Below are 72089 nucleotides of genomic sequence, written 5' to 3'. Positions count from 1 at the left end.
AAAGTCAGACCTGCATCCCAGTCTAGTTTCCCCAACTTTTCAGACCTATAGAAGTTACTTAACCACAATCAGTCTGTTTCTTCACCCATGAGATGGTGATAGTACTAAAACCACCTTAGGGGATTTTTGTGACCATTATAGGAAAAAAATTAACAAATCCTAATATGTGCTTGTCACACACATCATAGGCGATCATTTACATTATATAGTATAAATTAGTCCTGTTTCCATTCCCTTGTCTTTTTTACTTATTTCTATTGTGGTGTCTGTGTCTCTGTGTGTGTGTGTGTGTGTGTGTGTGTGTGTGTGTGTGTGTGTGTGTGTGTGTGTGTGAGAGAGAGAGAGAGAGAGAGAGAGAGAGAGATCCCTCTTTCTTTCCATTATCCCTCCAAAAATTAAGTTTAAAGTCTCTCCAGATGAAGAATGAAGGCAGAGAAAGTAAGTAATTACGCAGAGCATTTGCTCAATGTGTAACCACTCTGTCATGAACACCAGGAGTCCTGCTCACTAGCCTAAAATCCCTCTAGGTTACAATGTCCCCTGATGACAAATGTAGCTTATGCCTGTTCTGGTCTGGCAGTCACATTGGAGTAACCGTGAATTGTCACTGAGTACATCCTATGTTTTCTTCAATCTGAGGGCTGTTAGAAATATACAAAGTATGGTCTCTAACCCTAAAGAGTAAATAATCCAGTTCAGGGTTGGAGAGGTTTTTCTGTAAATGGCCAGAAAGTAACTATTTGAGACTTTATGGGCCATAAGATTCCTGTTGCAACTCCTCAACTCTGCAGTTGCAGTATAAAAGCAGTCATGAACAATATATACAATAAACGAGGGTGGCTGTGTTCAAATGCACATGTATTTATGGAGACTAAAATTTGTATTTCATATAATTTTTATGTGCTATGATGCATGATTCTTCTTTTGGTTGTCTTCAATGACTTCAAACTCAGTTTTTAGCTTGTGGGACTGCCAAAGACAGACAGCAGGCCCCATTTGGACTGCCATTAATAGTTTGTCAACCCCTGACCTAGTTTAAAAAATGAGAAAATACTTAAGAAATAGTTGGGACTAACACATGAAATTGAGTGGTATGTTCTGTGGCATAGTCTTTATGTGATTTCAGTGACCTAGGGCTATTAATACGAGTATGAATATTAATTTTCTTATAAGAGTGCCAAAATGAGGTATGATAGATCCCTCTACCCCCACCCCTTAGAAGATAACTACGTAATTAGTTATGATTAGCATCTAGATCTTTACTCCTATGTTCATTTCAGGCCAGTCTCTTATTCTCAGCTTGGATAACGGGGTTTACCGCACGCTATGGGAACCTGGGAAATGGCAATTCTCAGAGTCAATTCCTTTCTGGCAATCATTCAAGAATCCCAAGTGTAAGCCATTTCTTGTCCCACGGGGGAGCAACTGAGTATTCAAATGTGGAGAGCAAGAGGAGTGGGCGAAGTACAATTCTCACTGCTGAAAAAGTCAAGCTCCAAACCCAGGGTTCATTTGATAGCTGAGTCGCCAGGGAATCTCTAGGGGTCACCGCAATTGTGGAAGATGTCCATACCATTCTGAGATACCACCCTACGTTCATGCATCTGGCTTGTCATGATTTCACGATGCTGGGGTTGAGGAAGGAAGGTATCATAGGAAGTAGAATAGATGTTTAGACAAATGAACACCCTCATGAGCTCATGAAAGGAAGCAATTAAATTAAATTGGGATAAGTTCGAGCGGAAAGAGTACCTGGGTAAAAGGAATGTCCAAGTAAGTGAATTTTTGAAATAGTTTAGAGAGTTCACAAATCTGTTCTATCTTAGAACCCAAAGATGCTTAAAAACAAGTTGGCAGAGCAAGATAATTAATGGAATATAGCACCTATTCATAGTCATGAATTAAAGGTTACTCATTATAGCATGAAAAGTCCTATATGTGATGATATTATCAATTTTAAATTTCTAAAAGCTAGGAAGCATTAACTCACTCTCTAGGCTGGGAAGTCTCTCAGTTTTCCATCTCCTGTGAAATGAACGTCTGCTCAATTCACTGCCCTAATTTATCATGCAACACGAAGTTTGCATCCCATCTGTAATCTTTAACTGTAGACTACAATTCCAGAGTTTAAAAATCAGTTCAGTAAATAAATGACCATTTGAAATTGTACATATGCTATAGGAATATTTACTGAACTTTGAGTTGGTAAACTCTTTAATTCACGTTTATCCTCACATGCCATGTAATAAATAATGTCATTTAATATCTGTTTTTTTAAACAAATTTCTGGACTTTTAAAAAATGTTATATTTATTTGTGAAAAGTAACTCAAATCCTTTTTGAAAGCAAGAGCTATACACTATAATTGAGAACATTAATTTTGTACTTCTCTGCCATTGATCTGTAATGCTAGATAGAATATAAGGAAAAAGACACATATCCCATAACAATAGTAATGGGATTCTAACAAAAACCAGAGTCAAAATGCACAAGAATTTCCTGTTTAACAAGTTTGGAAGCAAAAACCTTTTTCCGCCCAAAAGTCTTGTATTTGAATGTAATTTTTATTTTATTTCATTCCCCTAATGTAACTGCCTTTGCACACAGCAGAATGGCTAATGCCATCACTCGTTTTACATTTGTTTTGCTTCCTGCTGTTGAATGAACAATCAGTGTTTACAGATTAGCAGCAGTTGTAGTCTTCTGACTTTTACTCCTTTCAAACTGGCGAATGAGAAGCATTTTATATTTGTTGCTCTGGCATTTTTGGAGTAGCAGGACATTCACAGTGCAAACCACTGTTATTCATACTGTTATAATTCCTTTGCAGTTAAGTCATTACTAGCAATCACAGCAGGCTTGTAGTACAATACCTTATTTGGGAATGTCATGTGAGATGCCCCGAGCAATACAAAAAATAAAGGCCAACTTGTCTGGCTGTGGAGGGATTTACTGCTAGCCCCCCAGCAGAGGGATCTTTCGGAAAGTATTATGTGCTTCTGTGGGGTGGATCATATGAACCTGAAATGGAGCAGGTACCCTGAGCCTCCAAGAAAAGATGCTATGAAAATCCAATCGCATGGCATGTCTTCTAGCATTTATGAAAATTCCAGCTCTATTTCCTGTATATACAAGACCTTAGCAGAAATTACTTTGATAATTAAAGTATTAACCAAAGTGAGCACAGATAAGCACAACCAAGAAGACACTATGGACACTTAGTTAAGCCCACTCCCCTACTTCCTTCTCGGCTTAGAAGCAAACTGGAAAGACAAGTCCAGTCTCTTGCCTGCAGATCTGTCTCTTGAATGCCTGTAATTTGCTGTGAGATACTTTATTTTGAAACAGTTCTTGCAAAGTAAAAGTAGAATGAGGGCCTTAATTTATCAACCCCAAGGGTCTCAGGAATTTAATTTATGCTACCCTAGGGCAATTTAACACCTGGTCCTGCCGCAGGCCTCGGTCGCATCTCAAGAAAGGATTTGGAATTTTTAAAGTAGTTCCATAGAAAGAAAAAGACAACAAATATGACAGTGCTAGAACTATTTCTGCACACATCTAGTTAATCGTGTCACTCGTCTTTTTCTCTATGTGCATGTGAGTGTATGCGTGTGTATGTGAGTGATTTACTGTTTTAATTAAAATGAAAATAATAATACTCTAAGTGTGTGCTAAGACAATAAATCATTAATTATAACTAACATTTGTATAGTGTCTAATTGCTTACAAATCTAACATCAGTACATTTCGCCCTCACCCCTACATGATGAGATATGATAGGAATGGATATAAACGAGTAAACAAGGCATGAGAGAGATTGAATTATTTGGCTAAGTTCACAAAATCTATAACAGCATCATAACTAGGTATTCTTACTAAATAGTCGCTACTCTTTTCAAAAACTTATATACAATTTTAAGTTATTTCAGAAGGAAAAAGTCTTGTCAAATGCAAAGCTAAAGGTCTTTCTAAGTGCAAAATGATGTTTTCAGAATCCTCTTAGTTGTAAGACTTGGCAAGGATTTTGGAGAGCATCTCCAAACTGCTGGCTGTACAGACCAAACCAGAGAATTCTGCAGACTTTTTGCGGTATGAAGGGCAAATGGTTATTTCCACACCCTGTGGTGGATGCCAGATTTTTGACTTATTTTAAAATTTTTTAATAAACTGAATAAACATGAAAGTAGAGACTCAACAAATAATGCTGACAAAAATTGCAGCAAGAATGCCAATCACAAGCAATTATAACTGCAGTCTAATATGCTTTAATCTTATGCTGCGTTTCTGCTTTGTGGGAGGCATCCCCTAAACCTGTGAATATGTTACTCTACAGAATAAAAGGAAGGGACTTTGCAGATGCTATTAAGGTTAAAGACCTTGACATGGGAGCATCACCCTGGATTATCCTGGTTGGCCCAACTTAGTCATGAGTTCTTAAAAGGAAATGACCTTTCCAGACTAGATCAGATAGACAGAGATGCAATAACTGAAGGGCCAGAGAGATGTGATGTTCCTGGCTCTTAAGATGGAGGAAGGGGGCCATAAGTCAAGGAATGCAGGCAGGATCTAGGAACTAGAAAAAGGAAGTATATGGATTCTTCCCTACAGCCTCTAGAAAGAACACAGCACAGTGAGACTTCTGTCGAACTTCTCAATGACCAAACAGAAAGAAAATAAATGTGAGTTGTTCTGAGCCACTAAATTTGTGGTAACTGGTTATGGCAGCAATAAAAACAAGAACACTAGTATATGCTCTCTCTTTTCTTACATCTCTGAATTTACTACTTAAACTGTAATGTTCAAAGCTGCATCTTGTTATTTTGAGTGGAATCCAGATATTGCAACAGGAAAATAATTTGTGAAGTATTTATATAACGACATGTAGAAAAAATCACAATGAGGCAATAAATAATTATCACTGATTCACTCTGAGTTTATTCTTTTAATTGCTCGTTTTGACTAAATTTTTTATACCATCCTTTGCTGAAGTTGTGTTTTCATGGGTGATTTTTACGTCACATCTCTCTGAGAACTGAAACATTTGATTAAATGAGTTTTTATTCATTTGATGACTAACACTGGTTTGACTATCTTTTTTTTCCTTTTCATCAAATTGGATGAATGTGTTTTTTTGAATAAGCAGTGATTTTGACATCATACATGCTGTCTTTATACAAGCACAGAGACTGATCATCTCTCACAATAACATGATATAAAGATATGTGGAGTAGCATGGCTCACTACTTGGTCAGTTTCTTTGCATTAAGTCTGCCTTCTCTAATATAATGGATTGCTGTTTGTAAATTCTAGAAAAAGCAGTGCCTCTCATGTTAGGACTTTGATGAATAAGGTTTACCTGTCATCTGGCTTTTCTGTCTGACTTTTTGATGGATTATACTTACATAACACTTGAGAAGGATATTGAAAATCATCAACGAAATGGGAGGCCACAGTTACATTTATGTTAATGTTGTGTATCACGCTTATGGAGGATTTTCTATCTTCACATATGCTTGGCTTGGCTGGCTTACAGGTTATGTCCAGTTCTTGATCCATTTCAATCCTGCTTTGAGACTATAATGAAGTGAACTTAAATATTTCACATGCCATATTTTCAGCAATATATACAAACACGTAAAAGGGTTTGTTCCAGGACACTGAAATGCCACTCAAATTCATTTATTTACTCCTTCCGCTGATGAAATTCAAAACCATGTGGAACCACTGACTGCTCCTGGCAAATTTATATGGATTCAGAAAACCATAATATGATAAATTATTTTTTTCAACTGGAAATACTATGGTATGGCCTAGAGCCTCAATTTAAAGGGAGTTCAATTATTCCATTGGCATACTTGCCATTTGTGTTGCAAAAACACATTTTTTTTTTAAGTTCACCTAAAGTGCCTATACTTTGTAGAATTATTTCATGGTAAGTAAATTCACAGGCCACTCATAAATGAGGATGTCAGTGAACTCACTCACACTGAGAAATCTGCTGTCTCCCAATCTGTAATAATGAAATTAAGTAATTGGAGGGTTCTCAGCTCGAAAGGATGGAGTGCTTGGAAGGGGAATCTAATGAACATAGGAAGGCTGTTTTAGTGAATACAGCTGAGTCTTCTTCACTGCCAAGACCCCTCAAGGTCTTTCTTGTTTAATCCCCCACATGGAAAAAAACACAGTCCAAAGATATTGAACCCAGAGTATCTAGAAAGGACTGAGTAAACAACACTGGCATTAAATATTTGTGGTGGCTGCCTTTTTACAAATAATCAAGTTAATAATCTATTCAGAATTAGTCAAGAGTTGCATGAGAATGAATTATAAGAGCTTGACATTGAAACTGATTTAAGTGACTTCTAATGGATAATTCACTGAACAAAGCATGGATTTAGTATGTTTTTTAAAGATGTTTTTCTCAGAGGAAGATTTATTAAAATCCAGACTTGTGATCATGATGATGATACGGGTAATTAGAAACCTTTATATTTGGATGTTGAATTGTCCAGGATCACATATCAAACACATCAATTAATCTAAATCTCTATCTGTTGCTCACAACTACATGTAACACAAGCTTGAACTGTTTTATCTTAATATCTAGTATTAGCACATTTGAGAGTTTGGAATCATCCTATCCCCACCATGAGAATATCCTAAGGTAGATCAAAACACTTTCTTAAACAACAGTGTGTAAACTTAACCCTGGTTATTTTTCCCATGTTCTATATTCCAAGAATATGTATCTACATTACTACACTAACTTTTAAATGTAATGCATTAAGATCAATTAGTTTATAGCTTATCTCATATTAGTTTCATTCTATTCTTGCAGACACAAAATTGCAAAGAAAGCTTAATCAGTTTTCTCAATCTATTGTTTGTTATGCCCCTTTTTGATTATAAAATTCTCCTGCTCCTGTTGCTTTCAGACATTGATAGGGCAAATTTCATCTCCACCATCCTGCTTTTATTCATAAAACATGCCCCCAATGGCCACATACCTATTTTCAAGCTTTTGTTTTTCTATAGGTGAATTCCCAAAATAAATATTTTGAAAATATAAAATTGCAATATTAAACCACACATACATATGCTGTCTTCTGCCTGCACCCACAGTAAGCATTAATCTCACTGGCACTGCTGAAATCCCTAGATGGAATTTGTAAAGTGGTTTAGTTCTACCAGTAACACGTTTGCCACTACCAGTGATAGCTAACTAGCATTATCATGCTCTTACTATATGTCATATTACGTACAAAGAACTTCACATGTATTTGCTTATTTATTTTATAAATGAGGACTAAAAGGTTTAGAGATGTTAAGTAGTAGTAGTGTAGTAGCCAAAGCTACTACATAGTAGAGTCAATTTGGAACTCAGGGCCATATTCCAGTTTGGGGCTCTAACATTTACTCTACCACCACCCTCAGATGATCCTGCAAGGAATACAAAGAGGCAAGAGGCATATTACAAATCAACTCAGTTAGTCAAGGCAATGTCCTCCTAAAAAGTCTCCAGGAATGTGCCTTTACTTTTCTATAATCTAATCTCAATAGTGCAATCCTAGAGATCATTTTTCAGAGAAGACATGCAGATGACTAACAAACACATGAAAAGATGCTCAATATCACTAATCATTAGAGAAATGCAAATCAAAGCCACAATGAGGTATCACCTCACACTGGTTAGAATGGCCATCATCAAAAAATCTAGAAACTATAAATGCTGGAGAGGATGTGAAGAAAAGGAAACCCTCCTGCACTGCTGGTGGGAATATAAATTGGTACAGCCACTATGGAAAACAGTATGGAGGTTCCTTAAAAAACTAAAAATAGAACTACCATATGACCCAAAAATCCCACTACTGAGCATATACCTTGAGAAAATCATAATTCAAAAAGATACATGTACCACAATGTTCACTGCAGCACTATTTACAATAGCCAGGACATGGAAGTAACCTAAATGCCCATCAACAGATGAATGGATAAAGATGTGGCACATATATACAATGGACTATTACTCAGCCATAAAAAGGAATGAAATTGAGTTATTTGTAGTGAGGACCTAGAGTCTGTCATACAGAGTGAAGTAAGCCAGAAAGAGAAAAACAAATACCATATGCTAATGCATATATGTGGAATCTAAAAAAATGGCACTGATAAACACAGTGGCAGGGCAAGAATAAAGATGCAGATGTAGAGTATGGACTTGAGGACATGGGGTGTGGGGGAAGCTGGGACGAAGTGAGAGAGTAGCATTGACATATATACACCACCAAATGTAAAATAGCTAGTGGGAAGCTGCTGCATAACACAGGGAGATCAACTCACTGATTGATGATGACCTAGAGGGGTGGGATAGGGAGGGTGGGAGGGAGTCGCATGAGGGAGGGGATATGGGGATATATGTATAAATACAGCTGATTCACTTTGTTGTAGGGCAGAAACTGGCACAACAATGTAAAGCAATTATACTCCAATAATGAGCTGGAAAATAAATAGCATAAAATATTAAAAAAAAAAACAAAAAACATAATCTGGTAGTGTTAGTTATCTGTTCCAAATCATCCAGTGGCTCACTCAGAGATGGCCTGTCCATGGACACTGATCTTTAAAGTCCTCTGCAATCTGGCCCCTCTACCACTCTGACCTCATGTCCTATTATACTTCTCTCTTTTGTTCATTACACTCCCACCATGCTGGTCTTCATGCTCTTCCTTAAAAACAAGCATTGTCCTGTCTGCCTTTCCACTGGCTGTTCTTTCTGCCTGGATTGCTCTTTCCCCAGACGCTGGTATTGTAATAGCTTCATCTAGCTTCATCTTCTTTTCCAAATCTTTGTTCAAATATTACCTTCTCCATGATGCTAAACAAACCTATTTAAATTTACTGGCACTCCAAATACCCTCTCTTCCTTATTCTTTTTCATTCATAGCACTTATCACTATACAGTTTTTTTAAATTGTTTACTTTTTATAACCCACATTACTAGATTGTAAGGTCTATAAAGGCAGATTTTTATTTTGTTTTTTCGAGGCGAAACTGTTTTGTTTACTTACATATACAAAATTCCCAAGGCATGTAATAGGCACTCAGTAAATGTTCATTGAATGAAGAAATGAATAACGATCTCTGCCTCTTCATGGCATATGTCTTCTGTTTTCCCATAATGCAGTTACAAGTTTCGTGGCATTCATTTATACTGTTTTCTAATGTCTTCATAAAGAGATCTTCACAGCAATTCATTTCTTATCATCATCTCACATTTAAGAATCATGTAAATACAGTGATGTTCTAATTTCCTTTTCCATGTTTAAAATAAGAACAATCAGAGTTTCTGCATTAAACTTCTGTGAGCCAGCATCTTGTGAATTTTGCCTCGTTTTAAAAAATTGTTTTTGGTCAAATGTGATTTATATAAGGGGGATTTTAAAAGAATGTACATATTGAAACAACATTATGGAAAACAATCTTGGCTGCACTATTCCGCAGTCACAGATTGAACCTAACAATAGTCAGTTGCCCACAAATGTGACAACTTCAAGAAGAATTCTGCCAGAAGTGTTGAAAGAATTCTGCCAAAAATTCAACTATACTCTAAAGACTTGTATAAGAAGAGTGTATGATGGATCTGCACTTATTCATCACAAATACATGAATTCAAAGCTTCTATTTTTCTAAAGATAGTAACTATTTTTCGTATGAATTGTAGGATTTCAGTGTGCTGTTACCTACTAACACCAAAAACATGGCATGCTCCTCTAAATCCTTTCTATTACTCACTGCTATGATCTCAAATGCTTTGAGATCATACTGTCATGTAGGAGAATCACTTTTAATTCTTGGTATTGTTAATCAATATCAATATTGTTAAATATATTCTGAGATGGATTCATTCATATCTTTTCAAGATTATTTTTATTCCATAGTATTACATTTCTTATTTCATAATGATAATAGACATCTTTTACTTTGTCATCCAGCTTCTGAACCATTTTTAAGATTGGGATATTCATTCCCCATAACAGAATTTAACCACGTCAAAAAAGACTCTCCTGCAGTGAAGATACAGGCACATAGTATAGATTTTCCTAATCAAATGCCTCCATTGCAGATTTTGAACTTGAAACAATTAACAAGAAGATTCAGTGGTCACACAGAATCCTGTTTGGTGATGAGACGCAGAGGCGGCAGTATCAGCTGCTAAATTCAGCTTCCAAAGACAGTAGTAGTAACAGGTCGAACACCAAAGTCCAGCGTACGTAAGGTAGGCAATGTGAGTGGCAATGTCCAGAGCCAAGTGGTGCCACTGGTGTCATATCAATCTCTGAATGATGGGTGGATAACCTTCAGCCTTGTTCTCTAGGCTTCCCAGAGATTTTTGGAATGACTCTATATCCTCTCAATAAATTCTTCTTGCTTTTTAGTTTAAATCAACTAGATCAGTTTCTGTTTCTTGCTTCTAAAAATCTAGTCTGCTCTGCTAATAAATTTGCATTGTAAATATAGTCATTAACATTTAATAGTGATTGATTCATATTTGAATGTACTAAAATGTTTAGAAGCTATATTTATGCTGCCTCCCAAGACTATAAGCATATTCTAGCTATCATTTTCAATTTTATTATTTAATATTTAGACATAACCTAGTCAAATTAGCTGCTGATAAAAGCAACGTACAAAGGATGTAATGTGTGATTATCAGTCTTAAAGTGGTCACTAATACAATTGTTGAGCAAGCATGGTCTTCATATAAAATTTTGTAAACACACAAATCCATTGGGGAATTAGATTTCTCAAAGTGGGATCACTCTTTATGGTGTAGACAATTAGATCCTACTATCTTCAAATATCAAGTCTTTGAGGTATTGGAGAGGGTACTCAGCTGGGACTCAGGAAATGCAACTTTTAATATCACTATTATCACTACTATAAATCAAACATCCTTGTTTTGAGGAAAGGTCTTAGAATTCTTAATCTATGAAATGGCCATCAACAAATTGGCCCTGATTATAGTGTTGAAGGAATTACCCATTTAAAGTAATAACATGTGAAGTATTCTAAAATGTTAATTTTTTTAACCTACTTTGTTGGGTCTGTTTTATGGAGGCCTACTGTATATAGAGATTCATAAATTTTCTTTGTAATATTTCCCATTAAATTTTGAAAAATATTTTAAAATAATTTGATTTAAGAGAATGAATCATTTTTCTTCCATTCCTCTTCATTCATCTGTAGACAGACACCTAATGTTTGCATAGCTTGGCTGTTATGAATAATGACTCAGTGAATATCAGGATGCAGATCCTAACTTTATTTCCTTTGGCTATATACCCAGAAGTGAAATTGCTAGATCACATGATAGTTCTATTTTTAATTTTTTGAAGAACCTCCATACTGTTTTCCATTGTAGCTATATCAATTTACATTCCCACCAAAGGTGCATAAGGGTTCCCTCTTCTTCACACCTTATTCCACCTTCTGCCAACACTTATTATCTCATCTTTTTAGTGATATCCATTCTAACAGATTTGAAGTGATTTTTCATTGTGGTTTAGATCTGTATTTCCCTGATGATCGGTGATGTGGAGTATCTTTTCATGCACTAATTGGCTATTTGCATGTCTTCTTTGGAAAAATATTTAGTTCCTCTGTCCTTTTTTTTATGATTATTTGGTTTTTTTCCTTTTCTTTCTTTCTTTTTTTTTTTTTGGCTATTGAGTCTTGAGTTCCTTATATGTATTTTGGATATCAACCTCTTACCAGATATACAATTTGCAGACATTTTCTTTCATTTCATAAGTTGCCTTATTTATTAAGTCAAATTAAAAGATATCCAGCTCTTTAAAAATGATTAAGGTAATACTTTGTTTTGATCAATTTAGTTAAATGTTAAAACAAATCAGTATTGAGAATAAAGTAAATAATGGTTAACTATTTCACATTTGATTTACGTAGAATATTTCCATAGAACAGGTCTATATAAGTCCATTTTGCTGCCAGCTGCCTAACTGTCCACATATACAGGGCAAATGATCATTGTAGAACAGGGATGTTTCACATTCAAATAACTTGTACTGTCTTTCTATGTTCTTATTTTTAAAATTCTTTAAATTATTTAACAATTTCTGATTAACATGTTCTGTATTGTGATTACTAACAGACAGTTTGTCTTAAAACTCAGAAAGTCACTAAACTTTGTGGCTTCAGTTTACTCACAGGTAAAATGATAAAGTTAGATTCATGGATCTTTAAGCTTCCTTCCAGGTCTAGAACTTTACAAATTAATTATACCATTACTTTGTGCTTCTCTTCACCCCAAATTAAATTAATCCTATATAGTGAAATGTTGAATATTATGAATTACTAGATAATTAGATAGGTAATATTAGCATAACAATTTAGTTATAAAATAAGTTAGCTAAACATTTTCTAATTTGTGTCTATTATTTACATATAAAATTCATGTTATTATTATAATGTAGCTATTTGAGATATTGTAAAAGTATTCTTCAAAGAAATCAAGCATGGTTAAAAGGATTAATGAATCAGTAAATACTCCTTTAAAAGTAACATGCATGTGCTTCTGTCATCTGTCAGCAAAAACTAGTACTCAGTATTCTTATCGTAAAGATACGATTTATATATTTTGTAATTTTAGTTTTAGTGCAGTGAACAAAATTGTCATTGATCAGGTCAAATCAACTTTCCATGATGACTATAATAAAATTTATGTATTTGCCATCTTGATTCAAATGCTTTGTATATATTTGCTCATTTAGGAATAACAATTTGTGAAACACTGCTAAAATAAGAAAATACTGTAAGTAGTTTCCTTACACATAGAGTGAATCACTAAAGTTTAAATAGGAATTTGATCTTGGAAATTTGGAAAATTCATTTGTATTTTTTTTCTTACCTTGCTTTTCTGACTAATTCAACACTAATTGCCCCCCAAATACGTTTAAACAACATAGAATAATCTAAGTAACATAATCTAGATCTTGAATGCTAAGAAATTTTTGTTGCTTCCACATTGTTCTTAATTTTCTGCTGTCGGTGCCATTCAAGGTCTTTAAAAAGCGTCACCTCTGGGTGTACACTGTATTGACTGACTCAACTTATGAGAATGACCCATATATACATTGAAGGCAGAATTTAGCCTGAAATAATGAAATCAGCTTACAGTAAGTTCATCACAAAGCTGTTAAGTGATTAGATGCATTGTGTGTTAGCGTTAGAGTAACATAGTCCAAAAATATCTTCTATCCTGACTATTTTCTAAACTAGTTAAACATTTTGATTTATGACCTGATGATTGTGGGCTTTCAACATTAAGTACTGTATCGGGGATAGGGTCAGTTCACTGTGTCTTCTTACACCATTCCCTGGGTCAGTTTGAAAGGATTCTTGGGACAGATCCTGAAAATGCAGCATCAGGGAGAATGTTAGTTATGCAGGGTATTCACAAATGTATGCAGTGCCACTCACTGGCATCTACAAAGGGTCCATTTTATAAATTGTCAAAGGGGCCATTGTTACAGAGTGACACCAGAGAAAAGCTGTCAATTCTATTATTAAATTGACATTCCACACATGCTGCTTTCAGATGGAGGCCCTTAATGAACTTAGTCTCCATCTTTTCTGCCCGGCACTATTTAATGTCTTCTTTCTTATATGCTCTTCAAATAGCCATCAGTTGATGTTAAAGCAGTGGACAAGTGAGAGCTCCAAGAGGCCATCCTTCTGGTACATTGATGAAACACCTGGAAGAGAGTCTTCATGGCATCTCTGTGCTCAAGGATATTACAATGATCGCTACAGAAACGATGACATCTCCCAGGGTACTGTCAATCAAGCATCTGAGTATAAAAACAACAACCAAAAAAAAAAATGTGTTTTAAGAAAATAGTACTGTAATCCTATTTGTGAAAGGAAAAACAAGGCATTGTCTTAATCGGTGGAGCACAACACCCAGCTTTGAGCTGTTTTTGACAATGAAAAGCAAAGAGCACATGCTTTAGCTAAAACTGAGGGTTTGACACAAGCCAGTTGTTAATTCTCTTGGGGTCTTCATTGTTCTCCTAGCCACTGGAGTCGTGTGTGCTATACAGGCATCCAATGAAAAGAGTACCTACCATCCTTGTTCATTTGTTTAATGTCACTCTCATTGTTATACATCCCCCAAGCCTGGATTTCCCAGGTAGCCGATCTTGCTATCCTGCCTGCTGTGAGTCTTCTATGAAGATGACAAGCACCAAGGGATGGCTGACTTTGTTCTCAGGGGTGTCTTGTTGTAGATATCCTGTGATTGACAGCTGTTGGGAAGCAGGACAAGGAGATTTTTTTACATCTTTTTACTGCCTTGAAGTTTCTCCATTTCTTCCCACATCGACTATTGTCATTCATGGAAGAGCTAGAATTTCTACCCTTCCAATGCAGATGCCACAGAGCCACAAAGCCGTAGCGCTACGAAGTGATTATTATATAAAAAATAAGTGGATCAGGGTCAGTGCAGAGTGGAATGCTGTGATAGTCTGGCTGTTAGACTATAAACATTCCTACATTTTTAACAAGATATTTCATTTTAAGTTATTTTTTGTACGAAGCAGAAAGCTTGAATACTGTATATTTTCAATATGTTAGCAATAGAATGAGGCCTAATTTAAGTTTGTTTAATTGGTCCCACCTGCTTTGCTTTAAAGTTTTTGCTTTACTAAAGCTAATATTTCTTATTTCTTAATGTAGCTAAAAAACTGAGTGGAATTAACATTTCTCTAGCAGTAAACTGAGAAATGTTGGTTTTACATTTTCAAATTGTTATTGTTTTTCTTTTTACCTGTGTGCTGCATAACTGCTGTGACCCAGAATTCCATAATTTGTTACTTGACTATCCTCTATGTTTCACACCAAATCTGATAGCGTAATAAAATCTCAGGCTTATGTAAAAGATTAGCACAGAAATCATATTACAGAACTTTTCTGAATGAAGAAAAAAATTGATAGAATTCCCATGCCCATTATGTTGTCTAAAACCTTCTGAAAAATGTTTGACTGTGGCATATAATTTACTCAACATAAATGGTTTCTATAGAGCTATTGAAAACCCCTTCTGTCACTTACTGGCTTTAGGATGATGAGATTTTAAGCCCTTTGATCCAGAGCCTGTGTTTCACAGTCAAGACTAAAAGCCAAGACTAAAGCACAACTGAACTTCCCAGCTTTAAAAAAAAAAAAAAAGTATTGAGTTATGTATAGCCTGAGGGGAAAAAAATCAGTGTCTTTGGATGTAGAAATATGTGCTAAATGAATATAAAACCATGAAATATACAAGTCAGATAAAAAACCAAGAGTTTCAAATTTAGTACATTTACCTATATTTTTCTTCCCAATTAACTTTATATATATTTAATTAAATAATAATCATATATTTTATATATTTATATACATATATTATTCATATAAAATACTTCTTTCATATTATTTTACAATAAATTTATATAAAACACCTTATTCTACTTCAGGATAAGAAAAAAATACTTTTGTAACAGAGGAAAACATTATTTTTCCTACCACCTCCTAGGTTTTCTGGCTGGGGTCCTGTAAAGTAGATTGTCAAAAGACAGATTAATAAGAGAAAAGCATACACATTTATTTAGTAGAAGTTTTATGAGACACGGGAGACTTCACGAGGAAATGAAGACTTGAAGAAAAGGTTAAGCCTGACATTTTTATACTAGGTTTGATGAAGGGTGAAAAGTCATGGAATAACGTCAAAAGACTAAAGGGGATGAGTTAAGGATAGTAAACTGGGGGAAACAGTAATGACTGTTCCTTGAGATTCCTCTTGGCATCCCATCATCTTGGAAGATAAGGATGCTCTTTTCTTCCAGATATAGGGAGGGCACCTCTCACACAGCGGTGTTATGGCTTGCTTCAGGGATAAACGGAGAGGTCAGAGAGTCCTTCCTGCACCTGCCATTTCTCAAATTCCTTCAGCTTAAAGTAGTCAATATGCCAAGGTGCCATATACTGAGTAGTGTGTTCTGAACACCATCACTTTCAATATAATAATTTGAAGTACTTTGAATTTTTTAAACAACTTATTTTCTTCACTTCCTTTTCACCTTTTAATTCCACATGACTTGAAACAAAATACAATTGACATCAAGAAATACAGCAAGAAATTCAACAGTGTGATTGGAGTGTCATAAGTATAATAATCTATGAAAAAGCATCAGTAAGAATCTTATGCTTTTCGCCCAAATGAAACAAGAATTATTTCTAATGCTATACCAGCTGTAAATTTTATGATTCCATCATTAGAAACTCAAGGGACTTGTGACTCAAATAAGGAATCCAACATTGTTCATTTTAAAGAAAACATAAATGCAGGTAAAGCATAAGTTGAATACAATCATAAAATCACACATCATAAACTATTCTTTGTATTCTATATATTTTGAATATATACAAATATAAATATATATAACATGTATTTTATTTTAAATTTGACATTAAATTATAATTTCTAATATTCTGAATGTGAGTCTTTTGTTCAATCATCTGTTTACTCAGCAAAAATATAATGACATGGTTGTGCTGTACTACTGGGAATACAGCAAAAAGAAAGCATCCCTGCCCTCATGGAACTTATACTGCAGTACAAGGAAATAGTAATTAACAAATAAACAAGCTGTATGATTATTTGATAATAAGTAAAATAAAGCATAAAAAGGAGGCAATGATTTTAAATAGGGTGATAAAGAAAGCCCTGTCTGAGAAGGTAACACTAAAAAAATTTTTTTTAAATGAACAGAATTAAATGAGAATGAGTCATGTAGGTAGGAAGGGTATCCAGCAGAGGGAAGAGGATGTAAAAGTCCCTGAGGCTAGAGTATATCTGGCTTATATCCAGAAGAGTGAGGGTATAACTAAAATAAAAGGAAGATAAGAGTAGTAAAGACTAAGGTCAGAGATACAAAGGACGTAAAGTTATGTAGGGTTTATGGAATGATTTATAGACTTTGAGCTTTACTCTGAATGATATGGAGAGCCATCGGAGAGTTTTGAACAGAGGAATGACGTGATCTAATATGCGTTTTTAAACCATCAATTTGTGGTGAACAAACTGGAGCATTAGTACAAAGCCTGAAGGAAGGAGACAAGTTAGTAGACTTCTGCAATATTTTCAGCTGAGATGGTGGTAGCTTGAATGTCATGACAGAGGAAATGGTGAGAAACAATTCAATTCTGGATATTTTTTATTGAATCTACAGCTGAGAAGACATGCTGATAGATTGTACATGGGGTGTGAAGAGCTAAGTATTTCCCCCAAGATTCTTCAGCTGAGCAAGCAGGAGGATGGAGTTGCCATTAACTGAGATTGGACAGCTTTATGAGAAGCAGGCTGGATGGGTAAAATGAGGAAATTGATTTTGGACATGTTATGTTAGAGATACCCATTAAGCGGTTAGAGATACCCATTAAGCGGTTAGAGATATAACATAAACAAGCTATGAGGCTGGAGTTCATGGGAAAGGGCTGGGCTCAGAAAACAAAACTGAGAGTTTATGTAGCATATAAACTATACAGTTTAGATGTACAGTCACAGACTAAATGAAATCACCCAGAGAATGAGTATGAACAGTATGTATGTGTACATGTATGTGTGTGTATGGTATGTATAAATAAAAATAAAGGTATGTATATAATTTGATATATAGTTATACACATATATACATATACAAATTATTATAAGTGAACCTATTGTATATATGTGTGTGTACACACATACATTAAAAGAGAAATCTAAGAACTGAGCCCTGGGTTATTCCAAAGTTTAGGAGCCAAGTGATGAGGAATCAGCAAACAAGACTCAAAAGACATAGGCAGTGAAGTAAAAGGAAAATCATAAGAATAGGTGCCCCAAAAGCCAGTCAAAACAGTCTTCCAATGAGGCAGAATTAATCAACCACGTCAAATGACTCTTATAGGTCACGGATGAAGACGACTATGGATTTAAATTGCATTTAGCAAAAAGAAGATGATTAAAAATATTGACAAGAGTGCGATTCCATATGCACCTTGAGGGGAGGGTAATAATTGGAGTGCTCTGAAAAGACAGTGGGGAAAATATCATTGGCGTAGTTTGGGATTTTCCCATTAAACAGTCATGGCAAGCAGGACTGCAAGACTAAAGAGTCACAGACAATTTTTACACTATAATTTAGTAATGAATTCATTGGGAGAAAATTAAATAAGACAAAAAATTACTTAGATTATTACAACCCAGAAATACCTAGTGCACAATACATTTATTTTGACTCTCCTTTCAAAATAAGCAAACTCATCAATATGGAATTTTATCATTTCATTTTTTAAAATTTAACTTTCAAATAAAATAGGATTTATTCTGAATATGACGTGCTATAGAAATACCATAATTATTTGGATAATACAGTATATTAAGTAAAAATGCTGATTACGAAAACTTGCAATCCTTATTTGGTAAGCTAAAGACACGTAAACTAAAATATATAGCAAATGAAATAGTAAGTTAAAATAATAGTAATACACGAAGAGCAGATAGATGGATATATGGGTGGGGCTGGTGATACAGAAAGGAATGTTAGTAACAATTTTCTCCGAATGATAGGATAGTGAAGAAATCTGTTTTGATCTTATTTACTTTTCTCCACTTTCCAAATTTTTTACAATAAAAATAGTTTTCTAATTAAAAAAAGAAAAAAAAATAGAGTATTGCCAATGCTCTAAAATAAACTATATTTCTTTTCTCATGAGACCTACCTCTCCAGGCTTTTTTCACACAATTCTGCCTTCCTGGCCTTCTAACCCTGTTTGTGCTCCAGCATTAATGAACTATTTTTAACTTCCTGAACAAAGTATGCTGTTGCATGCCTCTATACCATTGCAGATATTAGTTTCTCTACCAAAAATGTCCCTTTCTCCCTCATTTCTCCAGGTGACCACCTTTGAAGATGCTCTTCAAATATTTCTTCCTCTAAGAAACAACAGAAGACAGAACTCTGACAATGTTTTTTCCCTGACTTTGAGTCTATTGTTTCTTAACATTCCAGAACTTAAAACAACTAATTTCTAATCACCTAATCTTAACTACACATGCCAATCAAACTGAAACCATGAAAAAAAGGGGAAAAGCCCTTGGAGAAAGTTGTTAGTCGTATCTATCACTTATCTTCTTTACTTCCTTCTCCTGGACTCTTGACACTGAAGTGCATATGGTTAGCCAACACATTGAGACTTTTATAAATAAAACTATGATTTGAATCTACCTGGCATCTTTCAAAAGAATTAATTCCAAGAAATTTCAAAAGTAAGACGCTAAGACTTAAAATACCCTCTTTACAAATCGCCATGTACTGTGGAGGTCCTGTTTCCTGATCAGCTCTCATATCAGAAGCAAGATGTGATTCACAAAAGGCCATCTTCACTAACTTTGTTATATCAAAAGTGGGATTTTACTTTCCAGTGGCTTATTAACACTCAGGACCTCTCATAAGAAGTATTTAGTTATTACTAGTTTACTTTTTAAAGCTTGGTTACAAAGTCAATATTTAGGTATACATTCAAAGAAAACATTCTTCAGTTCAATTCTGACTCACCCAAGTTTAAGATGTTGCTTTTCTTGTTTTCTTATCATAGTACTTGCTCTACAGTAACAAAGAATGAGGTAGATGAAGAAGAAGAAAAGGAAAATAAAAATTTTTATCTTGCTCTAGTTTCTCATGCCCCAAGGCCAGAGAAGCATAAACAAAATACAAAAGAGATGACCCATATATGCATATATACATCTATGGCAGCAGTTATTTTGAATTTTGATAATTTATTTCCATGTTTTTCTCCACTATTAACTTGAACTGCTTAAGACAGGAACTGGGTCTTATTAATATCTGTATTAGCAATACCTAGAAAACTGCTATAATAAAAGAAGTGCTTAATAAATATTTTTAATAAATAAATGAATGGATGAATATTGGAATATCTAAGGCATAGCTCCTATGTTTAAGAAGCTTACATATATGGGACCTAAAATAAATGCACTGTAAGGCAAAGTAAAACAAACAACTAAGGCAAAGCAAGAAATGATTAATAGCTACAGGTGAAAATCCAGGTTTATCTCACAAATTACTTTTACTCTGTATTAGTCTGGTATTAGAAGAGAGACGTTTTGATCTAAATCAAATCTCTATCATCCTATTATTACATGCCAATACAAGAACATACATGAGATATGAGATATAAGTGTGGAACAGTAGGGATGCCCAGGCAAAAATATGAGTGGGAGTGGAAAGCAGATTGAAAAAATGAGAGAAATGAGTTATAGTTGAGGGTTTAGATCGGCACAGGCATTCTGAAAGTAACTGGCAGTACTTAATACAATTAAGTGGAGGCATGCCCTTTGAGGCAGGGATCACAGTTCTGAAAGTGTATCTCAGGGAAACGCTCTATGACCTGTATGAGAGCAAGTGGGCAGATATTTATTGTGGCTCTTCTGATAAGGGCAGAAAGCCCCAGGTAACTGGAAGCGTGGGTGAGCAAAAAAAGGTGGATATACACTTGTGAAATTTTATTTACCAATTAGAAACAGCTAGCTGTGCATATTAAAAAAACAGATAGCACTTGAAAGCAGCCTTCAAAGTTAAAAAAAATGATAAAAAGCACAATAAGATTTATAGCCCAATACCACATATAAAAATTAAAAACATATATATGCATATAATTTTAGATATTTTACATAATTACATGAATGTTTAAAAACATATCAAACACAATATAACAGGTTTCAATTGCATGATACGAAGGAAAGTAGAGACTAGGAGTGAAGGGAAATAGAACAAAAGAGGTTTGCATACACTAATGAGCAGCATCATTAACTCAATTTCCTGTGTACAATACAAAATAATACTTTTCTAAGTGGCAGAAGCATGGGAAATTTTTCACAGATAATTTACAAACAAAATGTAATTTGAGTGACAATGTTTAAAATTGCTGCAAATTTGAAATAAAAATTTAAAGTATATACCTGTTTATGTCAATTTTATAACTATCCCTATAATCAGGTTAGAGAGATTCATCCATATCTGCTTTAAAGTGGATCTTTGCATTTCCTCAGTTACAGATATTTTATGGCTTTGTGCAATGCCAGCTATCATTAGTTAGGTACCGTTGATGTGATAGTGAATTAGTTGTACAAATATGGAAAGCAGTAAGTGTGAAATTCTGAGGTAGCATTTTTTTTAAAAATCATGTCTTGATATTTCTAAAAAAATTCTATGTTAAGAAGAGAAACAAACTATCTGTTGGGGGGACCAGGATTGTCATAAAAATTTATAACATAGACTAAAGTACAGCAATACAGATTATATGGAGATGCCAACAACACAAAATTTATAATTACTCTGGGTTTTAATATTTCACTACTTTAAAAATTATAGTCAAAGTAATATAGAATTATAGGAGGAGAGATTTAACTGAAAAATATGTATAATCAATCCCTGAGTACATATTTATCACTAATAATGTGATTTTGCATGATTTGAGTGATAATACCAGGAGCCCACAGAGTGAAAGGAAAGATTATTAATTTGGAGAAGCTGTCTCAGCTTATCTATGCAGCTTAGTGACTGAGTGACTCTAGATATTTTATTTGATATTTGTGTATAATAAAGAGTTCTTATTATGACTTAGTTTATATGTACAGAACGTAGAAAACCCGGTACAAAGTAACACTGTAGTCATGATTCTGTGAGCTTTTGTTTCCTCCTTTTTAATATGGGGATAATATCTTGGGAACATTTTCCCTCAACTTTAATATAAAAAATAATATCTAACAAGATTGCTAAGAGAATAAGAATGTTGATTTAGGGTGATTTGGGATGACCTAATTTAGAAGGTGATATTTGAGCAGATATCTAAAGGCGGAGAAGGAACCAGACCTACAGATATCTTGGGGAATGATATCTGAGATAGAGTGAGTAGTGAGTAAGAGAGCCCTGAAGACGGCACTTTCTGGCATGCTACAGTGACAGTGAGGAGACCAGCATTGCTAGATCAGAGTGAGTGATGGAGAAGAAAAATGTTTGAAATCAGAGAAATGTTGGGGACTAGAAAACATAGAAATTTATAGATTATTTTAAGGACTTTACTCTGAGAAAGATACCCATTGGAGGATTTTGAAGAAAGTAGTGACATGATTTACTTGGGTTTCACAAGAAACATTATGACTTCTATTTTGAGACTAGACCAAAGCCGGGACAAGCACTGAATTAGGGAGAGATGTTAGGGGCTCAGCAATACAATAAGAGATGATGATAGAAATAGGGAGAAGCAGAGGAAAAAATGCTTAATGTGCTGTTTGGGAAAAAAAAATCAAGAGGCCAACTTGATTTAAAAAATCTGGAGCTGAGGGAATCAATCCAGGCTGTAGACATAAATATGAGAAGTGAAAGTGGTCAGGAAAACTGAGACCTGAGAATTATCTTGTGTTTAGCAACATGCATCTCATTGGAGACATTGACAAGAAGAGTTTCAGCAGAGTGAGGGTGGAAAAAGTAATTGGACTGAATTCAGGAACAAACAGGAAGGAGGAATAGGAGTGAAATAGTATAGACAAATTTTTGAGAAGATTGCTACAAAGAAGAGCAGAGGTGGGGATGGCAAAAGTATGGAAATACAGGGTCAAGAAAAAGTGTCTGAAGTTGCCATAATATCTTTGCATGTTGGCAAGAATGACTCAAGGGAGAAAATTTGATCATGGCAGAGAACTGAATTTCTGGAGCCACATTCATAAGTAGGCAAGGCGAGTTGAAATCATGTGCAAAAGGAGAGAAGTTAGCCTAGGAAAGGATTACAGATGGCTTAGGCAGTTACAGGATGGGAAGAAGACAGTATGGCACAAATACACGTGGTACATGTGGTTGTAGCTTGAGAAAGGCCTTTTCTGATTTTAAATCAATTTTCCTAGAGGAATAGCAAGCAAGGTAATCACCTATGAGTGAGTTTAGTTATATGGATGTTGTGGTGGAAATATAAGAAGGAGGAAAAAAATTTTAAATACTAATTAAAAGTTGTAGGAGAATTAATAGCAAGGGAAACATACATATTTAGAAGTCATGAATTTAAAATGAGAGTAGTCAGTATGTTAGGCTGCTTTTCTTCCCAGCCATATTCATTTGCAAAGGTTTAGATGCAGGGATGGCTGAGTTGGATTCAGCTAGATTGGAAGTTTTTCGAGGGGAGCAATGAAAACCAAACAAGGACAAATGAGTTAGTGGAATTTGCAAGAAAGTGATCATAATGATGGCCTTAGGATCTAGAGAGAGAAAAAAGTGAGGATCTGAAGGAGGCGAGAAATGGTGAAAACTTGGGTCAATATATTAAAAGTTCCAACGAATTTGAAGAATAATACAACTCGGGATATTACATGGAGTTGATTAGAAAGATAGGTGATAAGAACCAGAAAGGAAGATGCTCAAAATTGATATTGTTGATAATCATAAAAATACTAGTGTATGACCATGGGATTAAAGGTTAAGGTAGGGTGGACGACAAGACCATTTGGCAAGAGAAGGTTGGGTAACAAATATCTGGAATATTGGAAGTGCCATCAGCATAGATATTAAAATTGCCAAGAATTATGACATGGCTAATGTTGAAATTGACAGGAAATGAACTCTTCAAAGAATGAAAGAAGTAACCAGAAGATATTAGTCATGTTAGATTAGACTATGTTATCAGAAAAAAATTTTTTTTTCAATTTGCATTGCAACTCATCTAAGTTTGTGGGTGGTGGGTGGAGGAGGGGTTACGTGGACCCCATTCCACATAGTCATTCAGGGAGTCAGGCTGACAGAGGTTCTCCATGTCGAGGCTGCACCACACAGAGCACAGACTCTAAGGTTGCACCAAAGGGAAAAAAGTAAGGTGGGGGAGCCCTTGTCAAATCTCTGTATCCTTTGACACAGTTCACTGGCCAGAACTAATCACATGATCTAACCTAACTGAACAGAGGTAGGGAAAGTATGGGAGCAAGTAGACATTTGGTGAGCAACAAATATCTCCGATATATTTAAGATGACTGCTAAAAAGACAGGTGGTATATGATTTATTTCCCATACTGCTGCCAAATTCATCTTTCTCAAATGAAAACCTCACTATATCCTTGGCCTACTAAGACTCTTGCAGTAAGTATATTTCACTACAGGTAAATTTTACCTTAATTTAAGGTGGGGGAGCGCTCCCAGAGGCTCCTTCCTAAATTTGCAGATAAGTTTCAAACTGCTTATCTTGGCAAGAAGGATCTTTTGTTATCTGGCCCTTGGCTACTGCTCCAGTTCCTGCTATTTCCCTGCTTTGTTACATTGCACCTGGAATGCCTTTGCCCTATTTACATTGAACTATTTCCTACTGTCTATTTCCTACTGTCTTAAAATTCACTGTAAATACAAGTTTCCCTTCCCTTCCTTTGCTCCCACAGGTCCCTCTGTTTGGAACTCTGCAGAACTTCAATCCTTTCCAACACTGTCTTATATTATTATTGATTCACATCTCTTTCTGCTTCCCATGAACCCCCTCAAGGGCAGGACCATGTATAATTGACTTTGTATACCCAGTGATTAAAAGTTACTAGTACACAAAGCAGGCGATTAATAAACATTTGTTGAATGAATGAATGAATATTTATTTGTCCTTGTTATGGTTTTATGTATTCCTTTGGCTTTTCATGAAATGCAGATTTTTCTTAATCCAACTGTTTTCCTTTTTTAAAGGATCAGCATGGGTTGTTATATCGAATGTTATCTTTTATTCCTCAGCATGTCCAACTCTCTGAGCAACCATTTTTCTTTTTGTAGAGCTTAATCTATCTTTGAATAATTAGTATTTAAACCATTAAAATTCTTCTCTTGGCAAATTACCATGATAATAATAAAACCACAAAAAATGTCTTTTTTCCTGTGCCTTAATAAAATACAATTAAAATTTAATAAAAGTTCTGTATTTCCATTTATCCAATTCTGCACATCCTGAGGGAGGTAACAGCAGTGTTACAACCAGACCAATTAAATAGTCAGTTGTATTTAAGTTCTTTAATTCACATAAAGGTGAGTGTAATTCTGTACTTACCATTCCAGAGTTGCTCATGGCTTTTTTGAACAAAATGTCACTTTTATTCAGTCCTCTCTGTTTTTCAGTATGTTGTAGAGCAAAAAGTTCTTTATTATTTTTGTTAATATTATAATGCTGTTTCTAGAATGTGTCCTTCATTGTCCATTTTCTTCCAACAGATTAATAAGCCTAAATATCATCATTTTAAAATGCACTTCCCCTCACCTCTTATAATACCATTGTTGTCACAGAGAAAAAAAGAAAAAATGAAGAGGGGAAAACCAGAAATAGAATGTATATTTTTCAAAGACTAGATTTCTTAAAAAACAAACAAACAAAAAAAAAAACCAAGAAGCAATATTTTCCAAACATCTAAAATATCTATGAAGGATTTTTGCAGAAGCACACAAACATTCGCCCTTTTATAAGATTTGAAAAATGTATTCTGAAACATGAGTGAAAATTGAGTTAACATATGCTACCTACATTTTGGCATCTCCTTCAAAATAATTCAGGCCCACTCTCTTCATTTTATTGAGGACAATAAGAGGTGACTTTGTCAGATACTTTATGATATAGGTCTTGTGCACTAGAAGTTGTTCTTGTAAACATATGTATTTATAAGCATCCAAACGTTTGCTAGTTATATAAATCTGGAGAGATAGTAGTTTCTGAAACACTGCTGGAAAGTAAAATAAGAGTTTGAGAATATAAGAATATTTTCTTCCTCCATCTCTACTAGCTGGTGGTTCCTGAGAGAGGGCTAAGTACCACTCATACTTGTTTTGTGGTTTGTTTTGATTAAATACTGAATAGACCTTACCATTGCTTAATAAGATATTTAAAATTCCTACATAAAAGATGTGCTTCATATTTCAAGCCCAATAAATCATAGTTACAGCTTTCAATTGAGACATTTATCTGGCAAACTGAACAGAGCCAACAGAAACCTAATGGTAGCTCTTTTTTTAACTTCTTGTGGCCGGGGAAAACAAAACTGGAGTTTTTAAAATGTAACCTTCATAGAATTATAGTGACAATCAGAGTAGAATTTTTTTTAATTGAGGCCAATAAATATTTTGGCGGGAGGGAGGTTCTATATTCAAACATTCTTTTTTCTTTTCTAGTACTGGCAATCACCAATTTCTTATTCCCTGAAAAAAACTAGAGCTCAATGTTTAAAAATAATAATGATAGGGTATGTAATGTATTTTTTATCTTTGATAATTCTATAAATTGTATTTCTTATAAGTACAGAAATGACTTAAGATATTGTTGACAGATGAATATACATGGGGGAAAATTATGATTATTTAAAAACTAATTTAAAACATGTCAATAAATTCATTTAATAGCCAATAAAGTAATTAAAACTTTCACTTGCTTTCATCTTTTAATGTTCTATTGAAACTTTAATGTTAATTTCAGAGAAAGAAAAATATTGTGACATGCATTTTACTGCCTTTCCATCTGACTAGAATTATGCTAGAGCTGGTTTAACTATATCAACTAAATAATACCAGCTTGAGTTTCTTTTGGGTATTTGTATTTAGTTCTGAGTGCTTAATTTTTGAATATATACTCGAATTTAAGTGTGGTTGTGTTTGCATGTATATTTGGCCTAACATTTTAGCCAAGTTAATGTGTCGGTTCAGTTAAAATGGTTTAATCAATATTCTTTTAGACCCAGAACTCCTGTTTTGGAGGGAGTAGGAAAGGTGATAGAATGTCTGCATTTGCAGGATCATCTTGAATGAACACTTTGTTGCACTCAATTTATATTTTTCTTCATATTACCATGTACAGTGTCATTATATACCTTTCTGACATTTCTTAATACAATAATTTCAAGATTAGGCAGATTTCTTTGCTTGCATTTTGAAGGAGTTAGGCAATTTAAAATTTTCCAACTGGCTAATTTTTACTGCAATCTGGTTGTTCTCAATCTTGGCCGGGAAGCTTTGAAAGCAAATTAAAACCCAGGCCTCACCCCACACCAAATGAATCAGAGCATCTGTGGGTGGGGACAAAGGAGAGGTACTAAACAAAGGAGGGGGTGGGGATTAATGCACCATGGGCTACAGAACCACAACTATATAACACTTGTGATATTTTACTGGAAGTATCAGTAGTAGTTCCATCCACATGTTTCTATGAATAGTTCTTGATAAATATTTTAGTTTCCAGGAAGAGAACTAAGCCATCCCTACTGCAGACCAATGTGAACAAAACAATCATGTGAAAAATACAATATCCACAGCAAACTGGTTTATTTTGTTAAAAGGTTCCAAAGCAGGCATATAATGCCCAGTTTTCCATTTGCAAACTCATCGCTCTAAATTTGCAGAGTTTAAGAAGCATCTGTATTTCTACTAAATGTCTTGTCTGTAGAAAGTTTACTATGTAGTTGGGGAGAAAAGACTGTATTGACCACTTCTGGTGCCCTGCCTGATCTACTCCAGTGCCTCTTACTGGTTCTGAACTTTGCTGGTGATGCCTCGCACCTGGGAAACTTTCATCTGAGCATGGTCCATGGACTTCCTAGTGATACCTAAAATTTTACACCAGTACCATTCTCCCACCTTCCCCTCTACAGCCCATAGCCAATGACTGACTGGTGCAGTATAGAAAAGTCCAGCTCTATAACCATTAGGTGGAAAACTCTAGCAGAGCAATTTACACTCCAGACCTCTCCATGGGATGAGGCCCAGGCTTAACTTCACCTGATCATACCCTGGCTTGCCTTAATCCCTTTCCTGCCCTGCCAGCCTCAAGCCCTACTCATTTGCAGATGAATCTGTCTCAGGCTCGTCTTCCAGGACACCCAACCTAAAATATAAGACTATCTCACATATAGAAATGTGGAACGAGAACGCAATTACAATAGTATTGACCATGACAGCTAACACAAAGTAAGTACCTGCTCTGTACCAGGCACCACAGGAAAGAATCCTAATCAATCATCAATTACTTTATTTAATCCTTGCAATACCTATCACTATCATTATCACCGCTCCCTCTCCCCGATTTATAGATACAGAATCAGAACTTTTGAATGGCTATGCAATTTTCCCAAGGCTCTCAGCTAGCCAAGGAACCCAAGTCTATAGTTTTAATCTCTGCTTCATAAATTCAGTGTATAAATGAGCTGTAAATGATAGAGATCCATCAGCATAGAAAAACTGGCTATAAAAGGCAGGGGTTGGGATCAGACAGACCTACACGCTTAACATGAACCAGACACTTAGTTGTACTGATTAGTAAAGCTACTTAGGTCCACAACTGCAATTACCCATACCTTGTCAGATTGTTTTCAAGGATTCCATGTAGCTCATGTTTAAAGCTGTTATCACAGGAGTTACTGAAAACAAAATAATTCCCAAATTTCATCCATTTCTTGGAATCACAGAGTAAGCTAAAATCCATTTTATAACCAAAATAGCTGGATGTACAGTATGTTTCTAGCAGAACTGAAGTTACTAAGGCTGAAATTTGGTTTATTCACCAACAAGGAAATGATATACATATATACATTTATATGAATATATGAGGGTGAGTCAAAAATTATGCACACTCCTGTCATATTAAAACTTCCATAAATTCTACAGCCAGTGTACGGATAATTTTTGACTTACCCTCATGTATATATGTGTATATATGCAATTATATACCCTAAATCGGTTATGGCTAGGATTACATGAATTCATGGGTACTACACAACACAGTTTAGTGTGGCATAGCCAACACTAAATGATGTTATTTCCTTTCCTAAAAATGACTTCATCCATACTGATATAAATAAATGATTGCAAAAAATATGTAGAAGTGGAAGAATAGATAAATCTCTTATACAGAAGAATTCCAAATAAGTTGTATAGCTATTCCTCCCTTAAGGAGGGGAGCTTCACTCTACTTGCTAAATGTTGGTACAGCTTAAAGTCTTGCTTCCAAAGACAACAGTATGGAAAGAGAGGGCAAGTGGCTTTACACTGGAGGAAGCTGGCAAACACTTATTAACATATTAACTGGAGGAACACGGCAAACACCATTTCCAGGTAGGTGATTATGATTAACATCAATAAGATTTGCTCATAGTCTGTGCCTTTAATATGCTGTGATACAAGTGGCCCTTTACATCTACGGTTTTTCCCCCTAAAATCCATAACCCCAGTCTAATCATGAGAGAAGCATCAGACAAATCGAAAATACATGAACAGTACTCCTGAAAGCTGTCTTTAAAAAACAAGGAAAGTCTGAGAAAGAGTCATAATCTAGAAGACCCTAAAGGAACATGACAACTAAATGTAATGTGATATCCTAGATGGGATCCTGAACAGAATAAGGAAATTAAAGGTAAACACTAAGGAAATCTAAATAAAATGTAGAGTTTAGACAATAATTACAATAATAATAATGAACCAATCAGTTCGTTGGTTGTAACAAATGAACCATATTAATTAATATAAGGTACTAAAAATAGGAAAAATTGTGACGCAAATAGAAACTCTGTACTCTCTTTACAACTTTTTTGGTAAATCTAAAACCATTTTAAAACAACAGGTTTAAAGCAAAGGTCTTAAAATATAGATAGAATTTTCTAAAAGGAAGTCACTGACAATCATGGGAGTGTAAAAGTCACCTAATATCATATATGCTGTATAATATTATTTAGCCTTAAAAAGGAAGGAGATTTGACAGATGCTGTATCATGGATAAACTCTGAAGATACTGTGCTAAGTGAAATGAGCCAGTCATTCCTAGAGTAGACAACTTCACAGAGACAGAAAGTGGAACAGTGGTTGCTAGGGGTGAGGGGAAGGGAGAATGAGGAGTTAGTGTTTAAAGGGTACAGAGTTTCAGTTTGGGAATGTGAAAAATTTCTGGAGATGGATAATGGTGAGAGTCTCACAGCAATGTGAATGTACTTAACGCCACAGAAGCATACATTTGAAATGGTTACAGTGCCAAATTTTATGTTATGTGTATTTTACCACAATAAAAATAGGTGCCTAACATCAAAATAAATTCATACATATGAGGACTGTAAGTTCCTTGAAAGGAGGTATCATAAATTTTAATTTATTTTATTATTTAATACCTCTTAGTGCCTACAATGGCACCTGAAATGTATCAGGCATTTCAGGGTGGAAACATCAGGAGGTGATAATAAAGACTTAGTTGAACAATAGGGAAAAGGTGTGATTTCATAAAGAAACAATTTAATGTTACTAGCAGAATTATCTGAGAATTATCTCATTCAATTATCATAACTTTTAATCAATGTAATGGACATGGGTGGATTCACACCTTGGAAAAGTAGAATATTAATAGGTGTATGTATTTCCCTTTTAAAGGTATTTGGCAAAGATTAAAAGGGCTCTTTAAAAGCTGACCTTGAAAATTTTTAAGAGAGAACACGTACTTTCTGTGCATCTGGGGACTTAAAAATTTACACATATTTAACTTACGTGTTACCTTAAGCCAGGGCACTTCAAGTAAGTGCTTTTTCCCACCATAGAGAAATCTGAAATTCTTACACGCTCTTGTTACCATGTATTATGTGAAAACATGAAGTATAAGTTTTAAAAATCAGAGTCATATTCCAGGGACTTTTTTTTTTTTTTTACTATGTCTGGCCTCTAAGCCTAAGGTGCTTCTTCTCTATTTGGACTACAATACTTTTCTAGAGGGCCTTCCCTTGCAAAACCAAAGTCACTGGGATATAATCATCCCTAGCTTTCCTCATTTTGTGTGAAATTGTAAAGTCAACTTTTACAGGCAGTATTCCCAAATGTCAGATATTTAAAGCACCTTTAGAACTGCTAGCATGATGACAGTTGGCATATATCTTGACGGTAGCATTTTACTGACCAGTACTGAGAATGAAAAGATACTATTGACAGTAGTTAGAAATAATAAACTCCTCAAATGTTTCATGTTTGATTTTTAAATCTATTTAAAAATATTTAATGTAATAATTTAACTGATAAAATGGAATGATAAAGTATCATGCGCCAGGCATTATGCTAAATCCATTAAAAGCATTATCTGATTTAATCTCAAAATAACCATATGAATGAAGATTACTATTGTAATTAAATTAGTGAGGAAACTGAGGGTTAAGTAATTAGAGTTAAATATCTGGGTCATTATTCATGCAGCCACTAAGTCAAGAAGCTTGATCCCCTCCCAAGTGCCATCTCCAGTAACTGCACACTTAACTATTTCTAAGGAAGGTACTAAGGATGAAATATGAGTCTCTCAGGGTTCTTTTTATACTTAGGTTTACAGTCAACCATTTTTATTTGACATTTGTATGCTGTAGACATCTCCACTATTGCACCTGTAGTGTACTTCTGAGTTGAAATTAGAGGCAGAGATTTATGTTAAGCTAAAAGAACAAGAAACTTAACATTAAGACCTAGTGACACCTGTCTCAACATTTTTTAAACATATCCTACCCCTAGATATCTCACTTTTTCTCCAGTGGAAAAGCTATCCATCAAAATAATGCAAAGGACAAAGAAAGGAGTTGGGAGATTTGCCAGACTGCTCTTTGGTGGAAGGATTTGCATCTGACGAGGGTTGCCTTGAAGATGTTATAAAGCCACATGATCATTCTCTTCTCCCATTTTTTTTTTCTCCTTTCTCTTTCTTTTTTAAAACTTTTGTCGATGAGTGACTCTTTTTCTTGTCTCATATTTCTGCTTTTTACTATGCTTTTCCTGCCTTATCTCCTTTTCTCTTTTCTTCCCATTACCTTTCATTAGGCTCTTAGTTCTGCTGACTCTTCCCCTCCCCTAGAGGGAAAGGAAACCCCATAGAGCTTAGAGTTGGAGCTGTATGACTCAGAAGGAAACATTTTAACATACACCTTGATATTCTCTTCCTCTTTCCACCCACCATTACTTGACTCTTCTGTGTAACCTATTCTAAATATTCTTTAGGATCTAAAGTTTAAACAAGCACATTTTAGTTCCTTCTCATCTCATGTCCTCTTACATTTTCCTGCCAAAAGTATTGGATATAGAGCAGTAACACCTATATTTGCCATTGAATAAGAATTTGTATTATTTTCTTGGTTTTAGTAGTTATTAAGCCTTTCTGTTTCCATTTATTAACCAAAGACATATTTAGCCATTAGACAAGGCCATTTTAACTCAATAAAATACATCTTAGGTGAAGTTATTTGTACATAACTGTGTTTTAGGCTGTACTTTGTATATTTTCTAATTTTTTTTGTTCTAATATTTTTCATTTCACAAATGATGGTTGTTAGTTTTGAAATCGTATAAAAAGGCAAAATAGCAAATTGAGTAACCTACCAATATGGAATATTAAGGAGGCTATGATTGGACATTAAGGGAGTAATTACATTTTAGATAAATTTTGGAAACATTTTAAAAAGCATTAGGGGACTTCCCTGGTGGCACAGTGATTAAGAATCCACCTGCCAATACAGGGGCACGGGTTCAATTCCTGGTCTGGGAAGATCGCACATGCTGCGGAACAACTAAGCCAGTGTGCCGCAACTACTGAGCCCACACGCCTCGAGACTGTGCTCCACAGCAAGAGAAGCCACTGCAATGAGAAGCCGGCGCACCACAACGAAGAGTAGTCGCCACTCGCCACATCTAAAGAAAGCCCGCACACAGCAACGAAGACCCAATGCAGCCAAAAATAAATAAATAAAATGTTAAAAAAAAAATAAAAATAAAAGCATTAGGACATACTATTCGCATCTACTCAGCAAGAGAAACATACATCTACACATAAATACTATACGAAAAACACACGTACTTACCCAGTGATGTAGCATCCAGATAGTTCTTTATTGAAGGGCTGCTGACGGTATGTCAACCGATAGTCTTCACAACGCTCTCCAGGGACCACCTCAGATGCAGAGCACCACTGCCTAAGGTCCCGTTCCTACTCCTGAGTGGCGCATACGAGGCCGTGACTGATAAATGTAGGATAGTAAAAGCCTGGCCGTCTTGACCCAACTCAAGGCAGCTCTGAAAGGCATTCAAGCTTCAAAACAACCTGAGGGGTCAGCTGAGATATGTTAGGTCCGTACTGCGGCTTGGCTTTTTCGTCAGCGCAATCTTGCTTCCCGCTGCTTTTTTCCACAGGTGTAGATGCGGTGGGTCTGCACTGCAGCTTGGCTTCCTCCTCTGACCAAGCGTGCTTCCGGCCCCTCCTCTCCACAGGTGTTGATCCGCCCATCATAAACAGCCCGCGCGCTCCACACCCACTCAGAGTCTGTTTTCTGGGAAACTGATAAACACTTTCCTAATACCTTTTTTCTCTTATATTTAAAATGAGTTAAGAAAATAATTTTTTTAAATGTTACACGTACTTTTAAAAATTAAATCCCCCTTAGTTACAGTCAATTCTGTGGCCTTCATATCATCCAAGGTAATTAAAGTGAAGATACGCTATATATCCTATAAAAATCAATTGCCAAATATGCTTAAATGCACACACACAGAAAAACAATGACCTCTGAGGGTAGTAATTCCACGAAAATAAACTCTGGAAATGAATAAAATGGGGGGGGCCTACAGTGAATACACAACTCAAAATTAAATGTTGCAATCAAAATGAAGGCTATTTTTTGCCAATAGAAATCAGAACTACAAGGTATCTCCACTCTTTCAAGGAGGAAAATGGAGAAGGAGTAAAGATGAAATGTGAGCTGAACAAAAGAAACACAAGTGAAACCCCCGTGGCAGGAATTCTATGACCTATAGTCCGTGACCTTCAGATCCGAGTGGGTAGTATTCCTCGACATTCTCAGCAAGCCTGAAGCAGGCAGCAGCGGTTCCTAAATAACTGCAATTTGCTACAATACAGAAGATAATATAAATGTCTCTTCAGGAGACATTTTCAGAACCAAGTAATTAAAATTGCTTATGTCAGTTAGTGGGTCTAGAAAAGAAGACAAATAAACAGAAAATAAAAGCAAGACGAGTGGGGATAAGCTGGGGAGAGGATCTCTCCTCAAAACAAAAAACTAAAATAGTATTTTCTCTGTCATTTGAACTCTTTTCCCAGTTATCATTATGTGACCAAAGGTGTTCCTATAGTAAAACCCATGGACCCCTTGGTGTTGTATCATCTATCTTGACCCTTAAGTTCATTTGGGGCACCTAGGTGTTTCTAGAGCCACTGGGGATTACAAAACAACAACCACAACCAAAACAGCTCTTGGAAGAAAGACTGAGATATGGTATAATCCTTCAACCATGTTTGCATTTGAAGTCCATGTTTGCTACTGATACACTCTCATTTCTAATGCTATAATAGGAATCATGCCAAAATATGTTTTCAGTTCATGAGCTGCCCATCTGCATAGTACTCACCACAAAATGGTCTGACTGCCTTTGAGGGATTCTGATTCAAATGATTTTCGGTGTGGCCTGGGACAATTTTACACTAGAAATGCAAATCTAGAAACTCCAATCTGAAAATATAGACTGCATCATGGATTTTGACAGATGATGACAAATTATAAATGATTGATTCATCTTACTATTTAGTAACAAAACTGACACTAGACTAACAATACTGACTAAAGTCATTTCATATTTTTACAGTATTTTCTTTTCTTTCTGCCTTCCCTCCTTCGTTTTCTTTCCTCCTTTCTTGCTTTCTTTCTTCTTTTCTTTCTTTCTTTCTTTTTCTTCTTCTCTTTCCTTTCTTTCTCTCTCTCTCCCATTCCCTCCTTCCTCCCTTTCTTTTTCTTTTCTCTCTCTCTCTCTCTCCCACTCCCTCCTTCCTTCCCCCCCTTTCTTTCTTTTGTGAGTCAAACCAATTTTATTGCTAAAAGACATTTTATGGCATCAGTAGTAGCTGACCTTCAGGCTATCATCGAAGGTGCAGTGTACATTCCTAACTTCTTTCTATGAATTTCAATTCTTAAATTACTTGGTCAAAAGCAATAAGCATTTGAACTATTTTTGTAACTACCCCATATTTCTTTTCTTTTTTATTGAAGTATTGTTGATTTACAATATAAGTTTCAGGTGTACAACATAGTGATTCGGTATTTTTATAGATTACATCCCATTTAAAGTTATTTTTACAGTATCTTTCTATAGCAATTTTTCTGTATTACTCATTCTGTTTGTGCCTCTCCCTTGATCTGCTTTTTACACTATCTAAATAGTTCAGGTGAAAAACGTTGAGAAGTGGGTGCTTATGAAGTACTGATTGTATTGGAGGAGAGGCAAGAATTACAAGGGTTAGTATTTGAATTTTTTTTAATTGAGAGATAGATCTATAGAGAAAAAAAGCCCACTGTTGTCTTTCTAACTGGATTTCAATTAGCCATTGTCTTCTTGTTCCATGTTATACTATTAATTTAGAAGATTGGCTATACCATTTTATGCTATGTAAGTATTTGAGTAGGAAAAAGTGAGGAAGAGAAAAACAGAGAGTATCAAGAAAGTCTAATATCAGCTGTGGTAACAAATCTTAGTGGATTGAACAAGAAAGCTTTATTAATTAATTTGGGGGAGGGGAGTTTAATACCAAATGTCTACCACAAACTGTGAAAGGATTCTTCCCATGTCATTTTCATTCAGGGACCCAGCCTGCACTGTGTGGAAGAGGTATAAGGCAAATTGCACCCCACCTCTTAAATGTTTCTTCTCACATCGCACTGGCTAAAGCAATTCATGTAGTCACATCTAATTTCAGGGGGCAAACTTCCTACGTGTGCAGAAGAAGCAGAACTTAAGATCTTTAGTGTAAAACAATGTCTACCACAGTTTGATAACTTTCAAATAGCAATATGATACTGTGTGTACACACACACACACACGGTTAAATAAATTTTGGTTGGAGATGATCTAAACAGCTAAATTCAGTGTCCTACACACAGGAATTGCACTTTCTCTAGGATCATTTGCTAACAGAAAATTTTAAAAGTGTGTGTTTTATTTTTCTGTGAAGATAAAAAACAAAACCAGAAACAAAACATGACTGTAAAAGAGATGAGAGAGGAGTGAATTGAGTTAATGCTAATATATTCCAATAGTGACTGTTATTATTTATTTACTTATTTATTTATTTATTGCCTGCTTTGGGTGTTTGTTGCTGCACGCGGACTTTCTGTAGTTGCGGAGAGCTGGGGCTACTCCTCATTGCAGGTGCTCTGGCTACTCATTGCGGTGACTTCTCTTTTGCAGAGCATGGGCTCTAGGTGCTCGGGCTTCAGTAGTTGTGGCACATGGGTTCAGTAGTTGTGGTGCACAGGCTTAGTTGCTCTGTGGCATGTGGGATCTTCCCAGACCAGGGCTTGAACCCATGTCCCCTGCATTGACAGGCAGATTCTTAACCACTGTGCCAACCAGAGAAGCCCCAGTGGTGACTTTTATAAAAAAATCTTTGCAGTCTTTTTTTCTCATCTTAAATCAAAAGTGTGTGAATATATATATTTGAAGAGATTGTCTAAAAGTTGTAGTCCTACGATTCTCTCCTTCAATACAAATAGCAATTTCACAGATCTTTAGCAGTGTAAATATTATTTTTCAATATTGCTATTAACATTCTCTGAAAATTTAGTAATGTATTTCTGTGATATTTTAAAATTTGTTCTTTGGAGAGATGTACATATTTTTAAACATTTACTGTGATGAAGTTCATCTACTATATGTTGTTTAGTTAGGGCTTACAACATTAATAGAATGGATAAAGTGGAATTTAAAGAAATATAATTGTTAACACTAAAGCAGAGAATTGGGTAAAATTTTAGACAATTGACAGAATCAAATGACTGGTTCAAGTTGCCCTGCGTGTCAAACCCTTATTCATGGAATCTAATCTCAAGTTTAATTATTTCGAGAGTAAGGCTTTATATTTCAAAAATGAACGTGTTTACCCCTCAGTCCTAGGGTCTGGTAGTGTGGAGAAAGCATTTTAAAATTTATCAAAAATAGATGTTGACTGGGTAAAGTTAATAAAATATTCCAAAGAGTATGACTGCAAAATAAAACATGTTAATAAGATCTTTTTTAGGATCATATTTACTTTTAATTAATCCAGATATGAATAACTAAAACATAGATTTGAGACAGTAAAATGTAAACTCAAAAATCTTATTTACATAGTATTCTTTGGTAAGTGACAAAAATATGAGTAGCAATATTTAGATCTTAAAAAAATAACAGTGAAAAGAAAAAACCTTCACAGAAGTTTTCCTTTACATTATCCATATGCTAAAAAAAATAGGAATTATATATTCAGAGTGTAGACCCTGAACTGTGGGTAATGATCATTTCTTGGTAATCTCATCTAGGTTTATTTCAGTGATGCAATCATAAAAGAAAATTTGGAGATTTTGTGGCAAGCATCTCAAAATCCATCCACATTTTCCTGAAGTCAAGCAAACAACATGACCAGGAGAAAACCCAGTTGACCAAATAAGTTTTCTGAATTTTTAATTTGATGGTAGCTATATCTTGTGTGTTAGATAATTTATATGTTAACACCACACGTTCCCAAGCTTTCAAGCATTTCAGAATGCTGAAACAATCCACTTTTTTTTTCCTCCTGCAACCCACTCTCCCCCTAATGCTGACTTTAAGATTTTGAAATCCTGTCCTTTCTTCTGAGCATCTGGCATAAATCTCCATCAGACACGAAAAGGAGGGGCAAATTCTGTGGTCTCCATGAGAAAGCCCGACAGCTGCCAGTTTATTCCCTTGAGGATGCAAAAATTTCTTCAAGGAGGGAATCCCACTTAACATGCAAAGAGTCAAACCTGATACATTTGGTTTCTTTCCATTTTAGTGATATTAATTAGAATGAAACAGAACAGTATTCCTTTTTTAATCATTTTTGAAAAACACTTAAAATTCTAGAAAGGAAATTGTGTTATGTCAGCATCTAGATGACTGAGATTTACACATTAAGTTTGAAATTACATTGCACATTTACAGGATGTAACTATCTGACATGCTGATAAGTTTGAAAATACTATACTGCAATAGTTTGGTAAAAACTTTGAGGACTTGAATGTAGGATGGGGATAGAAAAATAAGAAGAGGTGCCATGGGTAGACATAGATAATTTTTATGCTTATAATATTTGTGCTTTTATTTTTCTCTTGAGGCATCCCATAGCTTTCACCAGATAATCCTTGCCCTGGGGGCACTGGTCTGCTCCATCCTGTGTTTCTGGGCAGAACCACATTTACTAGAAACATGCTAAGCTTTGCTTCCCAAAGTTGTAGCTGTTTGTCCTTCATAACATACTCCATGACTCCAGTCTTCTTTAGGGAATGCCTTCTTCCAACTCACAAGCCTTGGAGCCAAAGAGATAGTGCTAAATGGAGACTTCCAGAGAGAAAGTCAAATACTGTTCCCCATTTATTCTTCTTGCATCCACTCCAAAACCATGGCGGAATTAGTTTACTCCCCGCTGTGGTCAGCACCCCTGGGTACATTGGCCATCATCCAAATTAGAGCTGAGTCTGTTCTGAAATCACTATCTGTGTCTTGGTTGGGAAAAAAAGTTGGAAGAATTGACCATTTCTAGCTCCCTCTTTGTGCTCTTAATCTTTAAAGGGAGTTGTAATTATGTGTCAGTTTAACCTAAGAGGAGAGACAATCTTGGGACAATTAGAATCTCATTAAGATCGCTATCAAGTGCAACCCTTTATTTACAAGCCTCATGCTTACTTTACATTCTCCACAGCCTGTCTGAGAGTAATAACAGCTAACACAAAAGACTTCCCTGGTGGTCCAGTGGTTAAGACTCCGTGCTTCCAATGCAGGGGGCAGGAGTTCCATCCCTAGTTGGGGAACTAAGATCCCACATGTCTGCACAGTGCAGCAACAAACAAACAAACAGACAACCAAATAACAACAAAAAATCCCCAAACAAACAAAAACAATAAACTAAAAAAACAAAACAACAACAAAAATAGCTAACACACATATTTACCATCATTGGGTCCTCATCTAAGTGCTTTGCAAATATTAATTCATTGTGTTAAGCACTCTGGACACCTCAGATTTCTCTGATGGCCTCCCTCCCACAAAGCCCACCTTGTGCTAGGTCTCTTCTCCACTTTCAGACTCAGATGAACCAAGCACTGGATGACAACCTCAAATTGCATGAGAACCAGCTCTACAATACGGTAAATTTTGACTGATGGGAACAACAGATGAGGAGTCATGAAGGTAACTTCCCCCTCCTTTCTCTTTTCTGCGGCTGTTCCTTATTATGAATCTTTCAGGTAATTTCCATGCACAGAATAAACACCCCTACCAAGAGACCCATTTATTTCTAGGTGGCTTGCTGTGAAACAGAACCCAGATTGATAAATATTATATAGCATCACTTTACCTACTTTGTTAACAGCTGGCAAACAACTGTTTCCATTTTCCGTCACTCTTACCACCCTAGGCTGGAACCACAAAAATAAAAGATTAGCCTCTTAAGTCATCCCTCATGTTCTGCTTTCTGGAAGACCTAGACGAAGTGCTCATTTAACTTTCATAAAAATCCTGTGAAGTAGGTACTATGATTTTGCCCATTGTACAGATAACAAAACTGAAGCATAATAGGATTATAAATAACTGACGCAAGTTAACACACTTATTAAAGAGCAGGCCTGGATATAAATACAGGCAGTTTGGGTCAAGGGTGCATACTCTTAAGTCAATGTTATATGATGTTTTCTCTATTGAGAAGGCAGCTTGGAGCCAAGTCTGTATGTCAGCTTCATCTCCATAAACACAAAGAATTATTAGAAAAATTAAAAAAACAAAACAAAACATTAGAGACAGTTGTCTTGGATCCTAGAAAATGCCACAGAAGAGATGAGAATTGACAATTCCACAGTGTCAGTTAGATCTGCTATCTAATTGAAATATCATTGCTAAGGGGTATCAGCTAGCTCACTGCTTCTGTTGATAGATAGCAGGGTAGAAGCTTTTTAAGTACTATCAGTTCCAGAATATTCTAGAATTACAAGTAAGCCAATAAATACAGTGAATAAATATACTCTGGATTACCATAGTATTCTTCTGAGTAAACTTCTGGAAGAAATCCTATGTATATCTCTTCCTCTGTATATTCCTCATGTAATAACTTATGGAAAAAATATACTTCTCTTTACTTTTAATTAATAAATCTGTCCATAATGTAAGACTAAGCTTTTATTGGTGACTGTTTCCATCGATTTTTGACTATATGTATTTTTATACTGGAACTTCCCTTTTCAAAATCAAACCTAATAAATTCTCAAATTAATGTAGCACTGCAGACTTCCACCAGCCAAACCTAAAAAGCAGTGGTAATAAAATTATAAAACGGGACACTAGATACCTGGCTGGGAAAGTATAAAATTAATATTTGCTAACTGTGGTTTAGAACTTGAAATGTCAACATAAAAAGGTCGGGAAATCTAAACATTTGTTCCTAGTAATATTTTTTCACTTATATACAATAATAAATCTGACAGCCTACTTATTACTGCAGAATGGACTATTCTCTGCCTCAAGTACATATAAACCATTCCATTCATTCCAAAAAATCAATTATAGTTCTTCCAGGAAATTGTGGAGGAGTTTCAAAATCCAGCTGAATTTTTTGGGAGTTCAAACCCCAGACTCTGTGTTCTTCAGGCCCATAAACTAAATATTATTTTTTGAATCCTTAATCCTATACGTCCCACACTCAAATCATCAGATTTTTACCAATTCCTCCTTTACCGCATTTTCTATGCTTTAACATTTCTTTTCCACTCTCACAGCTGGGGTACACTCTATTTTCAGATTGTAATTCAACCAGCATGCACTGGACTCTGTAGATGCTATACTGCATCCCACAGCTTTAGGGAGGAGCTATTCCTAAATTACTCTGTGAATTGCATCCCCTGCCCTACGTTGTGATACAGTTCATATTCCCTCAAAACCACAGTTCTCCATTTGATCAAGAATATCTCTTCATATACAGCTGGCTTCAAATTTTTAAGTCATTTTCATGTGTTCTCCTTCCCATTTAGAACCTTTAACACAATTCTTCTGTTGATCTTTACAACCTATCACTCAAATCTTTCAACTAAGCATGAAATCCATAGACAGAGTGATGTTGCATTTATTTTTATATTTCTTGTTTGGGTATTATTTTGGGGTTTCTTTTAGTATATTCGATTTTTTTTAATCCATCCAACAAAATCTCAATAAGCATAATATATTAGTCAGGATTCTCCAAAGAAACAGATATGTATACATACACATACACACATATATATCCTATTGTATCCTGTGTGTGTGTATACTATGTGTGTATATATCCTATGTATGTATACATGTATGTATCATACATACACATATGCACACTCACAAAGAGATTTATTTATTGTAAAGAACTGGCTCAATTATGGAGATTGGTGAGTCCAAAAACTGCAGTGTAGAATATCAGTCTTGAGACTCAGAAGAGCCAATTATGCAGATGACGTTCAAGGCAGTGTGGCAGTCTTTTGATGAGTTCCCCTTGCTCAGGGAGGCTGCAGTCTTTTTGTTCTATTTCAGGCTTTCAACTAATTAGGTGAGGCCCACCCACAGTGTGGAGAGCAATCCAGTTATTCCAAATTCACCAATTTAAATGTTAATATCATCCAAAAACACCCTCCAAGTTGATACATAAAATTAACAATCACACACAATAACTGTGCCTATTATTGCACTTACATTTTTTCCCCAGGTAACAATAGCTAGCACCCATGCTCTGTTTAGCAGTAGATAGTTTACAACTTAGGTGACAAGCTCACATTATGTGTTGTTGATGTCTTAGAAATACATTAGGCTTGCAAAGATAATTTCTCATGGCACAATAAAAGTATAATGGGTAATAAAAATTGATTTTTATGAACTTTGCTTTTACACTATATCCTTAGGAATTATTGAAACTCACAAATAATACATGTTACAAAAGCAAATTTTAGTTTTTGAGCTCTATATCACTTATAAAAATAATCTTTTGGTAACTTGCAATATAGGGTAGAGGTAAAGATCAAACTGAAGTCAGACTGTTTGGGATTTAAATCATGATTCTTCCCATAAGAAGCTGTGTTACTTTGGGAAAGGCACTTAATCTCTCCATTCCTCAATTTACTCACCTATACAATAATATGAATAGAATCTTCTTTACAGGCTGTGCTATTGTCTAAATGTTTATGTCCCTTCAAAATTTGTGGTTGAAACCCTAATCCCCAATGTCTGATATTTGGAAGTGGGGCCCTTGGGAAGTAATTAGGGTTCGATTAGTTCCTGAGGATGAGAAGGATGAGACCCTCATGATGAGATTAAGTCCTTTCTTGATGAGACAGATCTCTTTCTTGGTTTTCTATGTGAGAAAACCAGGAAGAAAATTCCAATCAGACCCTGACCAGGCTGACACCCTGGCCTTGAACTCCCAGCTGAACTGTGAGAAATAAATGTCTGTTATTTAAGCTACCCAGGCTATATTATTGTTATAACAGCCCAAACTCACTAAGACTGGCCACTAAGAAAATTAAATGTAAAGTCCTTATAAGGATACTTGCCTATTATTAAGTGTTATGCATATTTATTAATTAAAAAAAAAAAGAAAAGAATTGCCCTGCATTAAGCAGAGGTCTTTTCCCCTGCTGTGAACTGACTTGGGAGAAGTACAACGTCAGCGTGACTATTTTAGCTTTAAGTTCTTCACATTCACTTAAACACTTCATGGAAGTCAAAGCAATGAACTTCAAAGTGTTTGCATGTGATGTTTTCTTAGCTGGTTAGCTTTGTTTTTTGAGCAGGCTAATGCTCGCTCACTCTAGTGGAGAAATAAGTTGTCTGTGTCTTTAAGACACTAATCACAAGCAGATGAGCAGACAGTTTAATCTGGTAAGGAAAGAGTCAGCAAGTTTGGCGAAGTAGGCTGGTGAGATATTTGGCAGTGTAGACACAAAATAACTTATTAACCAGTTTTTCTCTTTCAGTTTTTATCTACCTGATGTCATGATACATAAACCCATCTGCATGGAAAATATCCCTGAGAGAGAGGCGGCAGAAAAGTTGGGTAATGTCTTTTTTTTGCTATATTTGATACGGTATTGAATTATAGTATCCAATCTCTAATCTAGCAAAGAACATACATGCCATTTTTATGCTCTAGGGTAGATAATAAATCAGGCCATGGTCAAATATTAATGCTAATAATTATATCAGGCTGCCCTAAGGACTTTGAGATGCTTCAAAAATTTGAAAATTTTTTTTCTAGATTTCTAATATCAAATGTACCTCTAAAGCAGCTCCTACAGAAAAATCATATCTACTGTGCTGGGTCAAAAGACAAGAGAGCACATATCAACCTCCTTAGGCTTAGGTGGGCAAGCACAAGCTGACTAACCGAGGAGATTTATATGGCTTCTGTACTGCAGTTGCATTCAACCTCTGCTTGATCACCAATCGATGTTGATGTCCGTTTCTAATTGCTGCCTGGCTCTCCAGCTCTTGTACTATAAAAGCTTGGGTCACAATGACCCAGAAGAGTAAAAACCTGACAGTGAGGTAGCTCAGCATTTCCACACAAATATATCCTCTCATGTTTATGGCAGACTTGGGGTCCGAGTCCATACCAAGTAGAGCAATTAGGGGTGTCTCAACACACAGAAATAGAAAAAAAGATGAGAGCATGACATTAAATTTCAAGAACTTTATTATTTCTTAACTGTAGTGGGGAAAATATGTAAAGAAGCTATGCTCCCATGCCCACTGGAGTCAAATAAAAGAGGCTGCTCTAACCCCAATGTGCTCCTAGCCAAACATCACATGTCCATGGGAATGTGAGGGTATTTCAAGAAACAGAGAATGGAAATGATCCTATTCTTTCCTTACTATTGAGAGAAATTACCAACACATTTTTATATTGATTTATAATGTTTAATATATATTTGATATTACTCTTTTAACCTATGTGTTACAAATGTAGGCTTACAGAATTTCTACCTTATGTTGGGGGCATGAAAATGTTAAATGTATTCTTATTTTATGTTTAATTTGTGGTTAAGAGGCCTTCTCTACACCAAGATTATAGATTATATACCCAGAATTTTACAGGTAATTACATGATTTCATACTGTACATTTAAATCTATTACTTACTTTGTTTAAATAGTAAAGAGATATCCATACTTATTTTTAACACTATGCAATGATCCAATTAGTCTTTACTAATTTTAAATGACATTTGTAAGGCATTAAAGTTCCATTATACTTAAGTCTAATCTAGTCCATTTAGATCAAGGAACTATTTATTGATCTATGCCCACACCATTTTTTAATTTATGAAACATTATAGTACGATTACTGTTAGTAAAGTATGTCTTTATTTTTTTCTATTGTTTTCCTGTTTCCTTATGTTTATTCCTACAGATGTCCTTTAGAGTCATTTTTTCACGTTAAAGTAATACTTTAAGATTTTGACCAGGATTGATTGCATAGCACCAACAGATTAACTTAGGTAAAGCTGACAAATTTCAGTATTTTTCTATTCTAGAATAAAATATATTTTCTCTCTCTAGTAATCTTCTGTTCTATAATAGATTTCAAAGTTTTAATTGTATATATCCTATATTGTTCTATCATGCTTTGTGTTGAAATATTCCTGGATTTCCCTTTACCTTTTTTCATAAAATTTTGATTGTGCTTATAGATAGGAAAGCTACTAAATTTATTTCTGAAAGCTTTTAAGTGAATTTATTAATAATAAAAAGAATCTTCATAGATTTGTAAAAAAAAAATAACAAAACACCTCTATATACCAGAGATATTCTCCTTCCTCTGTGAACAATGCCTGAGGAGCATGTATAAAAAGAGTTCTCAGACTCATTGCAATATTTCCAAATTCCTTCAGCACTTTGAGGTCCATAGGTTTGTGAGTAACTGGATCATATGACTATTTATTTATGTATTTATTTATTTTCAGATCTTTATTGGAGTATAATTGCTGTACAATGTTGTGTTAGTTTCTACTGTATAACAAAGTTAACCAGCTATATGTATACATATATCCCCATATCTCCTCTCTCTTGAGCCTCCCTTCCATTCTTCCTGGATGAGTCTCTATTTCACATTCACATGAGTCATTTTTTATAAAGATTGTTAAAACACACTTCATGTCATAGAATTTGAGAGCTAGATAAAGCTACAGACATTATGAAGTCCAATCCATTAAATGCTTCCCATACATCAATATATTGAAGTCTTTAAAAATTTTGTCTTTTTTTTTTTGAATGAAATACAATCATCATTTCATCGTTCCAATTACTGCGCTTCAGTTGATTGTGTTAAAACATGCTCAGTTGAGCAGATGGCCAGGGACCAAATGGAGTAGTTGCCCTTATTTTATAGAAACTATAAAACTGATACCAGAAAAAAAACTGTGTCTGCAAGGCAGTTGGTCACTTCAACAGTAAATCTGAGTCTGATTTCTCTAAGGCTGGGCAGAGCCCAGGAGAACTATTTATCAGTGTCAAAGAAATGATTACTTAGAGAGGCCTGTATAACAGACTGACCATCCATGATTCAGCAAATGTCCTCTACCAAGCTTCCTAGTAGGAAAAATCATAAATCCTTCTTGTTTAGGTAACATATGGATCATTTTTTATATCTGTCGAATCATGAACAAGTCAATCCCTATAGGTCCATAGTCAAGAAACAGATCAGATACTAAAGATGAGAATTAATCCCTAGGCAACTCGTCAGAAACTAGAGGAAAAGTCTCACATTTTTGATACAAACTCCTTAATAGGATATAGTATTCAAGTACATTAAAAAAATAGGCATATATGTCAAAACATCAGCTGAAGAAGGCTAAACTTTCTTTCAGAAGTCCCTTTCAACTGAAAACGGTTTATTTTCTCTTGTCAGCTGTTTGGATGACAAAAGTCTACCAAGGTAGTTTTCTCTTATCCTTAATTGTTTATTCTTTCAGAATAGCTTTATCTTAAAGGAATTGTTTAACTTACAATAAGAATCACCTAGGGTTAAAGTTAACTATGTTTTTTTATGTTATTAATGAAGTATGGTGAAGCTATTGTTAGCACCATCTATTCAGTCACTCAAGCTCCCCAGATCCCCTTAAAAATGGATTTTTAATCACTTCAATGATTTCCTCTTGGCCAAAATAATAAAGCAAAAATCCGCATACACCAGGCTCTCCATTATCTGGCAACTGCCTTATTCTAGCCCAACACTTGCCTGCGGGTGGCAGTTGTGTTGACTGAGTGGCAGGAAAAAAAACATGGATATTTTAATGGACAGAATGAAATAAAGTTCGGAAACTCAGATGAAGTATAAGAAGGTTACAAATTGATTCCTTATAAAGGTCATATCAAAGGCTTATTTTACATATACATGTTAGTGGATGAAATCAAGTATGAAGACAGTGATCAGGAAACTTGGTTATATGTCCAGTCTTATTTCTAACCATTTCTTCATACGTACTTCATCATGCTACTTTGTGACTTCAGGTCTTTGTTGATATAGCTCCCCCTAGGTAGGCTTTTGCCATCTGGCCAGCGTGGTGAACTCCTACGGATCTTTTAAGACAATTCTGATTTAGCTTTCATTACCTCTTCTACTACTCCTCTCCCCAAAAAACTTGACACTCACTTTCTGCCACCACTTTAGCTGATACCTACAGGCAGAACATAGAGGAGATTGAGGAATGACTCTAAGAACCTGGAGATCATGAAGATAAGATTTCCCTAAAAGATTTAAACTTCAGCATTAATGTGTAATGCATTGCTACAGAAATATATACAGTCGCAATGAGGAGTCAGAATAACCTCTGGGCTATGGAAATTCCACATTAATAGAATTGTTGATATTAGTTCAGAGTGAGAATAGTGAGGAATTTGAGTGAAAAGGAATGTGATTCACTCCCTGCCAAATTTTTCAGTGAACAAGGAGGATTGAACTAGTAATTAGGAAGAGAGAAGACAAAGGAAAGCCAAAAGATAACTGAACATAATGCTGTGAATCTTAAGAGAAGAAAAACATTCGATTTAAAAAAGCTATATACTAATCATCATGGAACTGCAAGAGAGAGAAACAAGACAAAATCCTACTTCCTGACCATCAAGAAAGTGAGTTCAAAACTGAAAGATGCAGACAGTGGTAATTCAAGGAAGAGCTATGTTTCAGCTAAGAACAATGTAGGAAAAGTAGCTGGCATATAATTTGTGACTCTTGGTTAAATTTAGTCCCAGTGGTTTCTTGGACATGATTGAATATTGAGCCAATAAACATACTGCTTGGGATTGTGTGCCAAGAAATAGAGGTCCTATGCAAGACATCCTGCTAGAATTACAGCAGCATCTTGTTTTACCAGGCTTTGTGGAAAGGGACAAAATATACTCATAAAGAAGAGGATCAAACAGTAATAGTCCCTTACTGTGAAACTCTGCTCACAAAGCAATATCCTAATAATTTGGCTTTTAATACAGATTGCCTAAAGGGAGAGCATATGCTTGGAAAGTGAATATGAAAGTCTAATCTTCCTGTAATTATATTTCTTAATGTGAATTAATGAATTTATATATATTGGTTTTATACATCAGTGTTTTGTGATCATGGTCAGAATAAACTGGAAACCCTATAGGGTCATTTCTGGTCCACTGAAAAGATCACTCTCCATGCATGGCCAGCTTATGAGCCAACTCTGGATTTCCTTCTGTTACTGAAAATAATTCCACTAACACTAAATAGATCTATACACTAATAGAAGGACTCTATTAGAGAAATACCTCTGTTACCCTGAAAATGAATACTTTGTGTGTGTGTCTTGCTTACCAATCTGTGAGATTTGGAGGACAGAAATGGTATCTTATTCTCTTTTAAATCCATAGCATCTAGTGCAGTACCTGCTACATGTTAGGCAAACACTTAATAGTTTATGAAAGAAATTAAACAGTGCTCTATAGACTGAATCTGTGTGTCCTCCCCAAACTCATATTTGAAACCTAATCCCCAATGTAATAATGTTTGGCGGTGGTACCTTGGGGAAGTGATTAGATCACTAGAGCAGAGCCTTATTAATGGGAGTGCTGTTATAGAAGAGGTCCCAAAGAGATCCCTAACCCCTTCTGTCATGTGAGATTAATTCAAAAGGATGGCCATCTAGACAACAGACACCAAATCTGCCAGCACATTATTTTGTACTTCTCAGCCTCCAGAACTGAGAAAAATAAATTTGTTGTTTATAAGCTACCTGGTTTATGGTAGTATTTTGTTACAGCAGAGTGTACAAACTAAGATAAAGAGTTATTCAAACAGTGGCGTTGCAGGAAAAAGAAGCCCTTTTCCATTGAACAAGGTAATAGCATCCATAGAATCTAACAATTGCTTTCTTGAAAGTCTATGTAGAAGGTTGTGTTGCCTAACAGGTCTGTGTGGCCAGTTGAACGCAATAAGTGGCTGACATATGCAACCTGGAACACTGTTGCAGATCTGTGTGGCAGGTCATTTCATCCTATGTGGGATGTAGGATTTAGATTTGTGACCGGAGGTCAAATAGGTTGACCTCTTGCCCCTATGAATGTGTGGTACAAGTGGGCACCATGGAACATTTCCTTGGTTCTCTCAGTGAACGTCTTAAAGCTTGTCATTTTAATCGAATGGCAAATTTAATACAGATGTTGTTTAAACTGTCTGACCATAAGAAATATGTTTAAAACAGAATAATTAACATATGAATAATTTTGATAATGAGCTACAAACATTAAACATTTTCTCCAAAATTTCAGGCACTTTTCACTCGTATTACAGCAACTGAACAGTTTCCAGAACCAGATTGGCTTTCAAATCAAAACAGCATACCCCCTCCCCCCGCCCCTCCCCGACTGTAAGTAGGCTATGGAGAGCAAATTCTGTTTTGTTTTTTAACTTACAGGCTATTGAATTTTTCATAATACTTACTTCCATTGATTATCTTGGATACTTTCTTAATAAGATGGAAACAAATGCAAAAGCCTTTGTAGGACAAGAAATTGGGCAGAGGACTAAGATATTAAGGCACAGAAACCAAGGACTGAGGGATCCACTCCACAAAACCAATCAACAGGATGCTCGGGAGAAGAGCTGAACTGATAAATCTAAGGCTGAAAACATGAAGACCCAAATCTAAGAGGAAAACAAAGGGGGTGTGTGTTGGCAGGGGGAAAGGTGGCAGGGAAGAAATTGTGAGAAACACAAAATCTGAGCCTATTGGCCAAGCAAAATCAAGACTCAGTCAATCAGATAAGAATTATGAGCCCCACACATTTTATGCCCAATCCTGTGCTAGTATAAAAGGATAAATTTTAGAGAAAAAAATATCATTCCTACCTTCAGAAAACAAATTTTCTAGTTTGGTCCTCAGACTAAGTGGTCAAAGTTGGGCCATATAAAACTATTAAGGGTAACCAAAAACAGTTACTAATGCGTGAAATAATAAAAGCAATGACCTGATGAGCTCAAAGAAGAGATAAAAATGTGTATGGATTGGAGATCAGTGTCTGAAGTCAAGAGGGTACAGACCCCTAACTATAACTGCACGGGATTAGCACAGAAGGAAACCTGCCAAGGCAAAAGAATTGCTCTCTACAGCCTGTTTTGCAAGTTACTCTTTTTGCCATCAGTCAACTCATTTGCTGCAAAGTTCTCAGAGAAATAATAAACAGTGGAACTGGCAATCTTAAGATGAACAGAGTCTGATTTGAATGAAGTTGTTTTGAGGTTTCTTTATATCATCAGATTCCCATCAAAAAGACACTCCTGCCCCCTTCTCTTTGGGAGGGACTATCCTGTAGACAGGATCCTAAAAAAAGATGAATTATTCCTATTAGATAAATAACAATTTGCCAGTGATTTATTAAATAAGAATTGTGTTCTCTTGCCTTAAAGCATAAATTGTGGTCATTGTTATGTTTTTGCTTCACTGTAAATTTCTTTATGTTTTCCTCTCTGTAATATTCCTAAGCTTGATTTATCCAATGCCATCAAAACCTCATATGAAAGACAAATGAGTTGATGCTGGGCATATTTCATAAAACATGTTTGGAGAATAATTTTTGATAGGTAGGAAAGCTTTTTTGTCGACTTTGTAGTTGGTTTTCAAAAGTCACTTTTTTTTTCCACAGAAGTTCATTTAGTCTTATAAAGTGTAAGTTAGTCATGTCCATCCAATTGGCAACATATCCTGATCCAGTAGCATGTGGAACTGGTGATAGGTATGTCAAAAATAGCAAATATACCTTCAGTTTCTTCCTGCCCATTCCACTTCATGAAGTCCAATTAACCAAAGAAGAATTTGGTCTTCTAGAGAAAATTTCAGTGGCTACTGAAGTAAAAGATTATTGCGTCTGAAAACTTTGGGAGAATAATCGATGTTTATTTGTACCTCAAGATAGATTTTGCATTGTCGTTTTCATTAGTTTTTTTTTAATCATAAATGGATGAAAACTCATAAATTTTTTAATCCCCAAAACTCAGAATATATGATTATCTTTAAATACTTTTAAAATGTCTTTTAAACAAACTTGTGGTTGCCATGGGGTGGGGGGGGAGGGGGGTGGAGATGGATTGGGATTTAGGGATTAGCAGATATAAACTATTATATAGAATGGGTAAACAAGATCCTACTATATAGCACACGGAACTATATTCAATATTCTGTGATAAACCATAATGGAAAAGAATATAAAGAGGAATGTATATATATGTATAACTGAATCACTTGCTGTACAAATACTTTGATAATACAACATTGTAAATTGACTATACTTCATTAAAAACATAAAATTAAATGCCTTTTAATGAGTTTTCTTATATAATAACTTTCACATTTTATACTCAGGCAGCTATTCTCAGGAGTACTGTAAAATCTCTTAAGTATCATTTATTATTTTCTAACATTTGGAGATCAAAAACATTCAAAAGAGAAAAAGATAAGTAGGCTTGTAACAATTTTACCTAAAAAAGGTTCTTTATGGTAAGGCTTGACTGATGTTGGTATTTTATAATCAAATGTGTTTCATGCTACTCATTGAATAGCATTCCCCTCCAATAAAGATCTAAAGAAGCTATAACTATAAAAAAAGTAGTAAGAAGGTCTTTATGATAGGGAAAATGCAGAGAACTCTCTTTTCTAATAGGTCAAGCTAGTTAAAAAAGTAAAAACAAAGACAGTTTCTTGTTCATGGTTCCACTAACAGTTTTACGTAGACTGAAAACTGGCCTCTAATCCTGTGACTGGGAGTCTGCTTTTGTTTCTCCTGCCCTCCCTGCCCCTCTCCTGTTGAAAACAAACATGGTTTGAGAAAATGCCTAGACACAGTGATTTTATTGTGCCGGTCTTAGTGCAGTTAGATGATTGAGAAGCACAACATGCTCCACAGATGTGGAAACTGTGTAATTCTGAACTTCCTCCAGGAAAGAATGAGCTTTGATAGGCTGGAACTAAAGCTTTTCTAAAGGTGTAAAATGACCATGAATTTCCTATTACTAAGGACAACTATTTCAGATATTCACAGCCAATTTAAGCATGGTGGCTAACAGCTGTTCATAATTTTCCTGCCTTTGAGTACATATACCTTCTAACAAGAGTGAGGGTTACATTCCCCACTCTCTTTTTTTTTGTTATAACCATGTGATTTTTGTTTAACATCTGGTTCACTAGTTTACTTGATTTGAAGAAATTTGAAAGTGTATATGTCCCGTTTACAAAGGACATGTAGAAGTATCACATTATTTTATAAAAGTTTGAATTTTGTCTCAGAAATACATTTTATATTTTTTAAATTTCTACATAGTTAACACAAAATTATATTATTTGCAAAGTTTGAGAAGCTTTAAAATTTGTCCTTAGAATTAGTCAAAATTGTAACTATATGAATAACTCTGCCCAGAGATGCAACCCACATAAATTAGAGTACTTGCCCAATTTCATTTTAATTACACTCATTAATAGAATTTTAGTTCAAAGAGAAAATTGAATACAATGGAAATACAAAGAATTTTTACATACCCTGTTAGAAAGTCTATTTTTTCTTTGAATACATAACAGTTTGAATATATACACGGAAGCTTTCTATGTCTTTTGACCAAGAGGGAACTTTTATAATAAGCATACTGAATTCTAGTATTAATTCCTATTTGTGAAATTGGCTTCAATCTGAGAAATGCCAATGCCATAGATAAAAGTCTAGTATATAATATTCCATACATACTGCTCAATAAGTATCAATAGGAGATGGTGATGATGATGATGCAGGCATGTGTGGTGAAATTTGGGTGCTAGTTATGAATTTAATGTGAATTTCTAGAAATGAGAATCATGCAGTACTAGTACTTTTTCCCCCCAAACACATTACTCTTTCAAAGTGGAAATGAATTGCCTTGGTTTCAGGGGACAGTTTGTACCCATGGCTACTTTATATTAGAAAAGTACTTGTGGACTTAAATAGATGACTGAATTTACCTGTGTACCTTGCAAATTATTTTATAACCAGCACCTCAATTAATCACCCTTTACATCCAATTGAGGGAAAATTAAGAGAATTCAGGCACTGTATCTACTTTAGATAATATTTTACTTGGAAGGCTTTTTACTAGTTTGCTTTGAGAACTCAGATTGATAAAGTTTAAATGTTATTGCATTTGCTTGATCATATTTCAACATCACAATCAGAGTATTGTTTTTTAAATACACCTGATTAAAAACCACATGGTGTAACAAAATGGGAAATGCAAACCTAGTTTCACTATGCATCCATTTTCAAAAGTTGATTTGCTTTTGTTTCTTAAGGGGAAAGATCTAGTGAATGAAAGAAATACTGTCTTTAAAATATTTTAACAGTGATGGTTGATAGAAAGAATAGGATATTAAGAAATGCTTCAATACTTTAATTTTAAGAATCAGTGTTTTTACTAATATTGAAATGTATGTTTTACAGAAAAAAATTTTAATGCATGTCAGTGTTATTAAAACTCTTTTGTACTTCTCCAAAAATAATTTCTCTTATAGAAAATTTGGCTTTGAAAAATCTGAATTTTAGTCCATCTCAAATTCAGTGTTGAACATCACAAATGGAATTCAACTATACTTTTTAGAATTACATATATTTTTAATTGTATTAAGGATTAATATATTTTCTTATTTTGATATGTAAAATTTCTCATGACTCAAATTAAATATAAAATTATAAAACTATTTTAAACTAAGAAGAATGGTGTTTATTTCCTCAAATAATATTTGGATTCATTTATCTTTAAAAAGTATCAAATTCATAAATAATAACTATCCTACATCTTTAAAAAATTATTACTGAGTCTAAATATACAAGGATTTGATGTTTATTTTTTCTGATAAACATTACCTTCCCATATCGATCATAATAACTAACATTAATAACTGAATATTATTTATAACAAAGTAATATTAATACTTAATAAGCAAGTCATAGATGATAAAATTTAAATGAAAAAAATATTTTACTGAGATATTTATCCTGAGTAGTCAGTTGGGATCTTTCTCACTGTTTTAGGTAGTTTGCACCTGGCTGTATGATGTGTAAAGTCATATTATCAAAATTACAAATTGCCACAGGGTTTGGAAACTTTAAGCAACTTGCTGGTAAAGCATTTATCAGAGAGACTTCTATTTTCATGGTAAAAAGTGTCTCTGAAGAGATCCACTGAAGATCACTGTACTCAGTGGATCATCTCACAGGGAAGGAAAAAGGCTTAATAGCATGAAAAGAAAAGTTCAAAATCTGTACTTTTACAGAGCACCCATTTAGATTAGGCCACAGATTGGCATGTAAAATAACTTTCCACTAAATGAGTCAGTTGAGATGACAACATTTATTTGTTGAAATCAATGTTGTTTTGAAAATCAGTGCTTCTTTTACAACCTACTAAGAAAAAACAGTGATCTAATTCTTAATCCTATTTTTATCCCCCAAATAAACCCTTAAAAAAAAAGCCATACTATTCATTCCATGTATTAATTAGTCTACACTAGGAGTGTGGACAAATACGAGAACATAGCAATGATAAAGATAGGGCAAAGGAACCCAAAACTCTATGCCTTGTTCAGCCTTATCTTCAGTAAACCTGTATGAGTTATTCTCATTTTCCAGGAATTCCTGACAATCTTAATCTCATTTTTCCATCATCCAAATTGGCTACATAGGCAAAAATGGCCCAATCCTGGCTCCAGTGAGTCTAGTGAAGAAATGGCAAAAGTTGTAAGAAAGCTTAATTGATTGTTATTTTGATAATCATTGAAAAGTTCAAAATGTATAAAGTCAGTCACTCCAATAAAACAAAAATGAAATTCTATAAGGTTACATCTATTTACAAACTGATAAAACAGCTTGGCAGATGGAGACAATTAAAAAGCAAACAAAAATTTAAAAAAAATCTATGAAAAACATAGTTTTTTGAAAGGTTTATCTGGCAAGTGAGTTGACCAACAACCGAGAATCAATCAATTTAGGATAAGCCACTGATATAGTGGGAAAAACTTGGCCTTTGAATCAGAAGAAAGACATGGTTCAAAACCTGGATTCTAAACTTGTCATCTTTTTTAGTTCCTCTAGATAAGTTAACCTTTATCTCAGCCTTGGAATCTTCATAAATAAATAGATGATACATCCTTCATAGGACTATTATCATAACTAAATAATATAAGGATTAGAGTAACGAAGGACAAATGTCTACAGAAGTTTGTCAAATCTGTACATCCATGTCCTCCAAAATTCATAAGTTGAAGTTCTAACTTGCAGTACTCAGGATCTTACTGCATTTGGAGATAGGGCCTTTAAAGAGGAGATTAAGTTAAAATGGGGCTTTTAGGGCTGGTCCTAATCCAGTATGACTGTGCCCTTACAGGAAGAGGAAATTTGGACACTTAAAAGAGATACCAGGGATGCCTGCACACAGGAAAGCTCATGTGAAGACATGGCAGGATGGTGGCCACCTGCAAGCCAAGGAGAAAAGCCTCAGGAGAAGCCAAATCTGCTGACACCTCAGTATTGGACTTCCAGCCTGCAGAACTATGTAAAAATAAAGCTCTGCTGTCTGGTATTTTGTTGTGGCAGCCCTGGCAAACTAATACAATGTGCATATAAAGAAAAAGAAATGTATCCCAGCACATAACAATTATGGAAAATTTAAATAAATAAAGCAAATAGTAGCATTTGTAATCCCTCCACCACTATAGGTCACTACTATTCAGGTACTTATTGATGTATTGCATTTTCATTTGTTATTTGTTTACATGTATTTGTGCCAGAAAATTTGATTCATGTATGTATTTATTCTTCAACTTAGCAAATATGCATCAAACAGCTACAATGTGCTGGAGCAACAGAATATGCCACCCATGACCCTGTATGCTGAGATGCAGAAGCTTGTTGATGGAGAGAAGCCCAGAAATCCAGCTTTGGACATGCTAAGTTTGAGATGTGTCTTAAACACTAAGATGGAAAAGTTGACCAGGGAATTGGATGTAGAGTTGTGCAGATCAGAAGAGAAATCTGGTCCATATATATAACATTTGTGAATAGAAGGCATTTAAAACCATAAGGCCAGGTAAAGCAACAAAGATGTTACAATGGTTAGTGAAGAGAGGAGGCCAAGGACAAATCCCTGAAGCACTTAAGAGGATGAGGAGAAAAGAAGAACCAGGAAGTGTGACAGAGAAGGTACAACCAGTGAGGGAGGAGGAAGAGCAAGGGAATGGGGTGTCTGGAAGCCAAACAAAAGAAGTTTAACCTAGAAAGAGCGTTTCAGCTCTGTTAAATAGTGTTGATACGGCAGGTATGAGAATAAGTAGGAAGTGACTATTGGATTGAAGATGAGGAGGAAGTCAGTGATTTTGATGAGAATAGTTTCCATGGAGTATTAGGGAGGAAAACTTGGCCCCAGGGAATGAAGGGAGAATGTGAGAAGAATTAGTGTGTAAAGGCCACTCTTTCCTGGAGTTCTGCTGAAAGGAGAGTTAGAAAAAAAAAAAGTAAGTGGTACTTCAGGAGAAGATGGGGAAGGGGTTCAAAATAAGATTTGCTTTTTCTTTTAAAATGAGAAAAAATGGTATATAGTTTGAATAATAATTTAAATTAGCTAAAGGGGAGCAAAAATGTGGTGGTGTAAGAAAGAGGGGGGAATTGTGATGCTCATGAGAAAGAAAGGAAATGTGACATCCTTTAGTCAGATCTAGGAGAAGGTGAGTTCTAGAATAGGCAGACGGGCAGAATGTGTGAGGGCAGGTGAGGACAGGCAGTTAGTCACGATTAGTGATTGCCTGCAATGATCCCTTCTGAGGACTGAGGGAATGGAGTAGAGATGGGAAGGGATAGGTCTGGAAGGATCAAAGCTATTGTTCATGAACCTCAGGTGAGGACAATCAGGGCTGTTGTTTTCTCCACTCATGTTCAGCTGATTGGGTGCAGAAGAAGAGTAGGAGAAATTTTGGAGTTAGGTGGTTATTGGCTAGACCATGGAGTGGCCAAGAAAGAAAGAAAAAAAAAGATTTTTATCATTTTGTTTTCATTTAATTGTTTTCATTTAATATTAAGTCATAAGCCTCTTTTCTGTGTTATCAAATATCTTTGTAAACATTTTAATGCTTGTAAATTGTTGGGCTGCACCCCGCAGACCTGTAAACCCAGGCTGGAGATGGGAGACAGTGACAGAGACATCAACGGTTTATTGGATAGGGATCCTACCTGTCTGAAGGAAAAGGTCCTCTAGAGCAACACCCCATCATGTATGATAGATAGCCAGGCAGGACACGGCAGCAATCTTACTTGGGGGAGAAAGAGGGTACCATTTATAGAGCTGCTTGACCTCATGTTGGCTTATCAGTTACCAGGGAAACAAGTGGCTGGAGCAGAGGGCAAGCACGTAGGCAGTTACTGATTAAGCCCAGTGATTAACAGGATTGGATAGTCATGTGAGGAGGATGTAGGTGAAGCAGGGACTGATCGAGCAGAGGATGTACAGCGAGCAAGAGAACAGCCATCCTGAGCGGCCTGAGCATACATAAAAAAATACATGAACAATAAGTTTAAATATTTCCCTACTATTGGAGTGTTTTAAATGTTTTTAGTTATTTTATGTACTACTTCAATAATTATTGAATTTGAGGATCAAAATTGAGAACCAATTGAAAGAAGGAAGGTATGTAAAAGCATAAAAGAAATTTGCAAAGTGATTCCAAAGGAATTATTTTAGTGAAGATCTATTACTATAAAACTCCACAAAATTCAGTGACTTCAAAAACAGCAGCTATTTTTTTCTTGCACTTCTGTGATTCAGGTAGAGCTTGATGGGAATAGCTTTTTCTGCTTCAACATGCATCATACAAAGCAACTTAACTGGAAAAATTACTTCCAAAATGGCACCATTTACTTAGTTGTTTCTGCTGGTTGTTGGCTAGGAGCGGAGCTGAGAATATTTGAAAAACTATAATGTATCTTAGAAATTAGTATTTCATGATGGATATAAATTAAGATTTGACTGGAAGAGTTTTTATATATTCCATGTTTGTCCAAAAAAATCTTTTAAAAACGTTAATTCTACTTTTTTTGGGCAATTATTTTTTGCCTCAATTGTGTTGGAATTTCTTTCCTCTTTTTGGTATACCTTGTTGTTCTTTGTATGGCCTATTAATGTGAATACTTATTTAACTTATTTTCCTTCTCTACTTATAAATATGAAAATATTCAAAACTATGCCTGTACCTCCGAATAGAGTTTTGGACACATCTTATAAATTTTTTAAAATTAATTAATTAATGAATTAGTTTCTTAAGCTCTTTATTGGAATACAATTACTTTACACTCTTGTACCAGCTCATGAGGTACATCAGAGTCAATCAGCTGCATTCATACACACATCCCCACATCCCCTCCCCCCCACAACTCCCCCCCACCCTCCCCGTCCCGGCCCTCTAAGGCATCAACGATCATATACATTTTACCACGATGTTGGCTGCTAAATAATCAGTCATCATAGTTTTCTATTTTATACGGTACTTTCTAGCAGAGATTTACTTTGCTTTGTTCCTTTTCTGTGTTTATTTTCAACTCGTTGAAGTGTTTTTTTAACTAACTGATGATTTAATTAAAGAATGGAAACTAAAATTTCTTCTTTGAGAAGTGCATTGAGATTTTATTTGTGACATGATCAAAGTTCACATTTTTTGAAGAATTTTTTATGAACTCTTTATATAAAGGTGTATTATCAGTTTTTAGTTATTAGATTCAGCTTCCCCTTTAATTTAACCTAATGATTACTCAAATTTTTTTTATTCCAAGTGTATTATACCAATTACTTAATTGGCTAAAGTTTTTAATATAACAAAATCATTACAAGACTGATAGATAAGAACTGACATGTAACAACATCTCTTGTAGAAATGTAATATTTTCATTCAAATTAATGATCTGTTACTATACAATTATACTTGTATTTGGCAAAATATAATCTGAAAACTCCATCACTATAAAATCATACAAATGATTTAAAAGACCATTTTATGATTTCTTCGTTATTGTGGAATAGACAAGATATCAAACTCTTACATCTTACAGCGAAATCATTCTGTGCCCTAATCCTAAATTACATATTGTTTCTGGTTGTTAAAAATTTTTATATCTGAATTTGATTTATCTCTCCCTAACAGTTAAAAATACTTAAGAAATACTCTTTGAATGTATTACGAGCTAAAATGACGGTTATTTTATTCATAGGATCTCTCTTCCTACACATGCAGCATCTAATGTTTAATGGTATAATATCTCTTTTGATAAAGCACATCTTCAATATTCATGTTTTTAAGACTTCATCAATTGTACAAATCATTTTATCCACCTGATATAAAGTATAAAAAGAACTATATTAATCATGTCATTAATAGCATTGCAGTCTGAGCATGTTTATTGAAATCACATATCCTTTCTTTTGACTCTTCATTTTGCAGAATAGACTTCAGGATTTATTTTTACACTGTTATTATAATTTTCATTAGAGGAGTATTATTTAGTTCAGTTACTATTTTAGCAAAGCAAATATTAAATAATAATGTTTCCTAAGTTTCTTACTGATAAATTAAAAAAATTAAATGACATATCTGTATGAATTATTTCCAAAGTCACAACTGTTTGATTTTCATCATTTGCAAACTAAGAAAATGACTCTTAGGATATTTCTATGGAACAGAAGAATACTTTCTTTGTGAACGTCATTAACATAGATATTTTTCTGTCTTCTTGGTTTGGAATTACCAACTTGTCACAACACAAACAATTTCAGTGTGAATTAAATGTTTCCTAAGTAATATAAATAAATATAGTCTCGCAGGCAGGGCTCACTAATAGCTAATTATTCTTATAGACAAGCCTCCATGATAGAATTTGTGAGGTTCGTAGGTATATTTTAATGTCATTTCAACAAATGTACCTCTGTAAACAAGAATAAGCCTGGATTGTGAAGATGGTTTGGTGGGCTTCCAGAGCTATTGGAAAAGCGAAATAGATTCTGTTGTTTTTTTTTTTACAAAGCATGTTTATATTTTAAGTTTACTATTACATTATTATTTGTAACTTCATTTTTTAATTTTATTCTAGCTCTAAATACTATTTCATCTTCAGTCTTCAGCAGGGTACTTTTTCCCCTCAAATGTAACTATGTACTACATCAGAGAGTGAGTCATTTTTATTGCCATCTATGGAAAATAAAGCACTATATTGAAATCCCCCAGGTAAAGTTGTACAGTAAAGACAATTTTTATTACAGCTGTATTCTAGGATTTAAAATATGGGGTTGGGGACTTCCCTGGTAGTACAGTGGTTAAGAATCTGCCTGCCAGTGCAGGGGACACAGGTTTGATCCCTGGGCTAGGAAGATCACACATGCCATGGAGCAACTACTCAGTCTGAGCTCTAGAGCCCATGAGCCACACCTACTGAGCCCACATGCCACAACTACTGAAGCCCATGCACCTAGAGCCTGTGTTCCACAGCAAGAGAAGCACTGCAATGGGAAACCAGCACACCACAACAAAGAGTAGTCCCCGCTCACCACAAATAGAGGAAGCCTGTGTGCAGCAATGAAGACCCAATGCAGCCAAAAATAAAATAAAATAAATAAATAAATAATAAAAATAAATCTTTAAGAGATAAAATATGGGGTTAGCAAGAAAGTTTGTTCAGGTTTTTCGGGAAGATCTTATAGAAAAACCTGAAAGAACTTGTTGGTGAACCTAATACTAGTACTTTGTTAACAGTATTGCTTTAGTATTTGCATCCATATGGGAAACTTTAATGTTAACCTTATACTCCTTCCAAAGAAATCTACACATCTTGACAATTACACAAGCACACATACACACACATGATGTCTCTGTAATGGAAAATGTAATCTAAATAATACGTCAGCGTGTAGTGTTATGAGCTAGATCTGTGACAGCAGGTCTCTTGACTAGAATCCTGTGTTCTCCATTTAGTACCTGTTTATCTTTTGTAAACTACTAAATCTTTCCAAGTTTTGAAATTCTTATCTGTTTAATGGGATTTTTAACCAGGACTACTGTGAAGATTTAGGGAGATAACAAACAAAAAGGGTGATATATTAGTACTATGTAAGCAATTGCTATATACTAACTATTACTTTATTGTGGTGTTTTTCCACATCAATATACTTTTAAGTGGAAGATAAAGGTATACGCATATATGTGTCTTCGTAAAAAAAAAAAAAAATCACAGTTTAAGACAGTAAAATGATGAATGTCACAAGGAAATCTAAACAGGCTCTAGGTATTTCAAGAAGAGGTCATTTTTAATTGATGCTTTCTAAAAAGACTCCATGAATGAATAACATCCTTCCCAGTCACTGGAACAGATTCACATTTATTTTCTTATTAAAATAAAATACATAGGTGACTGATTGGATGACCAAAGTGTAGTTTCAACAACACTAGAATTAGTACATATTTTTGAATTAAGAATGGATTTAATTTGATGTATATAAGCTTTATAATTTAATTTTCTATTATATTTGAGTTCTTCAGGTGTGTTTGAGAAGCAAAGCAAAGTACAATTGTTTTTAGAAGTCACAGGTTAAAAAGTATGTGAAATACTTTAGAAAACATTTCAATTGGTTGCTGCACAGATAATAACCTTCAGCATGTGGTCGTGAATTAAATGCAAAATAACATCAGGAGCCCTGCTTCAAGAAATAATTAGGCCTTCTGCAGAGTCATTCAGTAAAATTACATTATTGTGTTCAACTGAGAGGAGCTGTGTAGAATTGTATTTGTAAAATATAATTGCAGGGACAGCTGGCCTGAAAAAGGAAGAATCTTAATAATATATGTTGCTGAGGTGGTTGGTTGTTTACTCCCCATTATGAGAGTGGTTGATAAGAAGAACAGTCATTGTTGCATGGGAAAGAGAAATTAATTCGGGAAAATAATGATGTAGCTTCTCATGCAGTTTAACTGAATTTTAAAGTGAAATGTATTGTTAGCCATGCAAGCAACATGCCTGGAGGATTTGTGCTCCTTGCTCCCACTCCCAAAGCTTCAAATCTGTGATGTGGCCTTTCTCAGTTGGCTTCTTCTTTTATTTTCTTAACTTCCCTCTTGTAATGTAAACATGGGAAAGAGAAAGTGGTAGAAGAACAAAGGATAAGCATACAAAATAGCTCCACTCCCTCTGCATAAAGCTTTAATAGGGAAATGGTAGCACACTGAGATTTTTTGAATAGATTGATAATAGCGTGTTCATTTAAACCAAATGGGGAGCCACTGTATGTTTTGCCATTTTAAAGTCAATTTCACTTTTACTTAGAGGCCTTCTAGATTTTTTTCCACCCTTTGTCAAATAGGACAATTAATTTTATCAACATAAGCTTTCAATGTCATTATAAATTCACGCGTGCTAAAATAAATGTCTTGACACCCTCAGGATTGTGAATTATACAGATGATCACATGAAATATGAGGGCTAGTATTTCATATACGATTTACTGTCATGTAAATTAAACACAAATCAAGGGAGGACAAAGAAAAAATTTTAGTTGATTATTAACTCCACAGAGAGCTATAAGATTTAATATGACATTTAAAAGTAAGTTAATTTTTAAATGGCTTTTGAGTATACAAATGAATATCAAGTAAATATTGGTAGTAATTATCCCTAAACCAAAATATTAGCAAATGCATATTATTAACCATTTATTGAGAACTAAATATTTTTCTATTTAGACAATGTCATAATATCTTTCTCTTTTAAAATATTGCAGTGACAGTTTTATTTGTAAAAACAAAGTTTGTAATTTTCAGGTAAAATATCTAAAGACAGAATTTTAATTCTTCAGCAAATATTTATTGAGGCACCATGTGAGAGTCACTGTTCTACGCAGAAAACAAAATACACTCAGGGAATTGATATGCAAAAGTAAAGGTGGATGTTTGTAATGTCAGTAGTGATAAATATAACAAGAAAAATTAAGCAGAGTAAGGATGAGCCAGGAGATAGATGGGCCCCAGCATTAGCAGCTGTAGTTCATTCCCTGTGGACAGGGGCTCCAAAATAGCAGGAGCATCTCCCAAAGCTGCCCAGATAAGAGATAAAAGACCACATATTCCCTATTCTGGGAGTCAAGGAGACCTTTCTGATTACACATGTGCAGAAAGACTCCTTGGAAGTCAAAAAGGGAGGGGGTATCACCCCAAAGTAAGTGATGTCAACCTATCCATAGGCCTCCTTGCTAGAATCCATCTTGGCTAAGAGATGCACGTGCACACATGGGCAGACCCTGAGATACAACAAATACAAACAGAGAACCAGGCAAAGCAAGATGATTGGCCAAAGGAAAGCTGGAAGAAATACCCCATAAAAGTGATTCAAACTACCACGAGGGCGTGACTCTCTCTGAGCCCACCTGTATGTCGATCCACACATACCCTTTTTCCTCCTAATAAATAGTTTACTTGTTTAACTACTTTCTGTCTCTCTGTAGAAATTCATTTCTACATAGCTGATGGGCCAGGGCCTTGTCACTAGCCGCTGGTCTAGTGATTAGCATACAGTGCTCTCACTGCTGAGGCCTGACTTTAATCTCTGGTCGGGAACCGAAATCCTACTTCAAACCACTGCTGGCCGAGGCCACCCGAGATCAAGGAGCTCAGTAAAGCATGTACACACAGGTTGGTCAGGGAAGGCCTCTCTGAAGAGGTGACTTTTAAGCAGTGTCCCATCTTTGATTGTGGTATTTGGGTTTGGTTTTTTTTTTTTTGAGAATCATTTAATATTTTAAATTATTCTGACATTGAGGAGAAGCCAAAGCTGCTGGAAAATTATAAGATATAAATGGAGGAATTCTGTTCTATATATTGTAGGAAACCAAGTCAGATCCCTTGGGTATATGTATGGCTGAGTTTCATAGAATATTTTTATTAACTTCACTTATATAGAAAATATGATTTAAATGAAGCAGTGGGAGATTTAGAACCAATTTTTAATTTATTATATCTTATGATCTTGTGGATCAAGAATTCAGGCAGAACTCAGCTGGGCTATTCTGTTCTCTGTGGTTTAGACTAAGGCCACCTTGGTAGTGTTCAGTGGCAGATAGGTTCATCCGGAAGATCCAAGATGTCTTCACTCACACATCTGGAGCCTTGGTGGGGATGACTAAAAGGCTGAGCTTGGCCAAGGACTGCCAAGGAGGGTGCCAGTTAGCATGGCAGTCTCCAGGTAATTGGAATTCTTATGTGGTGACTCAGGGCTATTCGAGAGAATGTTCCAAGAAACAGTAAGTAGATGTTTCTAGCCTCTTAAGATGGAGACCCAGCACCTGCCCTCAGCATCCTTGTGGCTGTATGTTATTGATCAAAGTGGTCACAGTACTGACACAGATTCACAGGCTCCAATTCTTCATGGGAACAGAGTCAAAGAGTTTGTGGCTACCTTTCATCTGCCATACTATCCATTTGAAAAATTATAAAATTTACTCAGAAACAATGATTTTTGATAGCTAAAGTGTTTGGATCACCTAAAGTGTTTGGATAGCTCTATAGGGGTTTGTCGCATTGCGTGTGTATATGTTTGTGTGTGTAGTATTCGAATCAAACCTATATGATACTGGTGTCATAAGAATATGGCATTTTCCCAATTGTATACTCTAGAACCCATAAATTAAAATCCAGTCAGAGAAACATTATTTAATCATATATTGAGGGTAGTGACATGAATCTGTGAAATGCGACAAAAATTAATGCACTATTGGTATTTTTCTTACCAAAGGGGTTTTATAGATGATTTTCTTCTCAATGCTGATTTTAGGACCTTTTAATTCTTACATAAAAGATACAAGGATCACTTATTGTGACATAATGATCTCCTTTATTTTTAAATTCCCACTGAAAAAAAAATTAAAATTATGATGCCTCTGTTTGACTTAAAGACTGTTGTATCTGCTTGAGAATTAATTTGCAAACCATACTTTCAGTAGCCCTGAGCTGTCAATCCAATCAGTATGGTCTTCTGATATGTTCTTTGATAGATAACCCTAAGGTCCAAGCATATTACTCAACCAATTTCACCTACAGTAGCAATAAAATCACCCAAGTATTCTCCCTAATGGTGGTACATTTTTAATTCATTTTCATTCACTAGGTCTATTTTAATAGGACAGATAAGATCACTTAGAATATCTGCTATAGCCATGGAAATCCTTAATTTGGGGAACTATTAAGTACTTAAAATAATTGGAATCTAATGGTAGCTGTGAATTAATATTTTTAAATTAATTTTTTTCTATGTAAAAATGCTTTGTCTATGATATTTAAATTGCCAAAATTTTACTATAATATTGTTATAACTTTGTTAAATTAGCATTTTTTTAAGTGAAGAACATGGTACTAAATGGTGAGCTATAGTTAAACTACAGACCACAAGATAATTGAACTAGAGAAGGTTATTACTCACAGGTCCAGGAGGAAGTACACAGCACTTTCAAGAAATTACATGGATTTCTCCAGATATATGCCCAGGAGTGGGATTGCAAGATCATATGATATTGCAGCACTATTTACAATAGCCAAGTTGTGGAAGCAACCTAAATGTTCATGGACAGGTGAGTGGATAAAGAAGATGTGGTACATATATACAATGGAATACTACTCAGCAATAAAATAGAATGAAATAATGCCATTTGCAGCAACATGGATGGACTTAGAGATTATCACACTAAGTGAAGTAAGCCAGACAAAGACAAATATCATACGATACCGCTTACATGTGAAATCTAAAAAAAAAATACAAATAAACATATAAAAAACAGAAATAGACCCACATACATGGAAAACAAATTTATGGTTATCAAAGGGGAAAGTGGGGGCTCAGAGGGATAAACTGGGAGTTTGGGATTAACATATACACACTACTATATACAAAATAGATAGTGACCTACTACATAACACAGGGAACTATACTCAGTATCTTGTGATAACTTATAAGGGAAAAGAATCTGAAAAAGAATATATATACATATGTATATAAATTTGCTGTACACCTGAATCTAACACACCGTTGTAAATCAACTATACTTCAATTCAAAGAAATTAAATTAAAAAAACTGATGTTACATGGAGAGGTCAAGGAAGAGTACAGTCAGAGAAAGAGGCAGGCCCTGGAACACATGATTTTATTAGGGTTCCTGAGTAGAATCCTTTGGGGTTCCCAGGCTAAGGCAAGATAGGTTAATTCAATTCAAAAGAGTGGGGCTTTTGTAACCTCCACAGGGGTCTTATCTGAAGGGAACACACGGAGAAGGCACTGAGAGGTGGGGAGGACTGTTGATCACAAGGGCAGTTGGGAAGTATTATCAGAAACTTAACTGGCTTGTGACTCTGCAGACTGTTATTTGGGGCACTTGCAAGAGGAGCTAGTGTCAGTTTAAGACACCCACAGGCCAATTAATCAAACAAAATGAATGACGAGCCAACAATACCATGGAGTAGCTTTGCTAAACACTCAGCAGATATCTTAAATAACATCATGTAAAATTCTTGGACAGTATTGGCTCCATTATAGCAGTTTTTTGAGTTATCTAAAGTCTGGTCTGTTTGGACAGCACAATTTATGGTTTTCCTGAAATCACTTGAGATTTAACAGGGATTCCTGTTTCTTTATATTTAGGAAAATCTGAAGATAGCTATATGCACTATTCTGGATTCAAAATACTTGCTTTAGACATTATCTTTTTGAAGGTCCCTTTGACACTAGGTGTGACTAGAGCCTATATTAATTAAAGAGGATCTTTCAAGATGTAACTTCTCATAAATTATTTTTAAAGTGAAGAATCTGAAAGACATATATCTGCATGAGTTGGAAAACAAAAATTCTGCTTGCATTTTTGCTCATTAAGCATACAAAAATTATTTAGAAACTGTCCCAAGATACATGCCATGGAACAGTCTCGTTTACTTTTTAAAATATGTCTCTAAATTTGACCTTGACCAAGAAGTTGAAGAAATGTAATCACAGTCTGTTCTCTTTGGGTCTTCTGGCCAACTCCTCTTCTGGGATTCCCAGACTCAAATTAGTCCTGCAATTAATTAATAGCCACTTAAATTCCTTTCTTGAAAAGCATGATAAAAAAAGTCATATCCCAACATTTAAATGTCTAGCATTTAATGTCATATAATCACTTGGAGGTGAAAATAATATCTGCCTGGCTTGATTTCATGGTTACAGGAATATCTGGGTCCAGATATTTGGGAATCTTTGAAAGCCTACTAATCCATTTTTTCTTTCTTTTCTTTTTTTCCTCAAATTTGTTCTCTTCTGGGCTTTAGCATTAGGTAAGTCTATCTAGAGATGATTTGATAACAAATGATTTTTATAGGAAGCACTCATAGCTTTGAGCAATTTATAGGAAACATTCATAGCACTGAGTGTTCCTTTAGATTTACCAATTTTATTTTCTAGAAGTCAAATTTTATAGCAGAGTATCCATGAGTGTTAACAAATAAGAGCTAACTCTCAATGAGTTGTTATGCTAAGTGCTTCTTTGTGTATTAACACATTTAATCTTCATGATACTCCTATAGGGAAGATACTTTAGAGGGGGAATAGGAATCATCCCCAAATACAGATGGGGATTCTGACCCAGATAAGGTCACAAAGCCAGTAAATGGTAGAATCAGGATTTGAAGTCAGACTGTTCAGATTGTCTTCTTTTCATCTGAGGTATTGTTCTTCCTCTCTCTGTTAGATTTAGGAAGGAATTATCTGTAAAGATTCAGTGGCCTTAAGATAAATCATAACAAGACCAACATTCAAAATTGCTTGGTATGAGTCATTATGTAGTTTTCAAGTTTTCAGGTCTATGAATTTTGTTTATGTTAAACGCAACACCTTAGAGAATGTTGGAATATCTAATCATAACCTCTTTAGACAATGGGCACTTCTATTCATAATTTCCCGTGTGCAATATATGATAATCATTTGGACAGAAATATATGTATATAGTAAAGAAATGTTATTATGATTATTATATTTTTTGAAGCTCTTTATTGGAAAATAATTGCTTTACTTTCTTGTACCAGCTTTTGAGATACCTCAAAGTGAATCAGCTGTATTTATATATATATCCCCATATCCCCTCCTGCCCGTGACTCCTCCCTGCTCTCCCTGTCCTGGCCCTCTAAGGCATCACCCATCATCCAGTTGATCCCCCTTTGTTACACAGCAACTTCCCACTAGCTATCTATTTTACAGTTGGTAATGGATATATGTCTATGCTACTCTCTCACTTCGTCCCAGATTTACCTTTGCCCTCTGCCCCCCAATCCCATGTCCTTCAGTCCATTCTCTGCATCTACGTCCTTATTCTTGCCCTGTCACTGGGTTCATCCGTACGATTTTTTTTTTTAGATACCGTATATATGAGCTAGAATACAATATTTGTTTTTCTCTTTCTGGCTTACTTCACTCTGTATGAAAGACTCTAAGCCTATCCACCTCATTACATATAGCTCCATTTCTTTCCTTTTCATGGCTGAGTAATATTGCATTGTATATATATGCCACATCTTCTTTATCCATTCATCTGTTGTTGGGCATTTAGGTTGCTTCCATGTCCCGGCTATTGTAAATACTGCCGCAATGAATATTATGGTACATGTTTCTTTTTGGATTTTATGGTTTTCTCTGGATATATGCCCAGGAATGGGATTACTGGATCATATGGTAGTCCTATTTTTAGTTTTTGAAGGAACCTCCAAACTGTTTTCCATAGTGACTGTACCAACTTACATTCCCACCAACAGTGCAGGAGAGTTCCCTTTTCTCCACACCCTCTCCAACATTTATTGTTACTAGATTTTTTGATGATGGCCATTCTGACTGGTGTGAGGTAACACCTCATTGTGGCTTTGACTTGCATTGCTCTAATGATTAGTGATGTTGAGCATCTTTTCATGTGTTTGTTAACCATCTGCATGTCTTCTCTGGAGAAATGTCTATTGAGGTCTTCCGCCCATTTGTGGACTGGGTTATTTGCTTTTTTGGTATTAAGCTGCATGAGCTGCTTGTATATTTTGGAAATCTCCTTTGTCCATTGCTTCACCAGCAAGTATTTTCTCCCATTCTGAGGGTTGTCTTCTTGTCTTGTTTATGGTTTCTTTCACTGTGTAAAAGCATTTAAGTTTCATTAGGTCCCATTTGTTTATTCCTGATTTTATTTCCATTATGCTAGGAGGTGGGTCAAAAAAGGATCTTGCTTCGATGTTTGTCATAGAGTGTTCTGCCTATGTTTTCCTCTAGGAGTTTGATAGTGTCTGGCCTTACGTTTAGGTCTTTAATCCATTTGGAGTTTATTTTTGTGTATGGTGTTAGGAAGTGTTCTAATTTCATTCTTTTACATATTGCTGTCCAATTTTCCCAGCACCACTTATTGAAGAGGCTGTCTTTTTTCCATTGTATATTCTTGGCTCCTTTGTCAAAAATAAGGTGCCCATATGTGCTTGGGTTTACCTCTGAGTTCTTAATTCTATTCCATTGATCTATATTTCTGTTTTTGTGCCAGTACCATACTGTCTTGATCACTATGGCCTTGTAGTATAGTTTGAAGTCAGGAAGCCTGATTCCACATACTTCTTTTTTCCTTCTCAAGATTGCTTTGGCTATTCGGGGTCTTTTGTGTTTCCATAAAAATCGTAAGATTTCTTGTTCTAGTTCTGTGAAAAATGCCATTGGTAATTTGATAGGGATTGAGATGAATCTGTAAATTGCTTTGGGCAGTACAGTGATTTTCACAATGTTGATTCTTCCAATCCAAGAACATGGTATGTCTCTCCATCTGTTTGTGTCGTCTTTGATTTCTTTCCTCAGTGTCTTATAGTTTTCTGCATACAGGGTTTTTGCCTCCTTAGGCAGGTTTATTCCTAGGTATTTTATTCTCTTTGTTGCAATGGTGAATGGGAGAGTTTCCTTCATTTCTCTTTCTGCTCTTCCATTGTTAGTGTATAGGAATGCAAGAGATTTCTGTGCATTAATTTTGTATCCTGCTACTTTACTAAATTCATCGATTAGTGCTAGCAGTTTTCTGGTAGAGTCTTTAGTGTTTTCTATTTATAATATCATGTCATCTGCAAAGAGTGACAATTTTACTTCTTCTTTTCCAGTTTGGATTCCTTTTATTTCATTTTCTTCTCTGATTGCTGTGGCTAAAACTTCCAAAACTATGTTGAATAATAATGGTGAGAGTGGACACCCTTGTCTAGTTCCTGTTCTTAGAGGGAATTCTTTCAGTTTTTCACCATTTACAACGATGTTGGCTTTTGGTTTCTCATATATGGCTTTTATTATGTAGAGGTAATTTCCTTCTATGCCCATTTTTTGGAGAGTTTTTATCATAAAGATGTTGAATTTTGTCAAAAGCTTTTTCTGCATCTATTGAGATTATCATATGGTTTTATGCTTCAATTTGTTGATATGATATATCACATTGATTGATTTGCGTATATTGAAGAATCCTTGCATCCCAGGGATAAACCTCACTTGATCATGGTCTATGATCTTTTTAATCTTTAGATTCTGTTAGCTAGTATTTTGTTGAGGATTTTTGTATCTATATTCATCAGTGATATTGGCCTGTAATTTTCTTTTTTTGTGACATCTTTGCCTGGTTTTGGTATCAGGGTGATGGTGGCCTCGTAGAATGAGTATGGGAGTGTTCCTCCTTCTGCTATATTTTGGAAGAGTTTGAGAAGGATAGGTGTTAGCTCTTCTTGAAATGTTTGATAGAATTAGCCTGTGAATCCATCTGGCCCTGAGCTTTTGTTTGTTGGGAGATTTTAAATCACAGTCTCAATTTCTGTACTTGTGATTGGTCTGTTCATATTTTCTATTTCTTCCTGGTACAGTCTTGGAAGATTGTACTTTTCTAAGAATTTATCCATTTCTTGCAGGTTATCCAATTTATTGGCATATAGTTGTTTTTAGTAGTCTCTCATGATGTTTTGTATTTCTGCTGTGTCTGTTGTTACTTCTCTTTTTTCAATTCTAATTCTCTTGATTTGCGACTTCTCCCTTTTTTTCCTGATGAGTCTGGCTAATGGTTTATCAATTTTGTTTATCTTCTCAAAGAACCAGCTTTTAGTTTCATTATCTTTGCTATTGTTTCCTTCATTTATTTCTGACCTGATCTTTATGATTTCTTTCCTTCTGCTCACTTTGGGGTTTCTTCGTTGTTTTTTCTCTAATTGTTTTAGGTGTAAGATTAGGTTGTTTATTTGAGATTTTTCTTGTTTCTTGAGCTAGGACTGTATTGCTATAAACTTCCCTCTTAGAATTGGTTTTGCTGCATCCCATAGGTTATGGGTTGTTGTGTTTTCATTGTCATTTGTTTCCAGATATTTTTTGATTTCCTCTTTGATTTCTTCAGTGATTTCTTAGTTATTTAATAGCGTATTGTTTAGCCTCCATGTGGTTGTGTTTTTTACAGTTTTTTTTCCTGTAATTGATATCTAGTCTCATGGCATTGTGGTCAGAGAAGATGCTTGATATGATTTCAATTTTCTTGAATTTACCGAGGCTTGATTTGTGACCCAACATATGATCTATCCTGGAAAATGTTGCATGTGCACTTGAGAAGAATGTGTATGCTATAGTTTTTGGATGGAATGCCCTATAAATATCAATTAAGTTGAGATGGTCTAATGTGTCACTTAAAGCTCGTGTATCCTTATTTATTTTCTGTTTGGATGATCTGTCCATTGATGTAAGTGGAGTGTTAAAGTCTCCTACTATTATTGTGTTACTGTCAATTTCCCATTTTATGGCTGTTGGCATTTGCCTCATATATTGAGGTGCTCCTATGTTGGGTGCATAGATATTTACAATTGTTATATATTCTTTTTGGATGGATCCCTTGATCATTATGTAGTGTCCTTCCTTGTCTCATTTGTAATAGTCTTTATTCTGTATGGGACTCTCTGTGCTTCTTGGACTTGGTTCATTATTTCCTTTCCCATGTTGGGGAATTTTTCCACTAGAACCTCTTCAAATATTTTCTCAGACCCTTTCTTGTTTTCTTCTTCTTCTGGGATGCCTATAATTCGAATGTTGGTACGCTTCATGTTATCACTGAGGTCTCTGAGACTGTCTTCTATTCTTTTATTCTTTTTTCTTTTTCCTGCTCTGTGGCAGTTATTTCCCCCATTCTATCTTCCAACTCACTTATTCGTTCTTCTGCCTCAGTCATTCTGCTGGTTATAGCATCTAGAGTATTTTTAATTTCAGTTATTTTATTATCCATTGCTGTTTGTTTTTCTGAGTTCTTATGAACTGTTTCTTGTACTTTCTCTATTTTGTTGTTG

The 72089-nt window shown here is 35.1% G+C and overlaps 1 long non-coding RNA gene across 2 annotated transcripts; it reads left to right on the top strand.

Moving 5' to 3' along the window:
* The first annotated feature begins 43099 nt into the window (after window positions 1-43099).
* On the top strand, window positions 43100-57808 carry LOC130830190 (uncharacterized). Of its 2 annotated transcripts, XR_009047748.1 has the most exons (4): window positions 43100-43221; window positions 44576-44663; window positions 55082-55427; window positions 55523-57808. It is a non-coding gene; the product is annotated as an uncharacterized LOC130830190 (long non-coding RNA). The 2 variants fall into 2 exon arrangements; XR_009047747.1 differs by having other exon boundaries at window positions 55082-57808.
* The last annotated feature ends 14281 nt before the right edge of the window (window positions 57809-72089 follow it).

The sequence above is a fragment of the Hippopotamus amphibius genome, chromosome 10, assembly GCF_030028045.1.
Source record: "Hippopotamus amphibius kiboko isolate mHipAmp2 chromosome 10, mHipAmp2.hap2, whole genome shotgun sequence".
NCBI lineage: Eukaryota > Metazoa > Chordata > Mammalia > Artiodactyla > Hippopotamidae > Hippopotamus > Hippopotamus amphibius.
The sequence above is the reverse complement of the archived record's forward strand: the minus strand, read 5'-3'. Positions and strand labels throughout refer to the sequence as shown.